The sequence below is a fragment of the Motacilla alba genome, chromosome 2 (assembly GCF_015832195.1).
Source record: "Motacilla alba alba isolate MOTALB_02 chromosome 2, Motacilla_alba_V1.0_pri, whole genome shotgun sequence".
In the NCBI taxonomy this organism is placed as follows: domain Eukaryota; kingdom Metazoa; phylum Chordata; class Aves; order Passeriformes; family Motacillidae; genus Motacilla; species Motacilla alba.
The window spans coordinates 49,213,079-49,274,026 of NC_052017.1; the positions used below are offsets into that span (position 1 = coordinate 49,213,079).

General features: G+C 39.0%; 1 protein-coding gene across 8 annotated transcripts; it reads left to right on the plus strand.

Annotated features, from left to right (window-relative positions):
- The first annotated feature begins 10,250 nt into the window (after positions 1-10,250).
- EZH2 (enhancer of zeste 2 polycomb repressive complex 2 subunit) lies at positions 10,251-60,350 on the plus strand. Of its 8 annotated transcripts, none has more exons than XM_038164483.1 (21): positions 10,252-10,462; positions 11,961-12,026; positions 31,242-31,365; positions 31,851-31,979; positions 34,786-34,902; positions 36,259-36,397; positions 38,580-38,723; positions 39,276-39,378; positions 39,992-40,155; positions 46,715-46,806; positions 47,760-48,000; positions 48,410-48,579; positions 48,959-49,053; positions 54,683-54,723; positions 55,900-56,025; positions 56,398-56,576; positions 57,421-57,516; positions 58,130-58,211; positions 58,993-59,073; positions 59,186-59,270; positions 60,009-60,350. In XM_038164483.1, exons 2-21 carry the CDS (start codon positions 11,989-11,991, stop codon positions 60,067-60,069), a joined length of 2,307 nt encoding a protein of 768 aa, XP_038020411.1. In that variant the 5' UTR covers positions 10,252-10,462; positions 11,961-11,988; the 3' UTR covers positions 60,070-60,350. The 8 variants fall into 8 exon arrangements, with proteins under 8 accessions (XP_038020458.1, XP_038020411.1, XP_038020430.1 ...); XM_038164493.1 differs by lacking the exon at positions 10,252-10,462 and adding an exon at positions 11,104-11,712; XM_038164530.1 differs by lacking the exon at positions 11,961-12,026 and having other exon boundaries at positions 10,251-10,462.
- The last annotated feature ends 598 nt before the right edge of the window (positions 60,351-60,948 follow it).

Below are 60,948 nucleotides of genomic sequence, written 5' to 3' on the forward strand. Positions count from 1 at the left end.
GGTTAACCTCCATGATCCATAGTAGACGTCAAGCCATGGCCCGAATGCAACCTTTTGGAGATCTGCAAGAATTACATGCAGACAAGCATTTGCTTGTGGTGTAACATTGCCCTTTCTTATCTGAAAAGCTGATCCAGCTGTGGGCAAGGTTTCTGACTCCGTGTATTTGGCCACCCAAAATAAATACAGCATGATTTAACTCCTACTTATCTTCCAATACTGTATTTCAATATTGCATTCAGATCATCCAATATGGAATGTACTTTGAAAATAATTTAAATGTTTCACAAGTAAGTTTCCACTCTAACAATCATATCCTGAGATCTAAAACTTCCTTTTCTCTTGGCATGAAAAGCACTTTATTAACGTTCATTAATCCCATCCTTATTTTGAAAATGTGAGAATTAGCACATGCAAATGTATTTGCAAAAAAACCACAAAGTAAACTAAAGGAAGAATAAATCACATCTGTTCCCTGGACCATCTACTCCTCACACCTCAAGTTCCCAGCAGTTAATCATAAACTGAGGAACTAGACTGAAATAACCTATAAACCCTGTTCTTTGAAACACAGCACATTTCATAGAAATGTTGTTCAGCCTTCTCTATTCAGTAGCACTCTTTGGAATTATTAGAAGGAGACTCAGAGTCTCAGAAGAACGTCAGCCAATTTTCAGTTCCTAATAAAGTGCCTGCTAACAGTAGCCTTAGATAGGAATACATGTTTTGATGGAAGAAGAGTTTTAAAACATTTTAACCACCAGTTTAAAACATAGACTGATACTTCGCTGTTTTCCATAAAACAGTTTTGCCATTTAAAACTTTTTCAGTAATTTAAAACTTTGTTCCTGAGTTTGATCACTTTTGTCATGAGACCTGAATGAAATTCTACCCTAGTTTTACCACTGCCTGGATAACTAGGACATACTTATATGACTTCCATCAGAGCATAAGTCCCAAATTTTTACCTTTGGCATTGGGCTTGAACACACATCAGTGACAATTTTGCTTGTAAAATCAGATAGCTTTTTTGGCTAGGAAAACTCACAAGAATCCTAAAATGTTACTCTCTGTAAAGCTAGCCATGTAGTCTAAGGCATTCAATTCAAGACAAATACACTTGGAAAAGATGGCAGCATATGCAGAACATCAGCATTTTGCTAAATCACTTTGTTTGCCAAATCATGTCCTTCTCTGGAGGGCTGCCATCCAAACCTGGAGGATGCAAAAAGCAAAGGATTCGTGCTTTTTAAAGAATGGCAAAATGTTGTCAGATCATAAGATATATGAAAAAATACTGCCAGCTGCTCAGTTTACTGAAACATTCTGAAAGATTGTAGTGCAGATGAGAGGGCAGAAATTGGCTTAGGATCAGGAAATATCTTGTAGTGGAACAATCAGCCAACATGCAAGAAAGCCTACAAAGACTGTAGGATTAATTATGTAATATACATATGTTTCCCATAAACTTGACTTTCAAATTCAGAATAATTTACAATAATTAAAAGCATTCTCCAACTCAGGTCAAGACATAAGATTTGTTGAAATGCTGGTAGCAACTAGTGCTTGATATAATTTCTTTGACCTTTTCTACTACTGGAATTAACATTTTTTCTTTTTTTAATTTTTTTTTTTTGAGAAAAATGGAAAGATAAGCAAGTCATCAGGAAGAACAAAAAAAACATAGTGGGAAAAATCACTAAATTTTTCAAAATTCTACACCATTTCTTTATATTCCTGCATCACACCTATAATTTGATTGAATTTCAGCATAGTGTTGACTCCTATTCTCTTAACTGCATGCAGCTATTAAATGAAAAGTGACAACAGAACATGATTTATATATGACATAAGAGAACAAGGTTTTATTCTGCTTCTGCTTGTGCTATTTGAAGGAATAAGCTTTCAGGGTGCCAAAATTATTGCTAGCCTTGTTAACTACTTTGGAAGCAAAATAGTTGACATAAGGATAGCCAAATCTGTTCTTTTATGAAAGTGTAATAAGACAGAAAATCATTTCATTGTCAGATAATGCTTCAGTTTATACGACACAATTAGATTTGCAATAAACTACAAACAGATTTGATAATGTCACTTACAACAATAATCCTGGAAGAAGCAATAGTGTAGCATTCAGCTCCCTGACACCGACGAGCTGGAAGCAACCTGCCAGGGAGCAGCTGATTACCCAATCCAGAGTTACATGTATGAAACTGAAAACAGACTTTGACAGGCTATAGATCATATTTTTTTAATTTGTCTCCCAAGTACATAACAAGTTTAGCTCTAGTCTACATGAATTAATATTCCAAACACTCGGCTCATTAGTCTAATCAAGGGATGGGAAGACCACACAAATGTATGGATTGTTCAGCAACCCTGACCTAGTCATTCACACACATGTAATAGCCCTGCCATTCACTCATGCATAGAAATGATCACAAAAGCAAACAATGCTGTGCTCACTCATTCACTTAATTAGTTAGTCACTGTTTCACTCACTTGGTTGACTCAGTCCTTCTTACTTACAGCCTTAGAATCTCATCTCACTTTCCCAGTGAGTAATGCCAATTAAAATTCACTTAAGGCCCACATAGATTGAGAAAATCAGAATTACACCCTCAGTCTGACAGATACTAAACTTCATGAAGCAATTCTTCAATGTGACTTGGAATATTTTAAGGTCTTCAGTAGAAATTTAGTGCAGCACAGGCCTTGCCTAGTCTTCTCGTTTTCTCATCTTTAACTCTCTTGCCTTGAAAGCAAAAGATAGGCTTCTGCCCTCATTATTATTTAAGCACTATTGAGAGCAAAATCTGACTTTTTAAATGTAAATTATAGACAAGGTTTCAACACTTATGTAGTTGTCAGCCATCTTCCTTCAAAAAACATTTCCCAGCATCAGTGTGCATAGACACTCAGTTATTTCATAATTTTCTTGGCTAAAGTCCAGTTCCCTTAATTTCTCCTAATTGTATGTTTCATACCCGTCATGAAGGCTTCAGGGAGGAAAGTGATATGTAACATTTCTAAATTGTTAAACCAATGACCTTTTTTGTTCTATGATACAAGTTGGATACAAATTCAAATTGGTCATTCTTTCCATTAGATATCTGACCAGCATATTCAGCTGACACATAAAATGCAATGTTGTCTGTCAGTCTCATGACCAAGTCTTGCATCACTGCATGACAGAGTTTAATGCACAGGTCTGTCTGTATTTGTACATGCATATAAATCACTGCAATGGGGATTCTTTCATAAAGCATGGTCATAAAGCATGAAAAGCTTATTGTCTTCTGATTCTAGAAATAGATTATTTTGCCAGTAACAGCTTTCTCAGACCAGCAGCAGAGTATAGTTTTTTTTTTACCATTTTGATTTTCAGAGATGTGTATATTACAAAGAACTGCATATTTGGCCAAAAAAAAAAAAAAAGAAATAATTAGAAATAATAGGAAATTCTTATACCTAGGAAGTAAACTCACTGACACAATGTCACAATAGTGAATGGGTCTGGGTAATCCGTTTTCTAAATTTGCACTGATTTGTGGATGTTTTTATCAAGGGCTAAGACTGGAAAAGAAAAAGGCTGGGGTGCAACTGTGATAGATTTTCTGTACTTTGTACATCTCCATAAACTTTTGTGAACATTTTATTTTTATGACTTGCATTAGTTTACTTAATGGGTGAATGAGTATCATTATCTTTTTACTTTCACTGTAAAGTTTTTACCATATTTCTTCTTATACTGATTTGAGACAATATAACTTACCATTCCTGGCTAGATTTAACAGTTTATCAAAACCACTTTCAAACTATAGCCATTCCTAGTTTTCTCCCATAAAGGCATTCAGTTTTTCATTCAGTTTAAACAAGTCTATGTTGATAAACATTATTTTCATTTTTACATTTATGAATTTACTAATCTTGAATATGTCAGATCTTATATGTATATACATAACATAATATGCATTATTTCAAAACAATCGTGTAGGGTTGCTTTAAGTGCAAACACCTCATACTATTTTAGATGTCAGGATTATGTAATTCTAGGACAGAACAGGACAGGACAGTACCTTTACAAAGAAGGAGCTGAAAGTAGATGTGACATAAATATCAAAGAGAAAACGAGGAGGGTAAATGATTTCACAACTGCATTTGCTTTTGCAAACAGTCTGACTTATCACTACATGTATTTTGCACGTGGCTGTTGGAAGAAGTACATTCTGCAGCCAAACATGAAGATTTGATTCTAGTCAGTGAACTCAGTCCATCTGCTGGGGTAATTTAGCCACTGCCTCTGGAGAACTTCGACATATCAGAAACACAATATTCAAATAGAGCTCAGGCTTTTAATATCAGATTTGGCCTGATGGGAGACCATCATCCATCAACACTTATTGAATACCCACTCGAACCTTTAAATTTGCAGCAAAATTCTCCCCTGTGAGTGGCTCACTCAGCAGTATCATACAGCTACACTGCCAAAACCACCTGGAAATGGGGCCAGGGCTTTGCAATTTAAGCTCTCAGGCATATGTCTTTGTGGCAATTTTGTGATATTATACCATTTAGGCCTTTAAGTGGTTTGAATATAAGAGTAAATGCAGGTCAGGTCAGGAATAAAAAGAGAAGGAAAATGCAAGCAGAAAAGGAAGAGAAAGTATTTTTCTCACACAACCTAAGCAGCTCCTGTGACCACAAAATAATCAGAAGTAGATTATTTGAGGTGAAAGAATTTCCTACAGATAGTCTTAAAAACAAGTTCATTTCCAATTGAAGGCAGAGGAAGTCAATTAATCCCTTTCACAGATTGAAATGGATGATCACATGCAAGAAGCTTCATCTCTGCATGTTAAAAAAGTTAACAGGAAATCACTTACACTGTTTAAGCTGTTGCATAAAAACAACAATGGAGCTTTCCTTTCAGCAACATTTATCTATAGTCAAAAGGATACTGTCCTGCACTTAATATAGAACCATAGTTTATGTCAGCTGTTTGCATTACTCTTGTTCCCACCTTTATTTGTCTTGCATCCCCTGTAAAACCTTGAACACAGTATGACAGAACTGAGGTGGCGCAGCATAGTGGAAACACTACTACCCAGTAAAAAATGTATTACATACCTTTATCATGACACATAAGGCAAACACTCAGTGAAAGGAGAGGTAGCTTTCTGTTACTTGGGGATGTGTGTGAGGGGTGTGCGTGAGTGCGACTGATGCATTTGCAGAGCTAGGAACCAGCTTCATGCCTTACCATTCATAGCATCAGATGCAGGCAGCCCATAAATGACACAGAAATCTGTGCATTTTCCTGTAATAGTGCTGCATCAAATCCTGGCTATGTTTAGTAAGGTACTCGCTGTTACACCTTTTTTTCCATGCATGCAGTCTGTTTAATTGTCATTGTTAGACAATATGCCCACACTTGCCACTGAACATGTTTGGCACTGAGAACCTCTCCTTTGGTTGGGTGAGTTTCCAGGTACCGGCAGTTGTGAAAAGTGCATCAAGTGAATTGGCAGGCACTCCTTTAGTTGCACAGCAGGCAAAGAGTCCACAGCAGGAGCAACCTCTGCTAGCAGGGACCCTTAGAGCATGGTGTGGTGCTTCTTTTGGGGGCACGTCTTTGGCAGTGGGTCTGTGCTGCTGTCCTTTCCAGGCCCCAGGCCCTGTGCCTTCTGGCCACAGCACCCTATTTCTGAGTGTGAGGAAGCCAGGAAGGACAGTGAAGGAACCTCAAGCACCATTGCTGAGGCATGGCAGGTCTGACAGACACTGTTGTATACGTTATATTTTGCAATGACTCGTCTCCTCCTCCTTTAGCCTAATGAGCACCATACCCACAGTTATGTTGGCCTATTTTCTCATTATTAAATTCAATTCTGCAGAGAAGCATATGGCAAATGGGGAAAAAAAAGAGGTCAGAAAGGATGTGCAAAACTGTTCATGAGGTTGCATTTCTTTCAGGGAAATTGGTCCATAAGTACCAGTAAGATATTAATGAAAAACATTTTAAAACATAGCTGATCTCAAAGTGCTAGTAACAAAACATAGTCATTAATTGCTTGTTAAAAGTTAATACAAACTTCCTGCTTTTTAATAATAATGTTACAAGAGGCCAATACTTTAAGAAGGTCTCTGATATGCCTTTTTATGATATGCCACTTTATATGCTGATTTCTGTGTAATCATTGCAGTGCATGAGAGATAGATGCTATTACAGATTTAGACTCTAGATTTTAGATTGTACTTATGTTTCCATGTATGTAAACATTTTGTAAAATCTCATCAAATTCACATGGACCAAAATGCAGAATTTCAGACACACAACAAGCTGGGGTCTCTGGAAAAATACAGGGTTGGGAAAACACAAAGAAACAAAGATCATGCTCCTAAACGTTCTACTGGATGAAATACTACTTGCAGCGCTACCGGCTTTGATTATAGGGGTAGGTGTAACCAGAACAGGGTGTGCATCCTCCTTCCCTCCCCTCCGGCGAGCTAGGGAGCTCAAACACGAGCAGGCTGAACCTCTCGAGGCCGTGTGACCGATCCGTGGAGCCACTAGCCCGCGCCGCGGAGGAGAGCCGGCCCAAAGCTGCGCGCAGCTTTGTTACGCTGCCATTCCGGAGCACAAAGGAAAGCGACGCTGCCATCAGCAAGTCACCAGCTTATCTACAAGAATTACAGATGCAGCTACCGGCGTGTCTGCTCCCAGCTGCCCGTGCTGGGGGCAGCCTTGCGGTGCCTCTCCTGAAAAAAACCGGGCGGGAAAGGGGAAAACTGGCCAACATCTCTCGTTATTCCAGGCCAAGGTAGTTCCCAGAGAGCTCTTGCTTGGTTCCCCCAGCCTGGTGGAAAAAAATACTGTATGATTCTGACTACAAGGAAATATTAGGATAATAGTGCATAAAGAATAACCTATGTTTTGGAAATACCACCTTACTTGGGATATTAAAAATATCTAAAATAAACCACTTAACTGTTAGTTTTGCTTTGTAGCAAAATTTTGTTCATACCTTCTTTTTCCTGGACTAAAATGTCACTCTTTAAAGGGTGAAAAGAGGCACATAAGTATTCCCCCCTAGAAACAATCATAATTAGGAGCATCCTCTGATGCTGTCAAACAATTATTTTTATGTCTAACTGATGCTGGTGATCTAGCTCTGACTAGATAAATCCTTATTCTACTATTTTAGTCATACGTACAATATGAATGTACACGTTACATTCATGTGTTGGAACATAGAAAAAGCTCTTCTACAGTGTGTTAGCTATAAAAAAAAGGGCAAATGCTTCCAACAGTTACAGAAGGGTCTGAAAATGATACTTTTTTCTTGAGCCTGATTTTATTTAATTGTCATAAAACACATGTATATTTCTTCAATGTTAGCCACTTTTCTCAAAAGCACTGTTCAATGCTGCCACCAGAATTCACTCCTTGGAGAAGGACTCCTCAAAATACCAGGTTTTGTAATTATTTCAAAAATGTTCGTGCTATTTTTGCCTAAAGATCCAATCTGAATGTCTCTGCATTAATACAGATTCTTGTTCAAATAGGTGCTCTTTAATCACAGAAATACAGCAGAAACAGAAAACTACTTGGGCGGTTTACTCTGTGAAAACAGAAAGTCTGTAAGGAGCTCATTGCAACAGTAAACTCCTGTGTAGAGAACTAAACTGTTACTAAAATTCTCCAGGATGTTTGAGGCAGCCTGAACTATGGATCAGGAAATCAACAGCTCATGGAGTTTCTTGACAGGAGTTCATCACTTTAAAAGCCTAGAATGGAGCCTTGGTGGAGAGGTTGTTTTGTACAATGTGAAGGAGAAAGAGTAACTCAGTTCAAAACATGTACCGTTTCCTAGTAAGCATCAGTTTCAGGTATAGCAGATGAATAATCTTCCCTGCAAGAGAGGAAAAGGATGTGATGGGCGCTGAGGTTTAGCTCACAGGGTAGGTTCTGTAATGCAGATCTTTCTACCTTGTGGCTGAGCGTACCTGTTACATTAAGTTACCTCACCCTTATCTAGCAATTGTTATTTTTCTTGTTGACCAAAACCAGATCTCATGAAGTGCAACTTGAAGGAAAACCTAAATTGTGAAGGGACTGGGTAGCCATTTTGGTGGTGGCAGCCATCTTGGGGCAGAATAGAGTCAAAATAGCTGTATTTCCAGAAATGACTAATATTTTTCAAATGTAACATTTTAAAGATACTCTTCCCAATTGTCAGCCACTCCATTAGAATTAGAGGAACATAATAGCTACCTACCACGATATGACATGTAACTGTAACAGGAAATAATTTCTGCTGCATGTTTTTTGCTCATAACTCATGAAACCCCAGAGATTAAAAAAAAAAAAAAAAAAAAAAAAAAAAAAAAAAAGAGCTACTATTAGAAGAGCTTTTCAAGGCCATGAGGTAAATCAAGAACATACAGTGTAGGAAGGCCCACACTGAGACCTCACTCCAAGTTTAATACACAATGATGTCCGGAAAATTTAAGTACTTTCACATGGAAAGGGACTATAAAAACACACAAGTACATTGCCTTTAAGTAGAAGAACACTGAGCCTCAGTTGGGACATAAGCCAACTGCATTATTTGGGGATGAAGTTGCATTTGTGATTTATTCCCCAGCAAGAAATTTTTATCACTTAGGACCTCATTACAGTGGCCACTGCTCATTTTTTGAACTTTGACCCTGAAGAAACACTAAGCACTAGGAAGCACAAGGAAGAGGGAAACTGATATTTGGTGAGGAAGGATGACGGAAACAAGGATGTGTCGATTGCTCCAGCGCACATCGGAAGTGGCACTCGATGTGGGACGCATGGGAAAGGGATTTGGTCACGAGGGAGGTGGAAAGCGTCATTAGAAAACTTGGCAATTTTATTATTCCCTGCTGAAGGCGAGTAAAGGCTGGAGCGACCAGAGAGCAGGACGACAGCAGAGTAAAGGTGCACGAGCCCTCAAGGTTTAAATACAACCTCGGCAACAAGATTGGTGAGCCCGGCTCGTGTATTAGAAACGAGGGAAAACGACAGCAACCTTAGAGGCTGGAGACAGCACGTAGCGAGCAACAGGATGCGAGCCTGATGCGGAGCGAGCACTTTGCTGCTGCCTGTTGCGATTTATGACATCCCCCACGACAGGGGGAAACCGCGCTGGATGCGGAGCAGCGAGGGAGAGGAAGCCGCCGGAGCGACGCACTAAAGGAGGGCTGGAGGCGGTAAAGTTTGGGCAAGCAAAGGTCCAACAGGCGGACGCGAGGCAGCAGCGCTGCAAAGTGACTCAGCCGGCCGAGACATCCGCCGGGCAGCGGCGGGGCTGCCCCGCCGCCACAGCGTAGGCTGTCCCCAGCCTCCAAGGCTGATACATCCTCGTTTTCCCTACGCGTCAGATCTGTGAGCCACGCAAGCCCACGGCATGATTTGGCAATGTGGGCGCGTTTGTGATTTATTTCCTCCGTGAGAGACTTGTCTTAGTCAGAACCCCCTTACAGTGGCCGCTGCTCATTTCTGCCCCTGAAGATGCGCCGAGGTAGCCACAAGGAATAGGGGAGGTGATACTTGGTAAGCAAGGACGACGGGGCTTGTGGAAGTAAGGGTACGACTCCAGCGTATCTCGGAAGCGGCACTCGCTGCGGGACGCACCGGGAAGGGATGCGGTCACAAAGCCAGGGCTAGGTACCCGCCGGGAAAACTTATCTCGGCAATTTCATTTTTCCCTGCTGAAGGTGGAGAAAGACTGGGGTGACCTCCAGCGACTGAGCTCCCCAGCGCCGGGGGAGCAACAGGCGGAGCGGCGGCGGGCACGGAGGGCCCGCTGAGGGCATTCCCGCCCCCCGGGACCGTTACGGCCGTTACACCTCTCCCGCTCTCGGACCGATTCAAACTCGGCAGCGGCGCCGAGCGGGAGCGGGAGCGCGGCCCCTCCCGGTGCCCGCCAATCCTCTCGCCCGCCTCCCTCCCCTTTCCCCTCCCTCTCCCCCTCTCCACGTGAGGCGGCCAGAGAGTTTCAAGCCTCCCCGGCGCGGCGCAGCCCCGGGCCCGGCCCCGCCGCGCGGCGCGGGGGGCGGGGGGCGACGGGCGCGGGGGGAGCGCGAGCCCCCCGTCCCCCCGCGCGGGCAGCGCGAGAACAAAGAGTTCTCCCCACCCCTCCCTGCCCCCCCCCGCACGTGGGGAGCCGGGCCCCGCCCCTTGCCCCGCCCCCCGCCGCGCCCGATTGGCTCGGCGGGGCCCCGGTCGCGTCCGTCCGTCCAATGGGGGCGGCGCTCGGCGCTCGCCAATGAGCGCGATGGCGATTGGGCCGGCGTGTTTGGCGCTCGGTCCGGGAGGGTGAATCCGGCAGCCGGAGGCGGAGGGAGGCAGAGCGGGAGCGCCGAGCGGAGCTGGCGGCGGCACCGGCGGGAGCGGCGGCGGCGCGGAGCCGGGGCGGCGGGGGGGCGGGTGAGTGAGCGGGCGAGCGAGCGACACCTCGCGGGCTCGAGGCGGCGGCGGCGCCGGGAGCGGCTATTTATACCCGGGTCCTTTGTCATGGGGGAGGGGAGGAGGGGAGGGGGCGGCAGGGAGGAAGGGGAGGATGGGGGCGGCGGCGGCGGCTCCCGGGGAGCAGCCGCGTCCCCTTCCCGCAGGGGCGCCGGCGGGCAGACACGCGGGCTCCCGGCCGGTGACAGCTGGAGGGGGCAGACATGGAGTCTGGAGTGCCCTTTGTCTAAGTTGGCTCCGTCCAGCCCGGCCGGCGGCTCCGATCCCCGCCCGGCGGGGCGCACACCCGGGCTGGGGGCGAGCTCGCCGTCACTCCTCCGAAGGGCGGGGGGCGGCGGGAGGGAGAACGGGAGGCAGACCCGGCGATTCCCTTCCCCTCGCCTCCGCTCCAGCCGGCGGCACGCGGCGGCGGCTCCGGCGCGGGCAGAGGGAGGTGTGCGTGCGTGTGTGAGCCCGGCGCACGCCGGGCAGGGGAAATCCGTGTGCCCGCCGTGGGCAGCGCGGCGCGCAGCTCGTCCCTCTCCTCCCGGGAGGCTGGGACAGGTCCGCCCGGGCTCCCGGAAGCCGGGGCCAGCCGGGCGGGGAGGCTGAGCGCGCCCCGGGCCGCCCGCCCGCGCCCGCGGGACGGCGGGGCTGGGCTGGGGGCTCCCGCCTGGGCTTTGCGGCCCTCCAGGCTCGGGGAGGGAGCTCAGGAGGGGCCAGGGGGGAGCTCTGTCTGGCGGCCGCTCCGGCGAACTTCCTAATCGTGGAGAACGCCGTGCGATCCCGATCTTCCAGAGCGCCGCAAGAAAGTTCATAAATAGCTGAAAATTCTGGGGTTTTGGGTCTCATATCGCCAAACACGGCGATACGGAGCGCTCTTTAAAGCTAGGGTGTCTGGGGAGGTGCGAAGGAGATCACCGGGCTGAGCCGTCCGTGAGCAACAAATGTGTGGCTGGATAAAGAAATCGGGGTGTTGTGGCATCATGCACATGTATTTAACATTACCAGGTCTTCGTGATGATTCCAAAATTGTTATTCATACACGAAAGAAAAGCAGTGCGTGCACAAATGTGTGGCAGGGACAACAAACTTGTACTCGAGATACTTATTTCTAACTTAAAAAGCACCATACTGATTTTATTGGAGCAAGAGAAAAGTTTTTCGTTTTTAAAGCTGGAAGTTTAGATTCTTGTTCTCTGTGAAGAGAAGCATTTAACAGTTTGGAGAAGGTAATTTAATTGTTGCAGGATAGGTTTGTCTTTGCTTAAGTCTACCAACTCTAGTTTCAGCTATTGTGAGTTTGGTTCTTACTAATACAGATTTCAGTGAAGAGTTTTTACCAGCACGTTTAGTGTAATCTTCACATCTAAGTGGGTTTTTTTCTCAAAGATAGGTTAATACTTTTTTAGGGGTTGGCACATTCAGATTCTCTATGCAATTTATAAAAATTTAAAGGTCATTCTTTGTTTGTCCCCAGTGTCTATATCAAATTGAGAGTCCGGGGAATGTTTATTTGTGGTAACAATAAAGCATCTGCAGAAGGGTGAGTATTACTTGTACATAGTGTGCTATAACTAGTCTCACTAGTGATTATTAAAATGTGAATATTTGAAAGCTACTAAGTCTTTCAAAAAAATGCACTTCTAGTGTTTTAGGAGATGTGACTCAGAAGTTTTCTGTGATGTGTTGAATGTTTTTAAGAGCTAGTACTTTACGAAGTACTGGATAAAAAAGTCACATTTCGTGTTCTGGAGTTTCCTTTACAAGAAAAAGAGGAGAAATATTTTTTTCCTGTCTCTGCCTCCGTGAGAAATGAAAGTAACAATTAAAGTTAAACAACCTGTGCAGAAATCTGTGACAGTATAATGTTCCATGAGATGCCAACTGCTATTTTTGTCTGGAACTTTGGAAGGCTTCAAGACTTTAATATAGGAGGAAAATTGGGAAAAACTTTCGGGTTCTTTCATAGATTTTTAAATATGGAATTGCACCTTGAAAAGTGGCAGACACTGGAAATCTGCACCTTCAAGTAGTCACAAAATGTCACCGCTCAGTTTAAAATGAGCTGAAGTGGTGGTGTGTAAGCTTAGGCCAGAGACTTGAAATCCAAGCTCAACTTTTTCCCCCCCTGCTGTGTTTTTTTCCTTTCTTGCTGAAACTGCCAACAAGCTGAAATATGGTGATTTCTTTGAAGTCATGCTTTCAAACTGATTTTTGTTTGTTCTGTAATGTTGCAACCTTCATAGATGAAATGTAAATGTTCCTGCGCTACTTCTTACCTGCAAAGAAACTTTGGTTTAGGGAGAAGGGAATTTTTGTAGGGTATTAATTGAATGCATGAGCTGTATTAGATATAGAGAGAGTGCAAGCCCCTTTCTGTAAAGAAGCTTATGTCAGAATAAGCTACATCTAGAATCCAGTGCAGGCCAACAGTGCTCCCAGGAAAGTTGGTGCACTCTAAAATTCCTCTTGCAATTAGTTAAAAGAAGTGTTTTGTCACCATTCACGAGACAGTTCAGCTTCCGTAGCTGTATAGATCATGGATGCATTTTAGTAAGTTCACAGCTGTAATGGTAAAACTGAATAACAATTTTAGATGATGGTTCTGTATTCATGTGATTGAGCAGTGAGAGTTGTTTTTAAACATGGCTGCAGTACTGACAGAAGGCACATTTATTAAATGTCTGCTTTATGTTGTGTTTGAGCAAAAGTGTGGCGGAAAAACTTTAGTGTTGGCTGTAATCTGGAAGTTCTGTAATTCTACTGTTAGTACTTACAGATGGATCTTAGCTGACTTGAGGAAAAGTATCTGTGAAGCTTAGGGAGAATAATGTTTTCCCCAGCAGGGATGCTGAAAATCTCAGAAACAGAACCAGAACCTGGCCTTTGCTAAGCAAGGAAGTTCACTGAGTCGACAAAGTAATTTTGGCAGTATTACTTATCCAAGCAAAATTCACTGTACCAGATTTTTTAAAGAGTGAAGGAAACGGGCTGCATACTGTAAATACAATTCTTAATGATTTGATGGAGGCATTTACGTAACACTTAGATTAACAAACAAGACCACTGTTAACAGAAGCTGTAGGACAGTAACAGGAGGTTTATTTTAATGTTGAGGCTGCTTCCAGCCTTCTGTTCCTTCCGTCAGCAAGGTCCATGGAGAGCTGTGCCGGGCCTGTTGAAGTGGTGTCTGATTGAAGACAGCATCTGTAAATGTATCTATCTATAAATGTATCTACACGTTTAACACCTAAGTGTATGACTTGTACAACTGTTCTGGAGTAGCTAAGTCAGTCTTTAAATGGATGAGTTACTCCTGCACTGACATAGTTTAAGGAATAATTTTAGTTAAAGTAGCTATGTCTGCGAGGAGAACAGTGAGGCAAACTAAAATCATGTATAAAATGTACTCAAACCAGCAAAATCTTGTATAAATTGTATGCAGAAGAGAGGGGTGGTTCACTGGGTAATGGTGACAACGCTGTTGTAACAACTTGTTACAAGTTAGTCAAATGATCAGGTTTATTTTTTAGCTGAGTTATGCCCAAGGGTTTTGTTGAGCTAAAGATTAAAAGGAAAACGATGTACAGAATTACTAAGCAGGTATTCTCTCTGTTCTCACAGAGATCAGTTAAAGACGTTGGGATGATAGTGTGTAGGTCTATTTATGGACAAGGTGAAACTAAAAACAAAATTTATTGAGGGACGGTTCTATTGTGCTCCAAGCAAGAAACAGGGAAGTTTTCTAAAATGTGCTGCTTTCTGTAACTGATAGTAATAGCAGTTTGATTATACACCTAGATTTCCACTAAGATGGGTCAGACTGTGGACTTGGTTCTGAATTAAAAGGTAAAGTAACACTACTAAACTTGACTAGAGGCAACTATTAAGAAGAAGAGCGAAAGGTGTAATTTGCATATAAAACTGACCAATTCAGCTTTCTTAAAAATACTGAAAAAGAAAGGAATTTTTTAATATATAATAAATTATTTAGCTACGGGTTTGTAAATGGATTGTAATTGAAAAGTATTGGGAGAGAAGAGGATGTCTATTAATGTCCTTGCCATGTCCACAAAAAAAAAACAAAAAACCAAAAACAAACAAAACAACCAAACAAACAACACTCACCCCCAAATTAGTGTGGATCATGCTCTTATCTAAGAAAGCTTTTGGCTACCTGGCTGAAGCTTGGACATAGGAATTTTCATTTATTGTGTCTCTGCTCTGTTTGTAAAAACTGCTGTTGAATTGGAATGATTTATAATGCATTCTCTGCTTCCTATCTAGTGGTCAAATCAGTAGTACTCTTAAAGTAAGAAGGCCATTTGGACATTTAGATACATACTGTGCATGATTTGAATGCTGTGGATAAAAATAACAGTGTAATGATGTGAGTGGATCAGCACAGTGCTGTCATTTGCTTGAAAATGTGATGTAGTACTTCCAAAGCTTCTAATTGGGATATATATGATTTCATTAGCAAATGGGGTAAAACTGGTGTCTTACTGTGTGCAAATAAAGGCTTCCTTGATACACAATTACAGAATACTCCAGAATTTGCTATTTTTTTTTCTTTTTTTTTGTATATACATATGGTGCCTGCTTGAATAACATTGTATGCGTAATTATGCTAGCAAAGTAGTACAAATTGCAGTTCACATCCTAGGCTTTTTTGGATATGAACTGAAAATAAATCTTTACAGGAGGGTATGATTTCTTTATATTTTTAAATTGTTTTTTTGATCTAGAACCAGGCCTATTTCCCTTGTCAGTTATTTGTTGTATCTGGCTCCTTTCCATTCTGCCTTTTACATGGTTAGTTCAGTTTTTCCTGCCATGCATTCTCTATTCACAGCCTGCATGTTCGGTTTAAATCCCAAAGCCATCAGATGTAATTTAAAGAAACAAAGTATTTGAAAGGAAGGAAACTCAAATCTTATAACTCATATATAATTTTAATTTTTTTTAATGTGTGCTGGTTTCCTTTCTGTGTTTCTTAGCATGAGTGGATCTGGCAAGCTTTATATTTTTGGTGTGTAGTCTGATTTCGTTTTTACTAATAAGAAAAAATTCTAGAGCTGCAATTAATTTTGTTGCTTCTGTAAGAAGTCGTTCGGATGTGTGTTATAGATACTTGATTTACCCATGGAACTGTACCATGGCAAATGGATTAAAGTTTGTATTATTGTCTCTTTTTTAGTGTTACAGTATATAACCAGGTCAGTGTAAATTGTGTCCTTTGTGATAACTTCTGCCTGTGGTATGTCCACTAGTTTGTGCCATGTTTCTAGTGAGTATTTATTGCCAATGTATTTAGTGCAAATCCAGGAATTACTGGAAGAAGAGATCGACATACATTGCTTTATTCTTAGCTTAGTTTAACCACCATGAACGGTTAAACTATGTTAAGAATAAAACAATGTATGTACATGGTTGCTTTGAAGTGGGGAGGTATAAGGCCCCAAGACCTTATTTAGTATTTGCAGTTCTCTTCCACAGCCTAAGGGAGATGTTTTCTTTCTCACTGAAGGGTGGTGGAGTTTTTGGGGGTTGCATGTTGGGTTTTTTTTTTCCAAGATAAACTGTTTCTAATTAGTTTTCTGTATTAAGTCCAGCTTCTGGAAAAGTAGTATCTGTGGTTTTGGTTTTTTTTTTTTTTTTTGTTCTGTTTTGTTTTGTTTTTTTTCCCCTTTTTAAGCAATATCTAATATAATGTGCAGGTGGATTTATTGCTGTATACCTTACAGAATAAGGATGCCATACATTAGACCCAGTTATTTTGTGAAATTTTAAATGATTGTTTTTAAGTAACTCTTATGGTTACTTTCATCATTTGAAGCTCATTTTGGAATATTCAGGCAAATGGCAAATACCAGTTCAGCTTCAATTTGCCAGACTGTTCTACAGTAAATTCTGCATACGTGGAAGTGTAATGTCTTTCAAATTAAGCTTTTAGGCTATTTGCCTAAGCAGGGAAGGAGTATGGAATAACCATTGAACCTGAATTGTTGTGCATCAGGGTTTTTCCTGTGTGGAGTGTGTGTTGCTTTTGCAAGTGTGGGTTGAACAGAAGAACCTGTGGCTATTTTAGTTTTTGGAGTATAAAAGGTGTGTCCACAAAACAAGTTCAGGTGGAATAGACTATGCTCTTCAAATTCTCATCATAAATTATTTTGCCTGTGGAGACATGTCTTAAGTGTTCCTAGCAAGTGTTACTTTTTCTGCCAGATTTATCCAGGATATCAAAAAGCTAAATTTTTAAGAGTTGGAGGTGTTAGGCAACAGAGGTTAATTGGAATGTGTGTGGGAGTCATCTAACTCCTCTGGGTGTCTGTGAATGAGTGTGAAAAGAGAAATTCTGGAGGTATGCATTTGAGCAACTCAAAGGTGAAGCTCAAGTTTTATGTATAAAACTCTTTCTCCTGACAAATAGCCAGGCTTGGTTTGCTGTGAGGAACGTGGGATGGTTGTAATTGTGACTTGTAAAAAGTATGATCAAATTTGGGCTTGAAACTTTTTGTTGCTGTGTTGCTGCTGGGAGTTTTAAAATGTTTTATTTGTTTTTTGAGCCAAATAATCTTACTCATCCATGCAAATGTTAGAAGTATTTATAGATGCAGATATCCAAGTGAAAAGCAAGTAGTTGCATTACCTGGTGCATGGTGTTCACATGGTGCTTACGTTGCCCAAAGTGAAGTGAGATGTCAGCCAATTTGGTTCAGTCTTCAATATAAAATATTTGGTTATGGTCTCCCTGTTCTCTCTTTCCCCTCCCCCCACCCAAGTGGACAAGTATTTGAACTTCTTGTTTTTATTTCCAAAGTGGTATTTTTCTAAAAGTATCAAATGCTGAAATGTGCTGGAAGAAAGTGGTAATGTAGGGAATTCAGAAGTTTTTTTCTTTTAAATGGGTTATTCTTACTCCTTAAGTGGTATTCAAAAATGATTTAATGTCTGTTTTTACTTCTCTAAATCCTGAAGTGGGGACACAGAAAGATTTTTTTGAAGGGAAGAATAGCTTTGAAAGTTGCAGGCTTGCTTATACGGAGAGAACACTCCAGTATGGATTTATCTTTTTCTTTTAAGGACTGTCTGAAAACAAATTATGTTCTGTTACTTTTTGTATTCTACTCTCTTATTTGTTTAAGGAAATGTGTTGAAAAACTGGTTATTTGTATTGAAGTCGTGTTTTCTTATAAACAGACATAACTTTTTTGTTTTTCTCTACTGAAGAGAGTGAAACTGAGAAGCATCCATACCAGTGTTTTTTGAAGAGTAAATGTTCTAAATGAAGAACTCCCACAAAATGAGATAATGTCAAAATAAATCCGAAGGCAGGTTGATGTTAGGAAAAAAGAAGTCATCAAATTCATGCTTTCCTTCCTTGTCTCATAGAAAATCTGAAATAAGCTTGATTTCTAGACCAGTGCTGTTGTGGGATCTTGCTCGGGCACTTCATGTTTAATCAACCTATAATTAGTTACAAAAACTTTTTAGACGGCTGGGGGGTTTTGTCATGATCAGATGAGTTCTTCTGGGTTTTCTTAATGATTGTTATTTAAATTTCTGAAGCAGATTAAGATTATTTTAGATGTTAAGGAACACAGATTTGATTATTTTCTGAAATGCTTCCGGAAGATCAAGAGTTACTTTTAAACTCTGAGCTGCAAAGTTTTTAACATGCTGGCAGATAGAGTAAGGGGAGTTGAATACTGGTGGTTGCTTTGCTAGTTTTCTAATGCAGAAAAAGAGAAGATTCTCATTTAAAAAGAGCAAGAAGATAAATTAAGATTTCTCATGTTTTTCCAGGAAGCAAAAGGGAGTGAAGGACCATTTCTTTCTATTTAATATCCAACAGCTTCTTGACTCTTAATTCTTTCCTTTCTTCCTTGTCTGAAGGAGTTTTTATTATCTCTCGGTCAGTATATAATGATGGTAGAAACTCCTGAGAGGATTTTCATGCAATATGGTGTTAAGCTGTGTATGTGAATGAGCTGTTAGGGGAGAAAGCAAGAAACAAAGTGCTGTAGGAGGCAAACTAATATTTATAATAAAAAAATATTATCAGATGGGGAGCGTGATTGAAGAAAACATGAGTTCTGTGGGCCCTCTAGCTGACATGTTTCCCTCTTGTCTTGTGTGTCAGTAAAACTGAACTACTCTGACTTACTAGGTGAGGAGAGCATTTACAAAAATAAGTGGTATGAACTGAGCACATCCAGAAACTGATCTGCAGACGTAGGCATTTAGTACTGTCACAAGGAGTTGAAAATTGGAAAGCCTAAGGCCATGGCTCAGTGTCTTTAGTGGGGCCAGAATGACTGGATGCTCACTTTCTTCAGTCAAAAGCAGCAAGATATTTTCAGCCAGAGAACTTCCTTGCTTCTGTCAATGGCTGCAAAAATGCTCCTGCTGTCAGGAGAGAAATGATAGCACAGGTGCAAGTAAAAGGGCTTATTTTTGTAGCAATTCCAGCATAAAGTAGGGGTGATGCTTGAAAGTCAAAGCTGGCAGTTTTTGTCTGATATGTTTGGGCAGTAATGAGGAACTGTGTTTGGAGAGTTTACTTCAGCTGTTAGAAACAGACTGGAAACAGTAATTGATGAAGGAAAGTATGTGTTATGATCAAGGCAAGCCTAAGTCAGGAGTTAAGTATGTGGAGAGCAAACAGGTGCTCCTACCAAATCTGGACTGAAGGTTAGAATTCCTAGTATCTAAGATGGGAGCATTCCCTAGCAACATCTAGGCGTACAGTGCAGGATTGTAGCTGCTGTAAAACACTGTATGTAATTATGTTACATACTGGAGCAGAGAGCAGTGACAGTGAGTCTTTGGAATGGTGGCTGGCTGCGATGGCAATGCTTGGGTAGGGGCTGCTCTCTGTTGACACACCAGTGTCTGCAGCCCTAAGTGGTGTTTCTCCCTAGTAATTTGCTTTTTAATTACTTCCCCAATCTCTTAAGTTTTTTATATTTTATAGGATATATGTTCATGCTGAAGCTTTTCATAATGTCAGAGCAGTTGCAGTCTTTCATGAAACTGTTGCAGAACATATATGTAACTCAGTGGACAGTAAACCATGTCACATTTGGTTTAGGTTTACCATTTGCTTCAGAAGTTCTTGTAGAATATGTATGCAGAAGGGCTCACCAGCCTTGTTATCACAAGAAGGCTAAAAATCAGCTGTTTAGAGGAAATTCTGACACATTGCTTAGCTCAGATTCAAGGTATTGCCTGTGTTATAATATTTTAATAACCCCTCCAGTTGTAACTAGTTTTGGTTTGGGAAATAATCCTGCAAATAAAAATATAGTCATTAATATAGTTAATAAGTTAGTTTCATAGTAGTACTACTGCAAATAAGTAGTTTAATTGGATTAAATATGTCATGAAACTGTATTCTTAGTTCACTGAGATAGCCACTCGTACATAGCTGTAAGAGAAAAGGCTGTGCATAGTAATTTTGTGTATCACAGATCAAGGTAGCACGTCATGACCAGGTGTGAAATTGCCACAAAATGGGGATTTTTTTTTTCCTATAAGCCTGTTTTGAAATTAGCTGAAATTCTTACTCAAAAGATACAGGAAAGCATCTCATTGGTCTTGAGTATCCTGAAAAATGAATTGGTGGTTATTAGCTTAAAGCACTAGTGGGGTAGTAACAAGGCCCAAAAAACCCATTGTGCTTGGGAAGAAATAATTGAGGTGGCACATGTATCAACACATTTTGGGGAAGAAGCAAATCATAGAATAGTTGCTTATTGTGAATGTTTCTACCACTTGACTCACTAGTGATTTCTTCTGGAATATGTTTAAGTTAAAAAAAAAAAAAAAAAAAAGTGGAAAAAAGCCAAAACAAACCCCCAACCAGAAGACAACCAACCATTTAATATACCAGGGGAGAGATCAGCCTTCTGATCTTAAGTATGCCAAGTGCAAGCTAAGGCTGTAGTCACTTAAATGGCAGAAAGTAAAAGGTCTGAAAAAAGTGGCACTTCAAAGGCACAAAGGTTGGGCTATAAGAGAAGCAGAACTCCATTAGGATATGAAGACAACTAATTTGAAAAGAACAGCCCTTATATGTGGTCTTTTATTTATTTTAAACATAATGTTCAGTTTAAGAATTCTAGTTAGACTGCTTTCTTAATTACTGAAGAGTTTTCCAATATTTTTTAATTACAGTTTCTGAGAGAGAGAGAGAGAGAGCGCTGAAAGTTCTAACTGTACTGTTAACCAGATGAGGCATCTTTCAAATGAACCAACACATGGAATAGTAGTTGGAAGGAGTGTGTGAACTGGCTGGTTGATGGAGTTGTTAAAGGAAACTAATGTTTCTACTGATTATAAGAATCAGTGATTGTACACCAAACCCAAGAGTTTAGTCTGATTAAGCTCTTAAGCTTTTTAATTCACAAATTATTTTTCCATTAATGGTAGCGTTTTTCACATTGTGTCTGTAGCAGATTGAAATACAGAGAGTGGTAGTGCTCATTGTTTCCATCTTTTGAATATTAACTGAAATTTAAAAGGCAAACAAACTCCCTGGCATGAGCTTTAGAAATAGTGTGGTCCTTGTTTTGAGATGGTGGGTCCAGCTGAGAGATATATTGATTTGTAGGAGTTTTAGATCTAGAAGTCCTGATCCAGGTTCCAACTTGGATGAGGCCAACACTGAAATCATATTTTCCAGACCACTTTTAAAATGTTTTCAAGAGTGGAGATTCTGACACCTCTGTTTAATACATTCCTATGCTGGACCACACTCACTGGGAAGAATTTTCTTCCTATATTGAAATGAAATCCCTTACTGAGTCTTGTCTGTTGCCTCTTGTATTTTCATTTTAGCATAGATTAGCATGTTTCAGTAGAAGAGCTAGAACAGTGCTCACATTCTGTGATTGTCTGGGTTTAGCTCTGATTTGTGTCGGAAAGCAAGCTATTCAGGGAGTTAATTCCATTATGTAGTGGTTGAAATTCTCGCAATGACTTGTCCAATTTTGATAAGGCCCAGAAACAGACAGAAGCATGACACATTCATAAGAGTGTGCTCAGGAGTTTGGGGAGCTTACATTTGGTATTCTAAAAGAATATTTGTAGGAATAAAGGCTTCAAGGCACATTCTATTTGACTTGTGCTAATACGCGTGGAGTGGCTGTAGTGGGATGCGGAATGTACGTGGCAGAACGCAATTGAAGGAACCTACACTAGCTTTTCATCTGTCTTGCACTGGCAAGTGATGTAGACAAGTTTGCTGCTATTGTTTGCCACTGACTACATCTTTTCAGAGCAATCTTTAGTTGATCAAGAGATAGCAGGAAACAGCTTCTTGAAAGCTATTCCTGCAGAAGTAGTTAACGCATTAACTGCATTGATTGTGCAAAGTGCTGTAAAGAACAAAAAACTACACAGTGTGAATGATATGTTTTACATGGTGTGGAAGATAAATATTCTACTCCAAGACAAGTGGGTGATATGCTGGAATGGTTTGCTTGCATTGAAGAGGAGAGGTTTTTTCTGCTTTCCCTTGACTCTGACTCTTCTTCCTTGCCAGTTTGGATATTTATGATGCCAGCATGAACAGCTTTGGTCCAGTTAGAAAACTATGCTTTTGAGTGCAGAAAATGTGTAATTTGAAGTAACTGATCAGCACAATCAAACTTATCATATTTGCTATGTAAAGTCTGTCTGAGATGCTGAGGTAGTGTAGATAGACAATGAAGAGAGGAAATAAATGCCATTTTAAGATCCCACTTCCTTTCCTGGTTCTAGTTGAGCTGTACACTAGGATGCATTAGTTATCAGCTTCCAAAAGCAAACAGGTAAATGTATGTGCTGTTTAGTTTTGGTTGAAATGTTGTTCTTCAAAGTGAAATTCTCTTAGGTTTACTAATAAGCTAGTAACCATTGTTTATATCAGGAAGGAGAAAGTACACTGGCCTTGGATTTAGCAGTTTCAGTGGAGGCAAAATCTTCAGGTTGGTGGTACACAACCCCACAATATTGTAGTGACAGGGTAGTGTAAAAGGGATTCTACTAATTGAAGTGTATTTTAGCATTGCAAATAGTAATTACAAATAAATAGCTGTCACAATAATAGGAGCTTGCTTGTAATGACACTGCTTATAATAAAAGCATGACTATTTATAGCAGCAGACCTTCTGCTTTTGGAGCTGCCATATTACCTGGAAAGCCTATAGCCTGCATCAGTCTGTGTTGGTGTGAGGGCTGATATTAAAATGTCTTGGATGTGGTTGTTACCCATGCTGCAGAACAGGTTTTTAATTCGGCTTGCAAGCCAGGGGTTTTCTGCTAACTTGAGGAGGAAAAAGAGAAAATATTTTGAATTTTCACACACAGTCATTGCTCCTCAGTTTGGGGTTGGCGTTGGTACATCTGAGGCTGTTGATGGTTCTCCTCCTTCCATCAGATTAATTAGTTAATAGTTTTGTCTTTGATAATAACCTGTAAAAGTTTCCATCTCTGAGTGATCAAGAACATTCTTGCAGAATATGTCATCTTGTCAGAACCAATCATGAGTGTTTTGTTAACCTACATCATCCACAACCACTGAGGCCTGTCAGAGTGAGGAAGACCAGATGAAATGTTTGGAGTTTCCTTCTTAGATCAGTTAACTGATCCTTTTCTTTTAGATACTCCAAAGAGAACGCAGTACTCGTTAAGCCTTTGTAGGTAAATACAGGCTGCTCGCCTTTATCTGCCCAAAGAGTGGCACAGCTGGCATGGATGGCTTAATAAATGCTTCCTGTTTCTGTTTTTTAAGAATAATTTTTCTGTACCAGTAAAACTGAGTGTCAGAGGGATGGTATGATTTCACAAACACTTGTGTTGAAGCCTGAGCTGTTGCCCTCTCCTGTTTTAGTTCTTTGCCTCTTGTTTCTGCCCCAATGTCGCCCCTCTGTCCCTCGTGTGGATTCAAGAATTCATGGCTTGAACACATTGAACAAATCCGTGGCTGCTGAACAAAACCAGCATGTGGAGCTGGTTTTGTTGAAAAAATGTATTTAAAAACCAAGTATGTTCATTTTCTGGGCTGTTCAGACAGTTTTTTTTTTTTCCCCTGCCTGACCTAGTTTGATTACAGAATCATAAGCACTTAAGCACTCACAGCAGAGAAGGCTGTGTAGAAGTAGAAATGAGTGACCATTGATACAGTGGACAGATGATGTCTTTTCCAGGTCAAACTGACACCAAATAGCATTTGAGGAAGGTAGTTGAACTGATGGTAGCATTTAATGTAAGTTATTTCTTGAAATTTAAACTGCCTTTAATGATACAGTACTTCAGCATATGGAATAACAACATGATATAAATTTAATATATAAATATTTTTAGGTATTTCTTGTTTAAAAATAGGTTGAACTGTACTACAGGCTCAAAATACCACATTTCTGTGATATAAAATAGTAAGAACACACTACAGTTTATTCCCATCTATTTCTCAGATTATTTCTGTAAAAGATTAAATGTGCTGTAGCTGTTTTTATGAAATACTATTAATAAACTGTGTTAATCTTTCCTATGTTGTATTTCAGAGATTTTTGTTAGTTGGTCTAGTTTGGGCTCTGAAATACCCAAGTTGACAGTGGCCTTGGGAATATTTTTCTTCCCATGGAAATGAGAACGTGGTATTTTACATAGATAAGTTTGAAAGAAAACCATGTTTTGTTTCACTTTAGAAAATCCAGAAAGCAGAGTGGCAACTATAAAACTTCTGGTCTTATCTTTTTTTGTGTTTGCTGTAATAGTGCAGGTAAAAAGCCCTTTGAGTTTCTTTGAGTGTCATTTCCCCCTACCCACCTACAGCTTGCATAACTTAATGTGGAAAGACTTAGCAGCTCTGAAATCACCACTGAACAGATTTTCTTACTTAATGCAAAAAAAGAATATTGGAGTTTGAACATTTTTTTTTTCTATGAGTCTCTCTGTGCTATTAAAAAAGCTTGATATAAATGTAGAAGACAGGTCTGGTAGATTAAAGCATTAATTTATAATTTATTTTCAAGTTAGTTTTTTTTGAAGTTTGGCTATATGTATGTGTTTTATTGGCTTGTTTTGTTTGTTCGTTTTTTTTTTCAGGTGCTTGGTAGTTGTAGTAGGAGTGCTGGAAACTGTTTACTCTGGAAAGATTTAGGATAGGTTCACGGACTGTATTATCTTGTTTTGGCATTTAGGGTGCTGGAAACAGAATACTAAAAGGAAATATCTAAGAGTTTCTAAGCGGTAAAGTTTGGTTTAACATATCTGGAAAATAGTTAGCTGCAGTTGTTTTATTGTATTGTGCTGTGTAAAATCCTGTAACTAAAAGATTATATTAGTTCTTTATGAAGTAGTTTGGTAAACTTAACAACTTCAGATCTAAGCTTAACTCATTGAATTTTGATACTTGAAAATGCATTCTTAATGGGGGTATTTGGTTTTTCTCCTGCGTTCTAACAAGTACTGAATTTTTCTGCAGGCTTGTGGAAAAATGTTGTTAATCCCTTCTGTTGCTAAAATTCTGCATTTTTGGGTTGAATGTGAAAGTTGTCCTAAATTCTGCTGCCCAAGTAAAAATTTTTTTTGGTTTGTGAATAAACATAGAAGGGTATGGTGGGGTGTGGTTGATTTTCTTTGTGTGTTTTTTTTTTTTTTTTTTCTCTTTACGTTCTGTAGATGCTTGAAAGACTTCTGTGTTGGCTTCAGGTAGGGTTTATTATGTAATGATTTGTCCATTAGTAAGATTGCATAAGCTCAGGCTGAAAAACTTGTATGCTGTCTGGATCTGATAACAGCTTAAAGCTAAAGAGCATGCCTGCCACTCCAGAGCACGGTGATGTATGAAACCAGTGCCCGTTTGTGGTTTCACTGCCTGCACTAGTTTTTCGCTAGTGTTGGCCTGATTTTCTCTAAAATTCTTCCTGCTTTATAGTTGTGCAGAGGATGCCACAGCTGTGGATGGGATCTTGAAACTCATCTGTGTTTCCAAAAACAATTGCAATCGTGAGTTTTTGTTTATCATTGGTCAGTTGTGTCTAGTTAATGAGCCGTACTGGGGTGAAAAGAAAGAGCTGGGAAGGGTGGGATGATGGTAAGGTGCCATTGCTGCTGGGGAGGTTACTTTGGTGAGTACCTTCATGATATAGTGTTGACTCTAAATGAATAAGGGTATGGTATTTGAAATGACAGCTCCTGAAGCTGGTGCAGGCTTTGATCTTTCCAGTCAGCGGCAGTAGATCACTGTAGACAGGGCTACAGGGGCAGTGCCGAAGGTGAGCTGGGGGGGACATCAAGCAGCGCTGTGGTATTGCTCATTGAGCTGGGTCCTGCAGTTAAATACATTCCTTTGGATTTCAGCTTCTGAGAAGCACGTGTGAAAGCATTTGGCTTTGTGGGAGGTAGAAGCAGTACTTCTCCCCTGCCTGCCCATGCCCCATCTGAATTATTTTATACCTTCATTACTCTCCCACTACTCTAGGCATCAAAAAACCCCATGATTACTTATTTCATTATTCTATTTGCATCAGATTTCAAATGCAGTTTCTCCACTGGGTTTAATATTCTCCTCCAACCTCACTGTCCCCCCTACACTGAAGCTGGCGGTTAAGAGTGCTCTGCAGTACTGTATTATATTAACATATATTTAAAGTATGTGAATAACCTTATGAGTGTAGATTAATTCACAAAAAAGAACTTGTAAATTATACTGTACTGTACAAAATATGTTTTGATTCATAAATATCTTCAAATAGGGATCCTGAGTAGTGGGAAGATAATGTAATATTTCTACAGTTTAAAATACTGTGTAATATTAAGCACAATTGCAAACTAATAGTGTTCTTTTAAAAGGGCAAGCCCCCTCATTTGTTCTCCCATGCTTCTTAGTTGAAAATTTTCATTAATTTATCTTTTTTCCTGAAATTTGGCATGGTAGCCAGAGGAGCTTAAATATAGTTTTTGACAGCTGGATGACTGTTTGAATAGACTGCCTAATTTAGAGAATTATCTGTGTGCTTGTCTGTCACTGATGGATATTGCCAAAACGATCAAAGAAAAATAGGACGTTGTCTTTAAATAAGGCTGTTTCTATGTTCTGTAGGCAAAACAGGAGCAATTTGAGCTGAAATTGTTCTACACTTCTTTGTCTCATTGTGAATCCTAGATGTATTGTACACAATTTGTCTGCTGACAGTAAAGGTTGCCTGATTTAAGCTTAGGAATGAATTTTCTTAAAAACTTACTGTAAAGATGTGGGTCTTGTACAGAATTATGAAAAGCTGAACTGGGTTTCTTTAAAAAACAAATGTATATGCTTTAGGACACTGCCGTTTTTTTGTTTTTCATTTCCAGCTATGCAAGTATGAGTAGAAACTGAAAAGAGCACCTATGTCTTTGTTTCTATTTTCTTGTAGGTTTTTCTTTTACATTTGTGTTTAGTTGGCTTTAGTATGTCTCATTTCTAGTACCTCTTATTGTTCTCCTTAAGAGGGGCTAGTTTTGTTATTTTTTCAAACTTGGTGAGGGTCTGGAATAGCATTGGTCATGTTGTTAGTATAATTATCTCATTTTTTGTCATGGCATTGGGGTGATTGCCCAGTTGGAATGAGACAGCCCCCACAACATTCTCACTTCTGCAAAGAGGGTCCAGGGAGTTATGGCAAGGTTTCCCTCCTTACTGTGATGCCAGGTGAGATCTGTCGGGGTTAGCTGAAGTTGTGCATGGAAGCACTTTGGGAGAAGAGCTTTCTCTAGAAACAGTATCACTGCTTTGGAGTTGTGCTTGCTTTCTTTGTATCTCTTCTGCAGAGGCAATACTCTGCCCATAAATAACTTACTTGGCTGCTACATAGTTTCTTTTTTTTTTTTTTTTTTTTTTTTTTCTGATAGAACTTCTCAGGACTAGGCTCTTTGGCACTTAGATTAATCAAAAGGATTAAAAAATGGGAAAGAATAAGATTTCAAAACAATACAAACAACTGGTGGGATTCAGAAGGGGAAATGGGAACTGAGAAGAGGGACAAAGCCTAAGGGCTCTCGGAATCAGACCATTGTGCTAAGATAATCAGTATCATGTTTTATTTATTAAATGGAAACTGTTTCAAACTGTGCTGTCTTAAGACAGACTTAACTACTCTCAAACAGATGGAATTTAGCTTATGCCACTTCGACTCCTGTAGGGAGTATTCTGAAACTTTATAGGAAAAGTTGGCTAGTTCTGACAAATTGATCTTAACATTCACTAGCTTCTCTGCTCTGCTCTGCAGTCCTAGCTGTGACTCCCATACAATGTAGTTAAAGGAAAATGTGCAGGTTTTTTCTCCTATCTAGCAAAGTGGAAACTGTGTAGTCTGTTACAGTTCAGAGTACTTTCACCAGTTCTACTGTTTGCATGCACGAGAAAGTGATTTGGGAGAGGTTTGTCTTACACACAGGTTCTAGGCAAGTAGACCACTAGTAGGGTTGAGACAGCATCTACAACCCTGAACTTGCCCCAGAGATTATGTTGATGTTTCCCTGAAGTCTTTTAATTCTCCAAATTACTTTTGCTTTCAGGGATGGGAAGTAGAGTACAGCACCCTACTTTCCTAGTTCTTGTTTTTTGCTCCCCAACACTGGCTGTCCTTGCCTGTGAAACTTCTTATTCCTCTTTCTCAGGTCTAGCTTCTTAAATTTAAAGTTTTGGGGATGACCTTTGAACTGACATGAGAAGTCATCAATGGCATTTGTCTGTAGTCCTAATGTGAAGATGATCAATAGGAGGATGAGAATCAACTCTCTGAATACGCTCTTCCTGCCCTGCCCCCTGCCTTGGTTTCTTTTTATTCTGTACTTTCTTCTGAGATTTGGGACACAAAACCAATTGCCTCCTACCACACTACATGTGTTAGCAACATAGTAATTCTACTTTCATTACTTTGGGCTACCTAAAAACATACGAACACTGTTCACTTGGCTCTGCTGCTCAGAGACCGTTAAAATATTAATTTTGACAATCTCTGAAAATTTTTTACAAACATGCATCCAAGACACTTTTTTTCCCCTAGATATAATTTTTCTATACTCTCTGTGCATATGCTTCCTTTCCACTAAGTGCTTTTTCTCTTAATATGGACTTACCATTTAAGATGTAGTTTCTAATTTGTTTATACACATTGGACTTAATGTATGATGTATATATCCCACTGGCTGTTGCACATTAACATTTTGGCTTTATGTAGGAGAACTTTTTCTTGCCGTAACTTGACGTAAGCAATAGTGCAGATTTTTTCATTTTCTATCACATGTTATTTGGTGCCTTGACCATTAAGTTGTCTGTACCCCAGATAGCAACTTGAAACTAGAGCAAGGGGAGAGTGTTCTTAAAAGTCATGTTTGTTTTCAGATGAATAACCTGAGTGTAAATTATGCAGTTTTAAGAGGAAATATTAATCTTATGAAGGATTATTTTGTTACCATTTTAATACAACAGGTAGCAATGATGTTCATTACTGGCAAATTGAATAGATTTTTTTTTTTAATTAATGGGGTTGTATTTCTCTCAGGTCTTCTTGGGACTGTACTTAAGTTGTATGAAAGAAAGATGGAAATTCTATTGGGTTTGCTTGTTTGTTGTTTTTTAATCCAATTATATGTGATTTCTGTATAGATCTGCTTCTGATGAGCAGGGCTTATCTGGCAATTTAATTTTAGTTAAGGAAGCTTTTTTTTAAGCCAGAGTCATTTGTTATTATCCAGGAAACTAGAATAAGAAGAGCTGTGGTTGGGGCAGTATTACAGTAAGTAAATGTAATTTGTTTCAGTTTTATGGGCTATATTATTTCAGTATCATCAGCTGAGCTTCCATTAATCTTTTGAGTTCATTGGTGTTTTTTCCATGTCTTTTGGCTGAATCATAACTGAAGCAATTTTGATGTTGTGTACTGCTACAAATTGAGGTTGTCTGTTATTTAATGGTATTTATTCTATGTTTAATTTATTTCCAGTTAATGGCTTGTTTTTCAATATTTTTACTTTGCCTAGTTTAGCATATGATACAGGGTCTTTTCTGTACTTCATAATGCTTTTATGCTGCTCTTTATTCAGTATCATAGTGCACTTTGAATCACTGATTATCTTGTCTGTGTTCAAACATGAATGGTCTAGGATTATTTTTTTAAGTATCATTTTATTTTTTATCTTTTGTAACTGCTAAGGTTGTGGTGAATGAGGTAGAGGTGGGTTTTACTTGCTGTCTTGTGCATGAAAGCAGGGTAATTGTTTTTGATGTTTTGTTCTAGATTTATCTCCCCATGGTGAGATAAATGTCCTCTAGTCAGGTGCATCATGTAGTTATTTGTATCTTGTGTCTTTTTTTCCTCAAATAATGCTTTCCATTACTTGAGTTGGAAATTCTGCTATTTGTCAATTATTTTTTCATCCTAAATCTAAAACCCCAACATTTTTTCTTGCAAAATATTATTTTAAATCTTATTAAGTCTTGCATGGAAATGGGTTCAGGCTTTTATAGACTTACTATCTTTTTGTTCTCTGTAAATGAATGCATAGTCTTGAGAATAAACAGGTTCTGTATTGATTTCTCCCTCTCATCATCATCATAAAGTCTGATAGAACTCAGATCTGACCTCTGCTGAAGATAGAGCAGTAAGCTTCCAGCAACTTGGATAAAGCTGTGCTTATGACTGTTAGGGGAGCTCTAGTGTGGTGCTGTGAAGGTAGCACTGGGCATTGGATTTGAGGCCGAAGATGACACCTCTGTTCATGTTGATCTGCCTTGATATTTAGAAGGGCTGGAATTGTTTCTGCTCAAACTGATTATGCTTGTTTGAGAATGTATTAGCCCTGGGCAACTGGGTGTTTCAGCCTTTCAGTCCATGTGAATGATATTTTGAGCTATTCAGTGAAATATTGTAGGTTTTACAATGCAGCTCTTGAGAAGAAGCCAGTCTTTGATGTAGTGGTTTAGTTTCAGGATGCTGTCAAAATAGTCATTGCCAGCATAGCTGTAGCATACGGTCCTTGATTTTGAAAAATACAGAGCAGATTGGCATATTCTAGCAAGGCATTTGGATTATAACATAAAAATACATCTTCATTGCCAACAGTCCTGTAGCGTAAAAATGAACCACTTGGCACTCGGAGGGTGATCAGTAAAGTGGAATCAGTGGGCCGCTTGTGGTCTTATAGAATACTTGAGAAAAGAGCAAAGTCTCTTATTCTGGCTGTTTCAAAACTCATTGCTTGAATTTCTACAATTTTTTCACACTTGAGTGGCTGGATGGAGGGGATTGAGTACTCCTTGAGGTCAACTCCAGAAGTCTGTTGTGGGAGTTGGTGTCTTGTGAAGATGACCTTCCTGCAAGGAGGAAAAGGTTTGTCTGCCGTGAGCATAGCTCTCCAGAAGTTGATTTACAAGGCTACTCGCAAGGATTCCAGTGTGTGTCTTTGCAGTGGGAATCTTGATTAGTTCCTCTTCACCCCTTTAAATCCATCAGATACCTTTTTGTATAGAGGCATTAGAAGTGCAAATGTGAAGGGTCCACTGATTTGCAATTAAAATTACTGTCTTCTGGTGCCTATCACTTAAATATGTTTTCCTTTTTTTTTTTTTTCTTTTGGATTGGGATGGCATTGCAAGTGTGTGATTGAAAGGAATTAAAGGACTCGGATATGAAAGATATTAAAGGAATGTTGCTTGCCTATCTAATTTTTTTAAGCAGTGATGTCAGATTTGGTAATACAAACATGACATTGTCTCTTGTAGGATAATCATGGGTCAAACCGGAAAAAAATCTGAGAAGGGACCAATTTGTTGGAGAAAACGTGTAAAATCAGAATATATGAGACTGAGGCAGCTCAAGAGGTTCCGACGTGCCGATGAAGTAAAGGTACTTTATCTTTTGGTTCCATTGCTTATTAAGTTTTACAGGTATTGATTATTTTCTGTAGCATGTGTCCTGCAGTTAACACTTGCTACAACAATTTCATTGAATACTTTGTCAGCCTACTGAGAACTTGTCTTAACTCTGTGGTCTTATAAACATGTATGATACATTTTTATGTGATTGGGTCAAAAATGCTAAGTATCAGAAGAGATTGTGGAGAGCTAATATGGCAACTTCTTTAGCTGCATACTCTTTCAAATTCAATCTAGAATTTAGTTCCATGCTAAATGTGTGACTCTCTAGATGTGAGAACATGGTATGAATTGAAGAATAAGATAATGAACTATATTGAACCTCACTGATGTTTAAACTAAATTTGTATGTTTTGAGCACTTTTGTTTGTTATAACTTGTCTGGTTAAATGTTAGAATGCTAGCAGATGAATTTAGAGGCTTTCATTTATTTATAATCTTGTGGTTAATTTTTAGAGTATGTTTAATTCTAATCGTCAGAAGATACTGGAAAGAACTGAAATCTTGAATCAAGAATGGAAACAACGTAGGATACAGCCTGTTCACATCATGACTTCTGTGAGCTCATTGCGCGGGACCAGGGAGGTTGGTTAACATGTGTTGTGGTAATTCCACTTACAAGGTTGTTAGCACGTTTTCATTTTATTACTGGAAAGTTGGCTGTTCTTTATATTTTTTTTTTCAGCATGATATGATTTGGCAGCTCAATGTGTTTTTTATGAGTGTCTTAAAGGATTTATTTATTGTGTACTTTGATCATATGACTTCTGCAAAATAATAAATATGTAGCAGGCTACCTGGCTTTGAATGACACACAAAAGTGAAACTTCTTTATTTCTGATAATGATTGGATCATACCTCAGCATCCTTTAATAAAACTGTTCTGTCTCCGTGGTACTGGGAGTTTACTCTTGCTCCTGTTGGAGTTAGATTAATGAATCCTTGTGTTGTGCAAGCAGACTGGATGCTAAATTGGGGAAAAACAATCCCATAGTTGTGGTATAATTTGAGCTAAATGCCTAAGCCTAAAATGGTTTCCACAGAATTGGTAAGTTTGAAAGGGACCTCTGGATGTCAACTTAGTGCAGTTTTCCTGGTCAAGCAGGGCCATCCTAGAGCATGTTACTCAGGATTGTGTTCTGTGTCATGGTAGCTTCAACAATGATTTAAGCCTATTCCAGCTCTCTATAGTCATCCCACCTTAATTTACCTTATTTTTAAGTTGCTCTTTAGGCACTTCTTCACACTTTAAAAGTTTGAAGATATTTATCTGTAATTATCTGAAAAGCGAACTCTTTTCAGTAGGGTGAGAAGGAAAAGACTTTACTGTGAATAGGTTAAAAAAGCAAACCAAAGTACTTTATCTGCAAATAAATTTGCAGAGTTTCTTTTCCTTAAAATTTTAGTGGAGAAATGGGGAGTGAAAGTGTGTCACAGAGGTGCATTTGTGTGCGTGCATGTTCAAAAGCAAGGAGGAGAGGACCTTCGTGGGTTATCTTTTAAATGTTCTTGAATATGCAATTACTCATGTATAGCTCTATAGCTATTGTGTGGGATCAGAACTGATAATAATTGACACAGGTACACATCCAATTTTCACTTTTTTTTGGTTAGTAGAAGATTGTTCCTCTTTTTTCTTTTCTTTCAAGCGTGGTGTTCACTATTCTTTATGTTAATTTCCTGCCTGTATTGATAGAGCACACTAATTACTACATTCAATCCAGTCTCTGTCTCATGAATCAGAACTCTAATGCTTGATTTAAGGTTGCCATAATTTATAGGGAGAGAAGTGAGATGAAAAAATGCTGGGGACTTTAAAATCTTATTTTCTTAATATGCTGAATTTCTTCAAACTTGCATAAGAGACTGGCTAGAAATAGAAAAGTTGTGTGAGAGCCTTCCTGTGTTTGGTGGAGAGTGCAGGTCATTGCTGGTGACAGTCAGCACCAAGTGAATACCATGACATGCCCTGTGCAGGCCTACCAGACATCGACCCGAGTTCCATAGCAGAACAACAGAGCAGTGTAACTGAGGCTTAGTACCAAACTGAGTCACTTTGACGTAGCCCATTTCTCAGCCTGAGACTTCTAGTTCCAAAGATAAAAGTAATTAATTCTTTTACTTTTGTGTTTTGCTTTAAAAATACATGAAAAATATGCTAGGTGGCTGCTAGCTAGAAAATTAAACATTAACCTGAAATGGGAATGAAGTGGTAGCATAGGATGGTGTCTAGAATATTAATATATGCAGCAGAAATCTAATTTAATTTGCGGCAGATTAAAAAGGAATGAAATAAATCTGGCTTGTGTCATTCTGCCGGGGTACTGTCTCTGTATATTGTTTGTTACATTACTTTGTGTATTTCTTTAGAAATGTGAAGCTCTGTTCATCTTTCCCTTCTGGAAAGGAGAAAGATCTTTTGTCTCCACTTCCTTTTTTCCTTTCAGGTAGCTATGATAGCTGTTCTAAACTTTGTTTTACCTACCTCCAAATCTTCTTTTGTTGTACTTCCCCTAGCTTTGTATGTTCCTGTCTGCTTTTGCTTGTAACTTTTTTTCCCCAGAGTTCTTCATACTGCAGTCCAAGTATTTGAGAATACTGATCTATGTTTTGATCTATGTTTTGTTGATTATTAGATGCAAAAATAACCTAATTGTTGTGTGTATTTCTATATATTGGTTATCCTTTGAAGGCTAAATGAATCTCTGAATATCCAAAACAGAAGTCCTGTAGCTGAAAAATTAATTGATGTATCCAGAGTTACATGCTAAGAATTAATTTTCATTTTTCCTTTGCAAGCAGTGAGCATAATGAAAGGCTTGAGGACAGGATAAATAGACAATAATTGGAAAACAAGGCAGAAATTAAAAAGACATATGGAGTTTTTATTTATATGAGGTGTCTTGCTGGCATTAAAGTAAAAATTTATTTATTTTTATAACATAAATAATAAATGATTTCTGCAGTGTATTGATCTGAAGCCAGGGGAATTCATTTGCCCCTCAGATGGTCTGAGTGAATACACTAACATCAGTGTAGCAGCAGCAACTGGTGCTAAATCTGCTTTGAGATACCAAACCTAATTTGTATTGTAGGTTGAATAGTCTCAGTAAAATACTATCACAAGCACTTAATAATAAGTGGAAAAACACCATCATGATCTATTAGTGAATATATTGACATAGAAATAATTCTTGAGGTTCTTTTCTCTTGCTAAAACTATTTTTCCTGTTATGACTTAAAAAAAACTGATGTATTTTTCAAAGGTTGATATGGCTACTTTTGAGAAACTCTTTGAATTTTGTACATTGTAGAGTGTTCTGTGATTTATTTTTGTTTGCTTTTTTCCCTGATGTTGCTATGTAAGTGTAACTTCAACTTCTTATTTCAGTGCTCTGTTACCAGTGACATTGATTTTCCAAAACAAGTCATCCCACTGAAGACTCTCAATGCTGTTGCTTCTGTGCCTATAATGTACTCTTGGTCTCCCCTTCAACAGAATTTTATGGTAAGTTTAAACAAGTGTAGGGAGGAGAAAGGTATGGAGAAAAGGGAGGTGTTAATTTTAGAAGTATGCCAGCAAAATCTATTGCCAATTACCCTCCCTACTTTAGGTATTGGTAATAGGGCAGTAATAATCAGAAATAAGCTCCCCCAAATAAAATAAATAGAAAGATACCTTTGCAAACTGAATCTCTGTCCTCAATGTACCTAAGTATCTCCAAAATCTTGCTGTAAAGTTTATTTAATTCAGGTGACCTATTGTCTTTTGTGGGTGTTAACAAATGTAGTTTTATTTGAAAGTATCAAATTAGTGTAGTGAGAAATGTTTTCTGAGGGATATGAATGCTTTAATGTAAGGCAATCAATCAACATATCTGCAATAGAATAGTAATTCTTGTGGAGTAAAGGGAACTAAATCCTGAAATAGTCTCCCCACATAATGGTCATTCTCGTATCTGAGTATGCCCTTTTTTTCAGATTAACTTTACTGTGTGCAGTAGCCGTAGCATTAGATTTCTGATATAGGTATTTGACTTTTTGAAAAGCTTAGCTTATTGCAAATCTTTGTCACATCATTTTGTATATGACCACCTTTGCTGACTAGTTATTTTGATAGTAATTGTTATGAAGTGGTTTAAACAACAGGTTTTTTTATCAGTATATATGCACAGTTTTTTCACACCTTTTTCTCCTTGCTTTCAATTCAACAGTGTGTGGATATTTTGGATGGGTACAGAATCATGATCAGCAGGAAAGTTTATTTTTTTAACAATAGAAGGTTCTTTTGTAGTATTGGAAGATGCAGCTGAGTATCAAGGTCCGTAAATTCTATTGATAAAACATGGGAGTATTAATGCATTTAGTAAAAAAAAAAGGGACAGTGGAGTTCAGATTAAATTGTCAGGCGTGCTTCTCTGTTTGCTCTTTAGACAACTTTAATTTAGAGTCTTTTTGTGGCATATTTTCTTATCTCTGGCCAAACAATGGAAGGGTGGTTCCCATTGTGCTTTCCTACATTACTGTAAGAGAGAACCGAGGGAGGATGAATGAATTTACCAAATGTGAGCTTCCCAAAGCCAGATAACTTAATGAGTTCCCATATTAGAAACTTTGTGGAAACGCTCTGCTAACCTTAAGATTAGGAGCTAGTGTTAATATTTTCAGCCAGCCACTAAGAATGCAAAAAATAGTTGAAAGTCATTGAGTGTTTTGTTTTTCTAGTTAATGGTAAATGTGCTAAAGCAGTGAAGCTAGTTAATTTACTGTTGTGGGCAGAGTCCTGTAGATAGTGAAAAACAATACAGAAATGGTCACTTGACAACACAATTTAAAATGGTATTATTATCACTGTTGTTCCTAGGTAGAAGATGAAACTGTTTTACATAACATTCCGTATATGGGAGATGAAGTGCTTGACCAGGATGGTACCTTTATAGAAGAACTGATCAAGAATTATGATGGGAAAGTGCATGGAGACAGAGGTGAGCCCAAACACTCAGGTATACTAATCATTTCTTCCTATATAAATTACTGTTGTAGTGTTGCTTAAGGCCTGATATTTGATTGTTGCAGTAGTATCTACAACTTGTACATTGTGTAAACATTGGATATAACAGGCTTCCTTATTTAAATGTATTGCTCTGCGTTTTCATTAGGCTGCAGAGTTTTAAGCAGTAGTGTGCAGAAATTAAGCATGTTAAGTTTTTCCTTATATCATACAGTGGTTCTTTGTATTCAGTTTTGTGCTCAGAGCTTTGGAATATGATATTGTGATGTGTGTATTTATCCTGCTTAGCAGAAAGTGGCAGGATGATTTTTCTCTGATAATGAGGACATTTGCAAATGTGATTCAACAGAGGTGTGTGGGGGTTTTATTTCCTTCCTTTCTTTGAGGAACTTGCTAGCTATTTAAAAACCCCCTCTCTGTAAATCCGCTTATAGAGCAAAGATGTATCCTTCTGTTGGTACAGAAGTATTACATATATTTATTCTGAGGTGTAGTTTATCTATTCTCCTGTGTAGGAGCTGGGCTACCTGCAGTGTCATCTGTCCCTCACTTTGCTAAAGTCTCAGTGAAGTGGCGACTTTTCACTTGCTCTGGGCTCCTTCAGAACTGGCTTATACAAGCCTCAACTTCCCTTGTAGAGGTTTCTCTTGACTACTGTGATTCCCCCTTCTCAGAGATATTACCCACACACTCCACCCCTTCTCTCAAACAGAGAATAGCTTCTTAAAATTAATCATATTCCTGTAAATGCTGACGCATCTGAGAAAGAGAACCACACTTTGAGTTCATCGTGTACCATTCATGAAGGTTAAGCCTGTGATTCAATAATAAATGCTACTCAGTCCTACTAGGCTTGGCAATGTCCTCAGTATAGCTGGTGCCTTTGTATTTCATAAGAAACGTGGAATGTTTTGTGGGCTTTGGCCTTTGGATATTTTTACACATTTACTGATTGCTGATTTCCCTGTCAGAAAACTAGTTATGTCAAAATGGTGATGTTACTACTAAATGTCTTCTATTATTGATTTAATTTATTATTAAATGAGTTTAACTTTAAAATTAATCCTGTTTGAGCATCCTGTGATGCAAGTTTATGATGGCAATTACTGTTACTATGGGTTCTCCATAATATATAAAACATATTAAAAGTGGAAAGACTTTTTTTAGTCTCCCAATAACTTATATTGTGTGACTGTAATTAAATGTAAATACTGTGGGAATCTGTAATCCAGAGGCATTCCCATGTAAGAGTCAGAATTCTAAACTAGCTCTGTAATTGCACTTTTGGGAGACAATTTGTACTAACCTGTGTGTGTATATTAAGAGTCTGTTTAAAACATCCTAGTGGTATTTTCATTGTCTACAGAGTAATAAAAGTCTTATTTTCTGTCAAGTTATTTTGACATGCAGACCCAGTCCAGGTTCAAAAGGACGGTAATAAGCACTATAGTTCCCCCACAGTTCATGTTTGGTTTTTGTTTTTTTTTTTTTTAATAATCTCTTGTCATTAACTGTGATTTTTCCTTTGTGCAGAAATGCCTTATTGTTTAATCCGTTTTGCAGTCTGAATGTCACAGCAGAGTATAATCTAATAAATAGATATATGCAGAATATAATCTAATAAATAGATATATAAAATTCACTTTTCTCTTGATTTTTTTTTTTTTTTGTATATAAATGTATTGTTTTTATCACACAGATAGTGAGGTCTATTGTGGGAAGTAGATGCTAAGGAACAGTCAACCAAAAATCTCTCTGGAGATTCCTTAGCTGCCTAAGGATTAGTTTATAGACTGTTAGCATTCATTTCCAGACTGGCTTAACCCTAACCATGTTGGAACTGGGATTCTGGCATAAAATCTCTTAAATAATGTAGCTGGTTGTATTTTTTTATCTTACAAGGAAGACACATTTATGTATGTACGTAGCATGGAGTTGGGAAAAAAATTGTGGGAATTTTTCTTCTTCTGTTCCCTGTTGTTAGTCTAAGAAATGAATAATGAGCTTTTTTTAACTGATCTTGCTTTATACACTATTTAAGAGGTGAAAACCACGAAATTGCTTTTCATAAATGACAGCATTTTCCTTAGTTTAATTAAAGTATAGGGAGGATTAAAAATACCTGATATACACCTTGTGTTTTTTTGTTCACTCCCACTTTTGCTGGATTTCAGAATGTGGATTTATCAATGATGAAATATTTGTTGAGTTGGTCAATGCCCTTGGTCAATATAGTGATGATGAAGATGATGATGATGGAGATGACAATCCTGATGAAAGAGATGACAAGCAGAAAGATCGGGAAGGTAACAGGATGGGTACGTCTATCTGCAGAGTTTAAAAATTAAACCCAAAACATTTTGTTTAACCACTCAATAAATTTGTTCAAACCCATCTTCCTATGTGATGGTTTTCAGGTCTAAAGTAGCATAATTTTCATAATTTCCTTTGTCATTTAGTTCAAGGTTTCTATTGAGAACACTGTGAGAGGCACATTTGCCAATTTTTGTTCATTGGCATACTGAGGCAGTCAAATGCGCCAAAAATCAGTCAGGTATCTGTCTAATAAATGCTTTGGTACTCCTCAGAAACTGATGTATCATTATTCTAAAGCAGGCAGAGTTCTGAATTTCCATCTCCATCTGCTGGTGAAATAATGGTTTCTCCAAATTTTACTAGTAGATTTTTCTCATCAGGAAATATCACTTAACCCTGTTAAAATTGTAAGTGATTTGGAAATAAAAATCTTTACTTCTTTTTTACGTTAGAGTTTTGGTGAACACCCGCTTTCTCTGAACACCTTCCTGCGGTAGCAAAGGAGCAGAAATATATTTTTTTTTGTTTTCCAAATTTTTTTGCTTCTTTGACAGAGAAAGAAACCCACCCACCTCGGAGATTTCCTTCTGACAAGATATTTGAAGCCATTTCCTCAATGTTTCCAGACAAGGGTACAGCAGAAGAATTGAAAGAGAAGTAAGAACATATTTCTTAGAGCATATTGCTGTGTTGCTTTATGAAACAAAGATTCCTCTTTAAAATAAATCCTTCATTAAATATTGGTTGATTAGGAATGGTTCCCCTTGCAGCTAGTTCTGTGGCACTTGTGTAACTTCTGCAAGTGACACTGAAAGGGATTTGGCTCTTTCCCCCAAGTCAAACAATACAGAAGTCTTTATTAGCCTTTCCTTTAAAATATTGAAAAGTGGAGCTTATGTGTCTCTAATAATCTGTTATTTTTTTTGAGGTGGTAAAATAAAATCTACTGCTAAAAAAAAAATCTTATCTCCTTAGTGGATGATACTATGATGATACTATGATGATGATACTACTCCTTGTTAATGATACTATGTATGAGGTCTTGAAAACAAAAGCATTATTTTCTATTCAATTTGTATTAATGAGTATGGAATTAATAACTTGTCATGTCACTAACAGATTGGCCTCTTAAGCTAAGACATATTTCTTAGGGTTTTTTTCCGAGTTGATTTTTCATTTATTGAAAATGCAGAATGGTACTGGGATAAAAACCACTTTAATTAAAAAAAAATTATATTCAATAAATAACTTCTATTATTTTGCTTTAAAGATACAAAGAACTCACTGAGCAGCAGCTTCCTGGAGCTCTTCCTCCTGAGTGCACACCGAACATAGATGGACCAAATGCTAAATCTGTTCAGAGGGAGCAAAGCCTGCACTCCTTTCACACACTCTTCTGTAGGCGCTGTTTTAAATACGATTGCTTCTTACATCGTAAGTACAATTCAAGTGTGCTCGTAAATATCTTACTTTTTTTTGTAAGTCAGGAGACTTAAAAGTACCATAAGATCCAATGCAGAAGGAAGGAAAGAGAAGAAAAAATAAAAGCAGGAATATCTCTAAAGTTTATGGGAACAGCTTGTACATGTTGACATTATTTTGCAGTGAAAACTATACCTCAGAAAACTGAATACACCTGTGCAGGTAGTTTGTTGTTCTTTTTGCATTTAGGACTTCCTATAGAATTCCTGACTTGGACCAATCTGTAACATCACTTCTCTTTTTATATAGTCTGCAAGAAAATGACATTGTTTTCTACTATTGTTTATGTGTTACACTTTCTCAGTTTGTGCATGGAGAATGGGATGTACTTTTTCCATAAAAAGCCTGGTTATTCATCAAGCTTGCTTCATTTTCCACTAGGGAGAATGAGCACTCGTGAACAGTTTTCCCTTTTATTCTGCCATGTTACTTTCTAGCCACATTAGTTGTACTTGGTTATTTGAAGAATTATTTCAGAGAGCTGAGTTTTAGAAATTGTGATGTCTTTTCACCTGAACTACTTTCATGGTGCCCCATTGTTTTGGGCCAACAAGCTGACAAGAGCTTAGCAGTGATGTTGGCTTTCACTTGCAAAGCGCGAAGAGATTCTGAAGTGCCACTTGAGACAATTTTTCTGGACAGAGAGTTAAATGTAAAGGGGAAACTAACAGCCAAATATGAAGTGGTTTCAACTTGTAGTAGTATACTGTGGTGCCCTCTATACCAAATTAATTTTCGCTTTTGACTTAGCTGTTCATTTGCATGTTCCACTGTGAGTGCGCATGCATGTTCATTTGGGAATCCTTGTGCTTTGTCAGCAGCTCCTCATCCAGCACACATGCAATCTGCCTGTGTTTGTACTCCACACTGAAGGCTTTGCACAGTGCTGCTGCTTTTTCATATCCCTTGGTTGCCTTTCAGTTTGAGGAGGAATTGGAGTTGTTCTCAGATGGTGGGGAGGGGGCAAGCTTTTCATGTTCCTGGCTCCTTTAGTACTTGAGCATTTTGGAGTTAGGTCTGTTCGTTTCACTTTCTCCTTATATTCTGTTGACAGACCTTGCTAGAAAATGCAAAATAAAAAATAAAAGGCAGCTGTTACTTCTGCATAATGTTCAAGAACAGTAAGTTTCTGGAGTAAGCTGCTGCCTTGCCCAGCCAGCTTCAACAGTGTGTTCTGTGAAGCTGTAGGCCTTGTGGTGTCTTAGTTGCCTGGACACTCATTCCAAGAAGTGCAGCCCTAGTCTGTAGGACAGAGAAGTGAAGCTGTACGCTGATTGTTGGCAATCCATTTGTCTGGCAGGGGTTTTAGGAGTTCTTGACACTCTCAATAGTCTAATTTAGAGACTGGGTGCCAATTTTGATGAAGTCAACAAAAAAGCATTGTCTGGACATAGTGAGGACAGGCTTACTCTAGCAGCACTTCTGAAGACTTCAGATGTTTCTGCTGCAGAGATTTTAGGCATTTTTCTCAATGATTTTATAAACTTTTAGTTTTTCAGTGGAGATGGTTGCTCCTCTAAAACACACATGTGTTTCACTACTCTATTTCGTTAGTCTATGTAGATTTGCCTTTCATGGTCATTTTTGCAGACTGATAGAAGTACAACTGAAAGGTTTTGCTGACTACCTGTTGGGTACCTGCTACTTTACCAGACCACAGTTTTGAGGCACCAGTTCTGAGAGACTTTTTTTATAAAAATGCTGAGAAGAATGGATTCACAGTCTTGGACTTTTTGTCATGTTCTAGGGTGCCAGGTTCAACCAGTAAGAATGTCCAGAGCCATGTCACTGCTTGAAGGACCTCCGTTCTCATACCAGCAGCATCCTTTAAGCCAAAAGCACTGTGCCTTCTTTCTCTGTGTTCATAATCTTGAGATAGAAGACAAAGTGTTTATACTAAAAGATTGTCTAAGTTCTTCTTGCTGGTGACTTTTGATATGTCCCTTAATCAAGTTGCAGTTCTTTCCAAAGCGGTGTATGTCCAAGACTTTATTTAAACTGTGCCTTGTACTTAAAAGTGCCCAAACCTTAAATCATCCCTTCAGGATTTCAGGGCCATGACACAAAGAGGGATAGCACTTTTACTGTGGAAGTATTCAGGACTTACCTTTGTGTCAGATGGAGGTGCAATGACTGGCTATGGCAGTGCTCTTTGTGACAGCCTGTGCAGCTCACTCGTTGTCACTGGTGATGGTGTATTTGACACGTAATCACTGCAAAGAGATCTCTTGACCTTGGCTGTGTGGGCTCAACGCTGGACCCTGAATGTAGTTAAACTGATGCTTCAGTTGCCACTCCCTGAAAACATACCCAAATTCCACTGCAACGATACTGCTCACTGCTTTGGATGCATTGCTTCCTTTTCCTTTTGTCTGTAGTTACACCAAGGAAAGAGGATCGTTTTCTGTCTGTGTGTCTGTCTGTCTGTGTGTCTGTCTAGAGCACGGAATTTTTTTGTTAAAAACTGAGAGAGTCAGTTTTTTGGCCTCTTTGTTTTCTGTGAAATCTTAAGACTGTGGGTCAAAATTTACCCGGCTCATAGCTTGGAATAAGTAACTCATCAAAAAAAAAAAAAAAAAAAAGAATGCTTTGATTATTGGAAGGCTGCAGTTGCAGTAGCAATTTTCAGTGTCTCTGCAACAATTTAAGAATTTAACTTTTATTACATTTTTACAATTGCCTCTGTTCTGTTTCATGCACTTGCCAAGGGCTGTGGGATGATGTCCTGGCTTCTGCAGATGACAATTTTGATGAATTACTTTGGTACTATGGTGGGCTACAGCAATCACATTGGTACTTTGAAAGGTGTAAATCTCTGGAGAAGGCATAGAGAACTAAAAAAAAAAAAAAATAAATACAGGAATTCTATTAGGTCTGCTTTTGCTTTTTGTATTTCCCCCTCTTAGATTCTGTTTTTATAAAGATTAGTTAACAATTAGTTATTTTGTGGAGTTTCCAATCTTTGTTCTAGAACATTTGAGTTAAATATAGGAAAAGTTATCATTAGATTTTTAACGTGTCAAGTCCCCTTGACGACCTGGCAATCCCTTTATGTGCAGGTGATGACATAACTGCAAAAACTTGTGTACCGACTTCATTTGCTGACAGCAAGGAATTATGCCTAAATGTCTGGACTAACAAAGAATTTAGAAGAAGGAAAAATATCAGGTAGGGAGAATTTCCCAAATAGCTTGACTGTGAAGCAAATGTACATTTCAGGCTAAACTGTTGCCTGTGTACTTTCATATTACTGAAAATGAGAGTTGAGCCCATTGGGGATGAGACAGATAATAAATCTTGAAGATAGAAAACATGCTCAGGGACACCATTTTAGAATAATTTCTCCTAAGGAAATCATTAAAGAAATACAGACTTTAGGTGTTTAGGAAATTCTACAAAGTTTTCTGTGATTTTTTTTTTTTTAATTTACTACTGATATTTTAAAAATTCGTAATACAGCTATACAAATAGTTTTATTCTTGTTCTGGGTTCTTTCTTTATAACAAGCCTCCCAAAATACCTCACAATAGAGGTGGTAGATTTTGACTGTAGTTGTCTTTACTGTACCATGTTGGGTGCTTTTTAAATAGTTGAACACATGATACTTAAAATTAGAATAATATCTTGTGTGGCCTATTTTTGAGGTCTCATGAGTTTAAAAATAACAAATGTTGGTTTGTTTCATTCTATTACAAGTTAAGCATTTCTTCATTTTCTAAAGGAAAACAGTTTTTTAAAAAATACTCATATTAGGACCTTGCACAAATGAATTTGTGAGAGAAATGATTGCTTCTGCAGGTGACATGTAAAAAGAATAGCTCTGATTTCTGTGCATTGCAGCAGTCTGTATAGATCATGGCTTGCAAATGTCTTAGTGTTCTTTTGCTTTGCTGAAAAATTATTTTCCTTGTGATATGAAGAGAAGGTAAAACGGTTAAGTGGAAAAAAATCTTGAATGAAATGGTATACTGTGCACATTTAAAGATGCAGTGTTGAAAAACATGGGAGTTTCCCCCCCACTTTTGGGTAAAGGTCTCCCATCATCTCATTGTTTCTTAAAAGATGGAAAAAGGTAAAATAACTTGGCATTAAATTGCATGGTTTCTTTGTTACTGTAACAAAGTGTAACATATTTTACTATATAATATATGAACACTTGAAGGATATGTGAAACATGAGAAATGGTGTAGCAAGGAAAGCTTTTAACTAAATCTGGGGGAAGAAAGAGCACTAATGGCAACAATATACATAAATTACATTCCTATACTTGCTTGTAAATAATTTTTCCATATCTATATGCCCACATATAGCAAATTAAAGCTTTTTTGTGTTTCCAGCTTTATAAAATATAACACATTTGTCTGGAGAAAGGGATGCAATATTTACTTATTGTTACTTTTATTTTGTTTATACTGTTTTAAGAAAGCCTTGGAAGAATACATTGCTTTCCTGGTGGGGTTCCCATCTGCTGCTGTCATTAATACAGGCACAATATTATAGAATTTATTACTTGATTTTTCAACTCACCTTCCTTTATGGGAGGGAAACATGGAAGTGTTTCCAAGGTTCCAAGATGGAACTGATCACCCTCCCCACTGCTGCCAAAACAGTTGTTTGCAGAGCCATGCTGCAAACCAGACCACTGAAATGAAATTTGCTTTTAAAAGCTTGTCTGGGAAGACATGAGCTCTGCCCACATGCTTTAACAGGGATGGAAGTGCATTTAAAAAGTTGAGTCTTTAAAACTTAGTGGACATAGAGAGGGAAGCCTCAAGCATGATCTGGAAATGAAATGAATAGCAAATAGCTTAATGAAGGAGATGTGTGAAGTGGTGGTGTGGAACAGCCCTTTTAGATTAATATGGGTAGGAGGGGAGGGATTTCTTTTTTAATTTTGAACATATTAGCATGTTTTATTCACTGAATTTTTATAACCTTCACTGTAAGTTACAGTTACCCAACTGCAGCTGCTGTAAAACTGCAGCATAAGTGCTTCTGCATAGTTTGGAAATTGCACATTTTAAGTGGAGGATCTTTTCTGGGCCTTCATGGAGCATTAGCAAACAGACAGCTAGCACTGACTACTCTCTTCTTTTTTAAATTTCAGTCCATTCTTCATTTCTGTTCTTTGCAGTTCTGTATGCCACAGTTTACACATTTAGAGGGGAAAAGTATTTATTGATATCTATCTCCCTCTCTTAAAAAAAAAAAAAAGTATTTTTTCCTTGAGCACAGATGAGTTGTTTTTAAAAAGACAACTGCAGAAAACTAATGATAGTATCTCAAAGAGTTCCTAATATAATGTGGGAGCATGAATGTATGAGTTTTGGTGAGCGTCTATTGGCAGGTTTTCCACGCTTCAGTAAAGCTCTGTAAGGGGTACAGAGGAGTTCCCAAGACTTCCAGAATATGGTGAGAAGTCAGTCTCCCTGAAAACACCCTGCTGGGAGACAGGGGTTGCCTGTGAGGAGAGCTGGCTCTGGCAAAGACAGTGGGTAGGAAACTCTGCCCTCCTGTTATCAAGGTGCTCGTGTTGCATGTGTAACATAGCCAGTTCTGCTCCTTTCTGAGTCACTGTTCTGCAGCTTTTTCAGAGCTGTTCAGAGTCCCTCAGATACAGGAGCAGACACTTCTCAGCGAGGTGCAGACTTGACTCACTTATCCAGAGTGACTGTGTGATGCTAACTTGTTTTTACCCTGCAGCTGGGATGCAGGAACTGAATTCTTATATCCTACCAGCTTAGCTGGAGTGCTGATAAACTAATAGAGCAAAAATGCTTATGTATCCTTCTCACTGATGAAAATGTAGAGTGGGTCCTATTACCTTTCCAAAGTGTGCGTGGGGTCGGATTTTTTGATAAGATAGAAATTTAACAACTGAATGTTACACATCGAAGAGATGATCTTTAATAGGAGAAGCCCTGAATAATTCTGTTGAACATGACAACAAAGTAAAGTCTGTTCTTTTGTTGGAGAGGGTGGTACACCAAATCTTCCTTGATACATGAAACAAATGTGATGATTGTCTTTGGGTATGTAAAAGGACATAATGGCTTTCAAGTGGAAGAGGATAGGTTTACATTTGATGTAAGGAAGACATTCTTCACCATGAGGGATGTGAGACACTGGAACTGGTTGCCCAGAGAAGCTGTGGCTGCCTCATCCCTGACAATGTTCAAGGTCAGGCTGGATGGGGTTTAATCAGCCTGGTCTAGTGGAAGATGTCCCTGCCCATGGCAGAGAGGAGTTGATTTTTAAGGTCCCTTCCAACCAAACCATTCCATGATACGTGAATCTTACCTATGTGCTGTCTCTGTGTATTTAAGTGGTAAGTCATATGTCACTACATGGGGTTTCTTTTATTATTTATTTATTTATTTATTCCATTTGTTAGTATTTTATTCTGGTTTTAGTAAAGTCTTGGTAACCTTGTGTTTTGGGTAGAGTTTGAGGTTACATATTTAATGTATTTTATACGAAAACTTAAAAATGTGATGTTTTGATTCAACAGCATTCCATGCAACTCCCAATACTTACAAACGAAAGAATACAGAAACAGCATTAGATAATAAGCCTTGTGGACCTCACTGTTATCAGCATTTGGTAAGATAATTTTATATGTCACAATTCACTGAGTGCTAGTGCTGGCTGCAGTATAGGGGGATGCTTAAACTTAAGGGCATGCTGGATCTAGGATAGTGCATCTGCTAGTGGGTCATTTGCAGTCAAGTATGTTACCTTCAGCTGCTGTGAGAGAAAAAGTTTAACTTTCAGTCATCTTAAGTAGGAATACTTGTAGATGTAGCCTGAGGCATTTGTAGGGAAGAAATATTACTATCCCCTAACAATGGTGTTGCTGCTATTCTGTCCAATCAAGTCAAGGAACTGCAAACTTCACTCTCGTAAATTGTATCACAACAAAAAATTATAAAGGTTTTTTTAGTTTACCAAAGGCTGATTCCATCTGGGACTTGTGCTCTTAAGAAGCAATAGGATGGAAATTACTAAAGTGAAGTATTTAGTAATATAATTTCAAATCTCTCTCATAATTCTCCTAAATGTTTTAGTTTGAGAAACTATGCAATTTTCCCATCTGAAAACTTGCTACACTTTATCATACCCTTTTTCACTAGAAAACAAGTTACCAATGTTTGCATTTTAAAAAATGCGGAACACATACTGTGTAAGTGCCATGTGCAAGAAGAGTTCTTGTATTTTTATGGGTATTTTCTGTGGGAAATTCTAATTTATTTCTATCATCTGGGAAAATAGAAATTTACTACTGAATTATTTTTCTCTTGGCAGCCAAAGTAAAAGGTGAATTGAAATACTGACATGAGTACTTTGTAAGCGTAGATTTTTTTCATGGTAGCATCAAAAGTACTTGTGTTCATGGTTGGCGTGCCTTTAACTGGAACTTTGGTGCACGTGGTTATTTTGTGGGAACAAAAACAAGAACAGTGGGAAGTTCCTCCGGGTGCAAGTAAAAGGTGTTGTCCCACAAGCAGAACCGCTTCTCTCGTTACTTGCTGTAAACCGCGATGTTCTGTGTTCAGGAAGGCGCAAAGGAGTTTGCGGCTGCCCTGACCGCGGAGCGCATCAAGACCCCGCCGAAGCGCCCCGGCGGCCGCCGGAGGGGCCGGCTGCCCAACAACACCAGCAGGCCCAGCACGCCCACCATAAACGTCCTGGAGTCCAAGGACACGGACAGCGATCGAGAGGCCGGCACCGAAACCGGCGGGGAGAACAACGATAAAGAGGAAGAAGAAAAGAAAGATGAAACATCCAGTTCCTCTGGTAAGGCTGGTCAGTGCTGCTTCATTCAGTGATTCGCGGTGCTCGAGAGGATGAACAAAACCAAAACTACAAAAAAAACCAATGCAACAAAAACAACAAAGCCAAAACAAGTCAAGCCGTGCAATCCTAGAAAATGTGTGTTTGGAATGTGTGGAATAGAGTGAAAAGAAAGAATAATATGAGTTTAATCAAACTGTAAGAGAATGTCTGCATTGTCTCAATTTACAGGTAGGCCATTAATTTGAGTAGCTGCTGTTAGCTTCTGTAAGAGGCATGTGAAAAGTGTTTGTTTTTTCTGGTGCTTAGGAAACAACAAAAAACCTGGCATATTTTTAAACCGCAGTTAATCATAATGTGAAGGGGAAAGTAAATTTTGATACGTAGCCTTACTCTCAATTATTTATTACAGAAGCAAATTCTAGGTGTCAAACACCAATAAAGATGAAGCCAAATATTGAGCCTCCAGAGAACGTGGAGTGGAGTGGTGCAGAAGCTTCAATGTTTAGAGTTCTTATTGGCACCTACTATGACAATTTCTGTGCAATTGCCAGACTGATTGGGACCAAAACGTGCAGACAGGTAAGAAGGGAAGCTACTTGCTAAGGGTCATAGTGATTTACTTTTAAAGCTAAAGTATACAAATACTAGTATTAATTACTAAAAGGGAAAAGTAATTAATTATTTTGGTTTTCCCAAGAATGCTATAGTCCAGAATTCATACTACAAATACATAGAAGTTAGTTTTAAAACTGTTTTAAAATTAAATTTACAGGAGGTTTAAATTAGAGTATCAGTTCTTAAATGACAAAAATAATCAACTTTAAATGTATTGAAAAGAGACTGTGACTGGATATAATCTGTAAGTTGTTGGTTGGAGGAAATCATACTAACTTAGAATATGAGCAACTTTGTACTAGTGAGAGATTTATCGTGGATGTGTTATGGTATCTCTTGTTAGGTGTATGAGTTTAGAGTAAAGGAATCTAGTATTATTGCACCAGTCCCTGCTGAAGATGTTGATACTCCTCCCAGAAAGAAGAAAAGGAAACACAGGTAAATCTGTTACTAAATACCCTTAGCATAACAATAACTTGGAGATACAGGGGATCAGAACAGAAAGTGTTTTGGAGGAAAAGTTGTGCAACTCTTCTTTTGCTTCCAAAACCAAAAGTTGCAGCAATAAAACAAAATGGTGTTTTAGTTTCAGACAAAATCTTACTGCATTGGCGACTATAACCTTCCTCTTCTCTTTCTTTTTGAGCTCTTTATCAGCCAGGTTCTTGTAGGTGTATTGATGCAAGTAGTCAAAACTCTGTTTAGATTAGAAATCACCTATGCACCTTGTTGCAACATTCAAGATAGTGAGGTATATTTATTTTTTACAGTGATAAACATTAAATTCAGGAGTGTTTCAATAGGATTGAGTAATGATTATATGGTATTTTAAAATTAAAACTTATGGTTTTTTTAATGATGAGGTGCATTTGAGCAAGCTTCAGATAGCAAGCTAGTAGCCTTTTATGTCTTTAGGAGAGACTATTCCTTGGTAGCACCCCAGTTTCATTAGCACCTAGAACACCAACTAAAGAACCGGGTTAACAAGTTGTTTTTTGAAGTGAAGCTGCAATGAAGAACAGACAATTATTTGACACAATTTCTGTTGAAATTGCAAAACTTGGTGGCTACTCTGTCAGTGAAATGCATTTTTCTTTGAGAATTCTGAGGTTTGGAGAATGCAGCTCTGCCTTGATTATTTTTATTCAGAGAGATAAGAACATAGGAGATTAAAAGCTGACTGAAAATTAGCAAAAACATTTCTTTAGCAAGCAATAAATACACTTTTTCCCATATAATTTCCTATTTCTCCCTTTAACTTCCTTTATTTTCCCTTAAGTTTGTCCTTCCAGTTCTTCTCCCATCAATTCTTCTTGCTTCTGTCTTAGCTTGTCTACTTATTATTTCCAGGCCTAGTGAAATTCCTGAACTGGCTCAAAGATCCTGTTGACGTGGAGTAGAATATTTCTGCTTGGTAGCATAGAGGCAGGCAGCATGAGCTGGGAAAAGACTGAGTGAGCATCTGGAAAAGATTTTGTTCTCAGCAGAAGCTATTGATTTTAATGCTCTTGGCACAGTTTTCAAATGTTTGGGCATTTGGTGGGCTTGGCTGTTTAAATTTAGGTTATTAGCCATGGTGCAAGTTTGGAATATGTAGCTGAGAATTAGCTTGCTGTCAGATTCACATAAATTGCTGTAAAAATGGTGCCACTACATCTATTTAAAAGAGCAGCTAAAAGGCTCTAACATATTTTTGCAGCCTGAAATGGATTGTATGATTACCAGGCTGACATTGTTTTGGAGGAATTCTCAGACTTTTTTGAGTTTTGGAGTTTTTTTTTTCCCCAAGTAAATGAAAGCACACTCCATTGCATGGTGTTTCTTGACTTTATTTGCTTTCTTATTAGTTACCAATAAAAAAACTTCAATAGCACTTTAGTTTTGAAATGCCCTTTAATTCTTTAAACTCTCATTGAAGGAAGGAGATAATTTCACAAATATAATGTCCCAGAATATGTGGCAATCAAGCTGTCTCCATTCTTCTATGGCAGTAGCCTTTTTAAAAAGGAAAGCAGTTTAGCCTGCCTACATCCTGCTGTAACTTGAGCACTCTGAAGATCTCCCACAACCAGCAGTTGGGACAACCATCTGGAAATCTTCCACTGTTTCTTACCTTTCTTTTAGTTGAGTTTATTTACTCTTAGAGTAAATCCAGTCCTAGAGCCAGGAAGGCCTTTCCTTTGCTTTCCTTTTGCCCTTTTCGATTGCTGAGCTTTTACCTGTCTACAGGTTTTCCATGTGTGCATGTGGCTTTGAGCTAAAGCAACATCACCAGAGAGAAAAGCAGCAGCAAAAAGCTGCTTTTGCTGGCCTCTTGTAACCAATTTGAGAACAGATAATGTCTTTTATTGTAAGACTTTGCCTATTTCCCATATCATCTGGGTGCCCTATGGGCATACTGAGCCACTAGCTAGCAAGACTGCACCCCTCTTGGATAATGAAATGTCTTGTCTCCCTCCTTCCTGGGTGGTTTTTGTAAAGATAGCTGTAATAAGGCTGATCAGGGGGAGAAGAAGACTTCTAATATAGTTGCTTTTTGGAGAACCAGTAAGTGTCAGAGTCAGGCCTGTGTGACAGATTAACTTGTTATTTTGAGAAAACTCTGCCTTGATGAGAAGTGAGTACTTTGCATAGAAGCCAGTAAAAAACCTGAATGAAGAAAGAATTCTGAAAAGCATTGTGTATGCTGGAGGGAGAGTGTACTTCAGTACTGTTCATTCCTTTATGTGTATATTTTTCTTCCATTGCTGGGAGCTGAGTTGAATTTGCTTTAACTAATCAGCACTCCTTCATCTATTTTGGAACTGATTTTAAGGCCATGTTAAGCTGCTTCTTTATTATTTTGGTTTTCTCCTTCTCCCTTATCCCCTATTCAGAGGCCACTTAGTAATTTTATTTGAAAATATTTTATTTTTTTCCCCCACTTTCTCATTTTCATCCTCCTTCTGCTGGACTGCTGTTCACTGCATGTGTTTGAATAGCTTATGCAGTTCTGCCAAGAGTTCAGGATGCCTTTTTGTAGGGATTTAAAGTCTCACTGTTATCAGGCAAAAGGTGCAGCTGAGGTGCACCTGGTGGAAGATGGGAGGTGCTACCTGGTTGGAAGGCTCAGTCTTGGAGTGGTGGGGAGGCTGTGGATAAGATGATCTGGGAGACTGGAGTCTTTGAGTGATGCCAGAAAATCAAACACTGCAAAGACTCAACTACATATTTATACAATTGGCATGTGTTTTGAATGTTTAGTGCTCTTTCTGATAGCAGAGGATCCCTGTGCAAAGCCAGAAATGCTGGAGCAGCTTCTTCCAAAGAGTGATTTTAGTGCCAGGTTGGCTGACACTGCTGCTGCCCAAAACCACTGGCAAAGTTTACAAGTCTAGTAGGTTGTTAGGAAAGAAGAACAATATCTTTGACAGCTGCTGTCATGATGCTTCTGGAAACACTTGTTTTCTAAGCTGGCTCTCCTGCAGATGTCAGCAACCAGATGTACAAATCCACCGGCTTGCTTGGAAACTTGCTACGTAGTGTCCAGTTGGCTTTTTGTAATGAAGCTTCAAGTTGTGAGTGCTTTCTCAACTTTGTCCTTTCTTTGCCTTTGCTTCCTGCTGCATGGGACCAGGTCTTACCTTTTGCTTCTGTTTGAGATGGCAGATTTCTATAGGGCAGATACAAAAATGACTCTGCCTTTAGTACAGTGCTTGCTCAGGCTCCAGCTTTGTGCACTAACTGGGGGAACCTGAGCGTTTTGTGGCAGTTTTTGGAAGTTACAAGGCAGTGAATGTGCCATTGGATTGTGCCAGTCAAAACTCCTGTTGAGTTGGTCAGTGTTTGCAGCCTGCTTCCTGTTGTCTTGTCATTGCCCACGGTTCCTGCTGCCACTGTGTGTCTCCAGCCCCCTTCTCCTTCCTGTGACACCAGTCTCCAGAAGAGGGGCAGAGCAGATGGATGCCTTTCCATTATGAATGCCCCCTGTAGTTTTCCTTCTGCTTTGACTTGTTACTATTTATGTTTTCTTTATGTGTACGCACATTTGTGTGCATTTAAAGTATTAGGATAGCGGTTACCTTAGGAGAAAAAATAAAGCTGCTAATTCCTAATGAAAGAGTATTTTAAAAAGTCTGGCCACAGAATGCTTTTAAGAGTTTGCTGTGCTAGTAGGTTCTTATTATCTTGGAGTGACATACAAATTTCTGTGAAAGACTTGTTCAAAAATATGGCATGTTACATTTTCCAAATACCAGGTAGACAAGAAAGAAAGTAGTTTGGTGTGCATGAGAGTAATTTAAGTCAAAATTGCACTCCTTTCAGGCATGTGGGAAGTGTCTTCTTGTAGAGTCAATGTCTCATAATTCGTAAATATATGTTGGTAGCCTTTTCTTCTAGAGTGAATCACTCTTAATAGGAATGTCATCTATTTATTACAGTACTCTGGGATTCTGAGCTTCTTCCTTCCTCTCAGCCTTAGTTTTTTGGACAAGTCTGCCTTTGTGGGTTTCTAACTTGTATGGGTTCCTTCAGTGCTTGTAAGAAAATTGGTTATTGAGTTAAACCTCAGAGTAAGGCTTTAGAAGGGCAATTTGATAGAGAATCTTATCTGAAGCTGTTGGAGGGTGCTGCACACCATTTAGTTGAAGTAAAAGCTGCTATGCTTTTATGAAAGAAGTAGCAGCTAAAAAGTCCTATTTAAGTAGTTATAGTGGGAGATACTTTTTCAGAGTGCAAACTTCTGAGGAGTGTTGCATTCACTGAAAGGCAGAATAGCTTTTGTAGGTGTTCTGTGCTGGGGATCTTTTAGTACCTGTGCTCATGAGTGTTTTGGGCAGCTCAGTAAATCTGCAGAAAAAATGAGGTTGCTCGATGCAGCTGGCAATGTATTATTTGGCCAGGGAATGAGGCTTCTCCCATATTGTCTTCATGTTGTTACATGATATACTAAGGAAGTCCAAGAAGTAAAAACTTTGAAAATCCTTAATCTAGTTTCTTTTGTTATGTGTGTTCACTAAAATAAAAGTTGTAACTAAAATGTATAGAATTGAAGGGAAAAAATAAAACAACTGATTTCTCCTTTAATTTTAAGGCTACTGAAATTAAAAGTCTGGTTTTCTTTTGGGTACTAGAGGTCCAGACAGATGTTTTTGCTTGGCTGACATTCCCTGGCCAAAGGCTTTGCAATCTTTAATGGATACAAAATAAAGGGGTAAATGTAACTTGCAAGAACTTTCAAGTATAGTGAATGATAACCAAAAAGCATGTTACTCTTAAAAAAACCACAGCAAAGCAACAAATGCAAACAATAAAGTCCACCACACAACAAGAACACCACTTCTGGCAAAGGGTGTGCTTGGTTGAGCTACCTGAGAAAGGGGATACAGAAGGAAAACTGTCAGGACATAAGAGAAAGGAGTGTAGGCTTTGAAGCAGAAGGGGAAAGGCTCAGTGCAGCACCACCGGCTAGGACAACTGGGGAAAAGTGTCCAGCCAGAGGGAATACTGAGGTCCCATCAGTGTGGCTGTGCCAGGCAGACACTGTCTCCTGTCAAGTACTTGGAGCTCCCCAGGTAAAGGGTAGGACCTGGCTGTGATCCGTAGGTGACAACCAGAGTGGTGCTGGGGCCAGGTCCTGTGCAGCAAACAGCTGCCCCATTTCTACCCCCGTGTTCAGGCATGACCCTCCAGATCTGCAACTTCGTATCCTTCCCTCGCTGCTGCTCCTTCCTGCAGGAGCAGCTCCAGCAGCCTGCTCTTGCCAGGGCTTCCTTCAAGGGCATCTGAATTTAGGCATCTCTAGGCTGGGCTGGGTGGGGACTGCTCCTCTGTGCAGTCCTGGGACTAGAGGAATGGTGTGGGGAGCGGGGGGAGCAGCCTGCAGAGCTCTGATCTTGTCAAGCCCTAGACTGGGACAGGGTGGTTCTGCTGCAGCCCCTCTGACTCGTGTGCAGTTAGCAGCTGTTCATGTCTCCAGAAACTTTCCCATCTTAAGTCAAGTGTGGGTGCAAGATGCAGCTGCCTTTCCCAGCCCACTGCAGGAGGAGTTCCTGTCAACCTTCTTGTTTGTTTTGTGTTTTTGCAGGTTGTGGGCTGCTCATTGCAGAAAGATACAGCTGAAAAAGGGTTAGCATCTTTCCATTCAATTTATGTCCTCAACTTTTAAGATTCTACTATTGCTTTTTTTGCTTTGGTTGTTTGTGGGAGGGGGCTGGTTATTTGTATTTTTTAATGTTAGGCCATTATGTATGTTTCGTGGGGAGCTAGAGATTTTAGGGGAATGAAAATTAAAAACGTAAACTCCCACTTACACGTATTGTAGGGACAAAAGGTAGCCTTTGGTTAAAATAGCTGGAAGAGCTCTTTATAATTCCATAAAAAGGAAAGGAGGCTGAGTTTACTGTCTTTCCAGTATAGCTTCATTGAAGCACAGGTAAAAATGGTATTAAGGATAGGAGCTGCATTAAAAAGATTAAAAAGTGCCTTTTTTTTTTTTTTTTTTTTTTTTTTTTTTTTGTAAGCCAGCTTAATTTAGAAATAGTTCTCTGAAAAGTTGTTGAAAATAGTTGGGACTACTGGCAACATAAATAATTGATCTGTTTGTCTCAGTTTTTGTTGCTGATTGCTAACTTGAGCATTTTTACAAATTTACAAATTCATGCAAACCCAAAACAAGCTCAGGAGTATTAATAGCAAATATAATTTATATAGCACCAAATTCTCCCAACTGCTGTATAGGTAAAGCTCTAGACTTGTCCCTGGTAGTTCCTTTCTTGCCTAGAAGACTTCAGCATTGTCTGTACTAGAAAATTGACTTGGGAAAGCACAGTGGTATAGTAATAATAATAATAATGGGATTACACTGCCAGTGTTACCTGTTTGAAAGTTGACTGTTGTTCCACATTAAAAATTGCTTTCAGTATTTAAGCAAATTTACTTTGCTGAGTAACATCAGTGCTATTCCAAAACATGTTCAGACAGGAAATTATACCATTGTAGTTTTGTTTCTCAGTTTTCCACATCAACAGCTTTCAGCTCTGAATACTCAAAGCAGCTGAGCAATGGCAGAATGAGGTGCACTAGGAAGGCAGCTAATGGTGTAAAACACCTCACTAATATTACAGTTCTGATTTTGTGTCTTTTGGGTTTTTAACCCTACTTGTTGTGGGTTTAGGGTTTTTGTTCATGTTTGGGCTTTCTTAGTTAATTGACTAAAAAGGAATTTCTGTCTTAGTGTGAGGGGAACTGTATATTGTTTGTTTGCAACTTTCAACTTTACAAAATGTTGCTATTTTTATTCAGATGGGTCATCGAATCACGTTTACAACTATCAGCCATGTGATCACCCACGTCAGCCTTGTGATAGCTCATGCCCATGTGTAATTGCTCAAAACTTCTGTGAGAAGTTTTGTCAGTGCAGCTCAGAATGTAAGTAAAACATTTAAAAGTTATCTATAAACTTCTCTCACTGTCCCACAATCGAGCTCTGTACTACCAGCCTGTCTGTACTGCAGGCAGTTACAGGAGCAGCAAACAGTGTCCAACAGTGCAAGCATGTTCAGTTTAATTTGGCCCTTGTAATTGGCCATTGCATGAAGTCAGAAGCAGCCTTCAGACCTAAAATTGAGGAAGAGTTATTAAAATCAGGGAAGGAAAGAATTTGCAGTACTCCTGAATGTCCTATGCAGATATCAGTGGTTGTGTTACCAATATTCTGATACACTCTAATCTACACAGTCTTAATTTTACACTGTGTTTATTCATACTTGCTGTTTTTCTTTTCCACACGTTCCTTTGTAGGCCAAAATCGTTTTCCTGGGTGTCGTTGTAAAGCACAATGCAACACCAAGCAGTGCCCCTGTTACCTGGCTGTCCGCGAGTGTGATCCTGACCTCTGCCTGACTTGTGGAGCAGCTGACCACTGGGACAGCAAAAATGTTTCTTGCAAGAACTGCAGCATTCAGAGAGGATCCAAAAAAGTATGTCCAGAGTTATACAACTGTATGTCTGTTGCCTGGGTTTTGAGGTGTTCTTATATTTTCGAGCCAGAGGATGGAATTTCTTTGCCTTCATGCTGTCAAACTGGAAAAGAAACCAAAAAAACCCAAACCAAACCAAACAGCAAGGGAGTTGTCACTTGTTAGCTTGCTCATGTGCTGCTGTTAAGTCTATCTACGTTTTGTCATGTACCAATTAGTGTTTTCTGTGCAGCAGAGCAGCAGAATATCTCCTTTTCCCCATTCAGGCTTTGCTTCTTAATTGCAAATAGGCTGCTGTTTTAAAGAGCTCAGCAGTCTTTCCCCAGATCAGCATAAAGAAGTTTATCCTAGAGTCTAGAAGCTGTTTGTTTCTTCAGTTGTTGATTCTAACTTGTATACAGTCTACTAAAGTCCTGAAAGCCCATTCAGTTCTGGCAAATAAATTAATAAGCCAAAGTTGATTTCTACTCTGGAATATCTTCTCACAAAATAGTTGATTACTGAGCTAATGAGTAGTGGGCTCCTGTCTGCAGACCTTTTGAGGTTGAAGTCTTTAGTAAAGAAATTTTTATGTGACTCCCTCATTTCAAGGTGTCTTGGTGTGGTTAAACTAAAATTTCAGTAGTTTTCAAATACTTGGTCATTTTTCTTTTACATACATCATCTGATCCACAAGCTGTAATTTTAGTGTGTGTTTGATCATTAGAAGACTCTGGATTTGTCTGCACTCATACAGTCCCAACATATATATTTCACTTAAGTGATACACAACAAAATGGAAAAAAACCTTGAACTCAAATCTAAGCCAGGCATATCAAAACTTCTTGGTTTTTCTATTCCACAGCACTTACTATTGGCACCTTCGGATGTGGCAGGCTGGGGAATTTTTATCAAAGATCCTGTACAGAAGAATGAATTCATCTCTGAATACTGTGGTGAGGTAAGGATGGAGAACACTGGATGTGAGCTTAATTGGTGAAGTTACGCATTGACAGGGACCAACCATGGGTGCCATTGTCTGTAACCTGGTAGCACGCTCACACAGAGCTGTGTGGCTGACTCAGTGTCACAGGCTGTAACTGCTGTCACAGGCTCAGACCCTGGGAGCTACGCAATCACAAACATTTTGACACAGGTTCTTGTGAGAAGGAGAGGCTGTAATGTCCTTTTTATCTTAGATGGAATTTCAGTTCAGACATGCTTGGAATTTGGTGGCAAAATATTTAGTATAGTACTGAAAGTCAGTAGGAGCTTTTGCTAAGCTGTATTCTGTAGCAATAAAACCCAGTACACAGCCCTGATTTTGAGAGGAGAAGCAATTCTTGCTTTTCTTCTGCTCTGAAAGAGTTTATTTATGCTACAAGCAAAGCATGGATGTTTGGTAAGTGCAGAATGCTTGCTGAAAACAACACTTCATTTGGGAATATTTCGAATCCCAGAGAATAAAAAAACTCCCACCTGTCTTTCAAAAGGCCGGGGGGGTTTTACATTAAGCTGCTGTGGTTACACAACGGAGGAGTGCTTCTCTCTTTTACAAGTGGTGTTTCTTTCAGATTATTTCTCAGGATGAGGCAGACAGAAGAGGAAAAGTGTACGATAAATACATGTGCAGCTTTCTGTTTAACTTGAATAATGGTATGTATGCATTAGTTGCAACTCTTGGCAGCATAAGTAAAGTATGTATGCTTAGCGTTTTGTTCAGCCCTGTTCTTCTGCAGACAGCAGGTAACAATGAGAATTTTTTTCCACACATCTTTCTCTATCAGTGTGGGGATTCATCCTGCTGATAGTTAGGCTTTGGGTTTTTTTCTCTAAATGCTAGTCAGCTAGATGTAGTGATGGAGCCTGTTGCACAAGCAACTCTACAAGAGGAATAGAACTTCACAGAGGAAAATTATGTGCAGACATTAAGTAGACTAAAGAATGTAAAAGGTGTTGTTTGAAGTAATTTTACTGAATGAAATAATCAGTAATTTATGATGGTAACTGTGTTGGGGGAAAAAAGCCACATGTGGTATGTGACTGCTGCCACTTGAAAAGAAAAACAGACTGCACTGTGTCAAGCATAAAATAGTAGAAAATAGTTGAAATGAGGAAAAAAAACTGCTGCTTTATGTCAGTGTTGACTTAGCATACTTACAGAGCTTGTCCTTGTGGAATAAAGGTAGAGAAGCTTCAATGAGAAGCTAAGGTGGTGCCACTGTGGCAGGAGGTAAAGGAAAAGCACAGTAGCACAGTGTGGAACAGCAGGGTTCAGCTGTTGTAGGGTGGTGGGCCAGCTCTTCATGAAGGAAGCTGTGCAGTTATCTTCTCCAACTGCTAAGATCCAAGCGCACTAGACATTAAACTCAAAAAGGTGTTTGTAGGTGACCCATCCAACATTTGTGGGTTTTGTTGTTTTTTTCTGCCCCCCTAGATTTTGTGGTTGATGCAACACGCAAGGGCAACAAAATTAGATTTGCAAACCATTCAGTAAATCCCAACTGCTATGCAAAAGGTAAGTTTCACATTTACTTGCTTTTCATCAATGTATGAAATACTATGAGGTATTTCTTTACCACTCATTTTATCAGTATTTGTACTAACATAGCTAATTTCTTTTAAAACAGTTATGATGGTTAATGGTGATCACAGAATAGGAATATTTGCTAAAAGAGCCATTCAGACTGGTGAAGAACTCTTCTTTGACTACAGGTGGGTAGATGGATTTCAGATGGGATTGACTTTCAGTATCTGTGCTGCTCAGAGTTAATTCCTGTGCCTGCCTGGCCCCTGCAGCCTCAGGTTTCAGCAGCTGAGAAGCAGCACTCCCCACACTGCTTTTAAGCCAGGTGCCATAGCAAGACTGATTTGAGCAATGCAACTGGTTAAGAGCCTGCAAACTTGGGAAAGCAGCTCTTACAGGGCAAAGTGTAGTGACAAATGGGGACAGATTTTCTCTGGTTGGGTTACCTAGGTAGCAGTACAAGTTAACTCCCCCATCATTCAGAAATAGGCAAGAATTTCAGAGAATGAAATTTCAGAATTACTACAGATTAATGCTTGCTAAGAATGTGTCCTTACTGTAATCTACAATCATCTCACTTGGCAAAAAGTATATCCAGTGGCAATACTGTGTAGGTCAACCTGGAGAAGTGCAGTTGCTTTCTAGTACTGAAAATGAACTTCAGGACTGTGAGATTCAAGGTGAAAAAGTATGGAATTTTAGTGATTCTTCTCCTCTTTATCAAACACCTCTGAAAGTAGTTTCTTGAGTGGGTCAACAGTGTTATGCACCTGCAAATTCACACAAGGAGGAAACACACCAGCTGGTGAGGAGATGATGGGAAATCTAATATAAGAGTATTCCAGGCTGTGGTGCCATTCTGTCAGAACAAGGAAGCTGCAATATTCCATGATACTGATTTTTGTGATTTTTTTTTTTAATTTCAGATATAGCCAAGCTGATGCCCTTAAGTATGTGGGCATTGAAAGAGAAATGGAAATCCCTTGACACCAGCTACCTCTTCTTTTAAACAAACAGCTGCCTTATCTTCAGGAATTTCTAGTACTGTGGGCAATTTTAGAAAAATACAAATGATGCAATTTGAAATTCTGTATTTGCAAAGTACTGTAACAGTAATTTATAGTAACAAATTTTAAAAAAACCAACTTTTTATTGCCTTCTCACCAGCTGCAAAGTGTTTTGTACCTATGAACTTTTGCAATAATGTGGTGTGGTACATTTTTCAACCTTGAATAAAGGATACTTGAACTTCTTCATTTTTACTGGAATTGAGTTGGAATTTTGTGTCAGCCCCTTGAGTAAGCAACATGAATTTAACCTATAACTTCTGTGCAAAAGCAGCTCCATACTCATCTTCTGTTACTCTGGGTTACATTTCAGATCAGTGTGAAGATGGAAACAGTGTAGATGGCAGTCAGGTGATTGGGTGCTGCAGTGCCTAAGTGAGACAGATGTGGTCTTGCAGTTTCTCAGCTCCCTTGGATGCAGCTGCATCCACGTTCTCTCTGCAGAGAGAGAACAGCTGCGGCCCAGAAACTCCTGCAATTGCCAGAGTAGCTGTGATTTCTGTCACAAACACTACTTTCAAGACAAAGCTGTGGTACAAGGTGCCCTCGCTGTGACCAAACTGAATGATAAATACAATGGTAACTACACCTATATTAAAAAGTTGAGATGCAGAAGAGAAATGCATAGTTTTCATCCAGAAACATTTAGATGGCAGCTAGATGTCTGTACAGAGCTACGACATTTATTTCTTACTTGCTAGTGGATGTGAATGCTGCAGCCTTTTGTGAAGTAGAACAATGCTCTGGTCAAACCAGCTGGAGTGGGAGGGCAGGCACAGGGTAGTCCATGAAATCCTGT

Bases quoted from the DNA above. Each gene is read 5' to 3' on its own strand.
- EZH2 (XM_038164483.1), top strand. From the start codon at position 11,989: ATGTTTATTTGTGGTAACAATAAAGCATCTGCAGAAGG. The intron at 12,027-31,241 runs GTGAGTATTACT...TGTCTCTTGTAG, and splicing joins AATAAAGCATCTGCAGAAGG to GATAATCATGGGTCAAACCG. The intron at 34,903-36,258 runs GTAAGTTTAAAC...TGTTGTTCCTAG, and splicing joins CCCTTCAACAGAATTTTATG to GTAGAAGATGAAACTGTTTT.